This window comes from Chenopodium album, chromosome 13, assembly GCF_948465745.1.
Source record: "Chenopodium album chromosome 13, dcCheAlbu1.1, whole genome shotgun sequence".
Lineage (NCBI taxonomy): Eukaryota > Viridiplantae > Streptophyta > Magnoliopsida > Caryophyllales > Amaranthaceae > Chenopodium > Chenopodium album.
Genome location: NC_137846.1, coordinates 26,865,380 through 26,919,777, shown reverse-complemented (window position 1 = coordinate 26,919,777; position 54,398 = coordinate 26,865,380). Strand labels below are relative to the sequence as shown.

The window sequence follows — 54,398 nt, the reverse complement described above, 5'->3', positions numbered from 1 at the left end:
GAATTTAGAGCATTGTCAATAAATGATGCTTCGGATTTCTATGTTTGGTTTGCTAGAGATGTCTATAATAGGGATAATCATGATTCTAATGTTAATGTGCAATGTGTTGATTCTTCTAATATTAGCATGAATTCCCATGATTTGTCACATGATCCCATTAGCGAACCTAGAACAAATGATTTCAACTCTATTCCCTCTTTTGCTCATGATGATGAGGTACATACTCAAGTTGATGCTAATGGTGTGTTTCAATATTCTTCATTATTTACCATCCCTTCTTGTGATTTCCTTTGTTCCCCTGATAATGAATCTCATATGCTTGGTTGTGCCCCCACTCCCCAATGTGATGTATATGCTCATGATTTTCTTGTTGATTCTTCCAATCATAGTTGTACATCTTCTTCTCTTATTGAACCTCAACCTTCTACACCTTTTGAATCTCTTGTTGATATATTTGAGTCTCAAGTTAGTCTCTCAACCTTCCACACCATGGGAGCTCCTTTGCTTCAATAGCATACAAGAAATCATCAAGCATCCTATCCTCAATTGGAGAACCATCATCATGAGTTTGAGAATCTTCTAAACGAGAAAGATGATCCTCCACAACATTTTCCGCTCCTCTTTTATCCCTAATCTCAATGTCAAAGGTTAGGAGCTCAAGAACCCACCGGATCAACCTTGGCTTGGACTCTTTCTTGGAAAAAAGATACTTGAGAGCCGCATGATCCGTGAAGACAATAGTTTTGGAACCCATTAGATAACAACGGAACTTCTCAAAAGCATGAAATATAGCCAAGAATTCCTTCTTCGTTGTAGTGTAATTCCGTTGAGCTCCAATTAGAGTCCTAGACATATAATAGATCACATGAAGTTTCTTGTCCACTCTTTGACCCAAGACACCTCCTATTGCCGAATCACTTGCATCACACATCAACTCAAATGGTAAATCCCATCTTGGAGCTTGAACAATAGGATTAGAGATTAGAGCTTTCTTCAACTTATTGAATGCCTCCAAACACTTATCATCAAACACAAACTCGGCATATTTTTGAAGAAGATCATTGAGGGGCTTGGCATTGAGCAAGAAATCCTTGATGAATCTTCTATAAAACCCGACATGCCCTAAGAAAGATCTCACTCCCTTTACATTCACCGGAGGTGGAAGCTTTTCAATGACTTCAATTTTAGCTTTATCTACCTCTATCCCCTCGTGAGAGATCTTGTGGCCAAGGACTATGCTTTCCTCCACCATGAAGTGACATTTCTCCCAATTCAAGAACAAGTTCGCCTTCTCACACCTTGCAAGACATTTTTCAAGGCATGCCTCAAATGAAACACCACCTACGGAGAAGTCATCCATAAAAACCTCCATCTCCTCTTCCAACATATCTCCAAATATACTCATCATGCATCTTTGAAATGTTCTGGGAGCATTGCAAAGACCGAACGACATTCTCCTTTAAGAAAATGTACCATATGAACAAGTGAAGGTTGTTTTCTCTTGGTCATCCGGGTGGATAGGGATTTGGAAAAATCCCGAATAACCATCAAAAAAACAATAGAACTTGTGCTTTGTTAGTCTCTCAAGCATTTGATCAATAAAAGGAAGGGGGAAATGATCTTTCTTTGTAGATGTGTTTAGACGTCTATAGTCTATACACATCCTCCATCCCGTGACCGTCCTCATCGGAAAGAGCTCACCTTTCTCATTCTCAACGACGGTCATACCTCCCTTCTTTGGGACAACGTGAACGGGAGAGACCCACCTAGAACTAGAAATGGGGAATATGATTCCGGCATCCAAAAGTTTGGTGATCTCCTTCTTCACTACCTCTCAATAGAAGGTAAAGCACCCTCCTCAAAAGTTATGTGATGTGTACATAAAGCGAGGCTTATACCTTTGAGGTCATCAATGGTATAACCCAAAGCATTTCAGTGCTTTCTCAAAACACCAAACAACTTTTGAGCTTGATGCTCACTCAAAGAAGAGCTAACAATCACGGGAAAAGTGGAGTTGGGTCCCAAAAATTCATACCTAAGGTGTGATGGAAGAGGTTTGAGCTCAACCATTGGAACACCTTTACCTTCCTTCGATGTTGCCACTTGCAACGCTTCTTGGCTAGAAATGCTCAAACACATTTGCGCTTCAACATCCTCAAAGCTTCCATTGAGCACATCTTCATACAAAGTCATCTCCTTGCTAGGAGTACCTATCTTTTCCTTATTCAACAAAACATTCTCAAGAGCATCGTTAGAAGTGAGCAAATGCTCATGCATAGAAGACACAACATGATCGAGAGAATCAATCAACATGCAATTTCCTAAAGAAGAACTTGGATACTTCATGCTATCATTCAAGTCAAATTCTATCACCTCATCCCCTACTTTGAGTGAAATTTTTGCACTTTTCACATCTATCAAAGCACCCGAAGTTGCAAGAAATGGTCTCCCTAGAATGATAGGAATATTAGCATCTTCATCCATCTCAAGCACCACAAAATCTACTGGAATAACAAATTTCCCAACCCTCAAAGGAACATCCTCCTGCTGAAAGAATTCAAGGACATTTTTGCCTTTGAAGTGGAAGAGATGCCACGCATCAGCCCGGATCTTGTTGTCCACAAACTTGCCGTGGACCCAAAAAAGATGCCCAGCTAGCAAAATAAAAGAAATCACGACGAGGAAAGAAGTCAGGCGGCAGTTGCCAAGGTCAATGAGCTGTTAGACGTCGGGTTCATTTGGCCATGTCACTTCCCTGATTGGGTTGCGAATGTGGTGCTTGCAAAGAAGCCGAATGGTACTTGGCGCATGTGTGTAGATTACACTGCCTTGAACAAGGCATGTCCAAAGGACAGTTACCCGCTTCCAAAGATCGACAGTCTGGTCAACTCTGCAGCCGGGCATGCCTTGATGAGTTTATGGATGCCTACTCCGGCTTCCATCAGATACCTCTGTGGAAAAAAGATTAAGAGAAGACGACTTTCGTCACTGATCAGGGGTTATTCTGTTATACGGTGATGCCATTTGGCTTGAAGAATGCGCCGGCTACTTTTCAACGGATGATTAATACAGTCTTCATTAATCAGATTAGAAGGAATGTAGAGGTGTACATTGATGACATGATAGTCAAATCCAAGCTACATACGGATCACCTTGCTGATCTCCAAGAAACCTTCACCACACTCAGGCGGCATAAGGTCATGTTAAATCCCAAGAAGTGTGTTTTTGGTGTTGAGTCTGGGAAGTTTCTCTAATTCCTGATTGATCAAAGGGGGATAGAGGCTAACCCGGAAAAGATACAGGCGGTTATTGACATGAAGTCACCCCGCACTATCAAGGAAAATCAGAAGCTCACCGGTTGCCTAGCTGCGCTTCGGAGATTCCTCAGCCGTTTAGGTGACAAATGCCTTTACTTCTTCCAAGCAATCAGGAAGAAGATTAGATTTGAATGGGGAGATGATGATGAGGAGGCCTTTCAGAAATTTAAAGAACATTTACACTCCTTGCCAAGGCTTATTAGCCCTCTTCCAAAGGAGACGCTTTACATGTACTTAGCCATCTCAAATTCAGCTTCCGGTCTATTTCATTAGCCATGTTCTCAGAAATACTGAACTACAGTACCCCATGGTTGAAAAATTTTGCCTTGCTCTCTACATGGCTATTAAGAAGTTGAAACCCTACTTCTTGGAACATCTGGTTGTAATCTACATATATCAACCCCTCAAGCGGTCAATGACAACCTTGGATTCATCCGGCAGGATGCTCAAGTGGGCTATTGAAATGCAAAGTCTTGAAATCACCTCCGAACCAAAAAAGACAGTGAAGGGTCAAGCGTTTTCCGACTTCATTGTCGAAATGACAAGGCCCGTTGCTTCGGACAACCTTGATCAGGTTTGGAAAGTGTATGTAGACAGGAGCTCTAGTATGAACGGTTGTGGTGTAGGTATAATCTGTCTGTCTCCGGAAGGAGATAAATGTGAATATGCACTACGGTTTAAGTTCCAAGCTATGCTAGCCGCCATCCGCATGTGCAAGGCGGTAGGGGCAACAAAAATTGACGCTGATGTGTCATTTATGGCACTCTTAGGCTAGGTTTTCTTTATAGTTTTATTCTCATTTATAGTCCTTTTTACCGTGTTTTTACATAATAATGCATGCTTTGTGTGTTTGTGTGTATGTTTAGAGAAATGCATGGTTTTAATGGTTTTCTTGTCATTTTGTTCATTTCTCGACTATTTCTCTCGCTTTTTTCTTTCCTTGACTTGTTTTGTTGGTGTGTTGAGTATCCCGAGGTTTGATCAACAAGGAGGAAGCTCAAGCGCATTCAAGATTGTTGATGGAGCTAAGTTCGGGATTCCAAATACGCAATTCAAGCTAGCCCCACGAGCTCAAGGGCCTTGGAAGTAATGCTTTGGCTTGAGGCATTCAAATGCTTGGAAGATAAAGGAGCTGCCCTTCTCACAAGCATCACCTCGAGTGCACCAATGATAGGGATGCTCTGGAGCGCGGAGATTGATAGAGCAAGCGAAGGAGGCAAGACCACGAGCACCGAGTAGGGGTGCGCGCGCACAGCACAGGGGGTGCTTGCGCGCAGACCCACCTGTGCGCGCGCACCAGGCACCTAGAGCCAAACTTAATTTGTAAACACTCGACCAACCCTAATACAAGTATATGGAAAGTCAAGGGTCGAACCCAAAGGAATGAGTAGGAACGATGCTATAGCCTACGTCAAGCTAAATCAAAGGATATAAATGGTAGTGGTTGGTTACTAAAATGTCAAAAAGCTAACAAATCGAAGAATTCAATATGCTAAACACTAGGGATATAGGTTCCACATGCAAGCTCAATGATTATGCTAATTGAAGGATCACCCAATCAATTCAAACATTTCAAAGGACAAACAATAGTTGTAACCAAAGGAATTCAAGAGCTATCCCCTATGAGCCAAGCTAGGGTTCACTATTAATGGCTAACTAGGAAAATCACAATCAAATTCAATCAATTAAAGAAATTCTCAAATCAAGGGTTCATGTCATTGAAATTTGCAATGCAATCTAGATTAATCTTATAGGTTGATTACTCCTAGTCTAATTAATCATATGCACAACTATGTCAACAAATTTAATTTCAACATTCAAATCAATTTAGCATCATCAACTAGCAAAAATCATCAATCAAGCATGCTTCCCTTTCTCTCTAGTAACTAATCTACTCAGTAAACATGGTGAAATTAAGAAACAAAACAAATTCAATCAAATTCATATTCATTTAAAGCTTAATCAAAAGAAAATCAATCAATCAACAAATTCTACAGCAAGGAATGTAATCTCAATCAAAATCCAAGAAACTAGAAGGAATTGCATTAAAAGTAAATCAAAGGAAAGAAATCTTAAAAACATTCATTGAATTGAAGAAAGAATTTCAAGATCAAATTGAAATCTAAGATCAAATTCAAGTACAAACGAGTAAATCTTAAGCTTCTCTCTCTACTTTCTCTCTCTACTATTTTCGGAAAAATTCTCTCTCTAGTATAAAGTTAAGTCGTTCTAAAAAAGAAAGTCAAAAGCTATAAATAGGAAAATTGAGCAAAGGGGGCTGCACAGGCCGTACGCACGCACAGACCAGCCGCGCGCGCGCATTGCTGGGTCTGCGCGCACGCAACCCTATGCCACGCGCGCACCCCTGTGTTGTGCACGAGGCCTTGGCTCCTTCGCTTGCTTGATCAAAATCTGCGCTCCCGAGCATCCCCATCATCAGTGCACTCGAGATGATGCCCGCAAACAAGGCAGTCCCAAAATGAGCAAATTGACTTGATTATTCACCTACAAAACACAAATAAAACAAAGAGAGAAAGCATAACAAAGTAAAACTAAAACTATGAATTATCAACTAAAAATATGAAAAACTCGTAAAAACCAATCGAGAACCAAAGTGAATTATAAAAATGAAAAATCAAATAAAACTAAGAGAATTATATGAAAATGATGAAAGAAAATAAAGAAAATGAACCTAAATCTTATTCTTTTAGGCGCCATAAACGACGCTTATCAATTGGTAATTATTGATAATCGAAAACAGGGAAATTCTGCGTCCAAGCAGATTTACAATCAGATTTGATATATTTTATTCAAAATAAAACATCTTTTTTTAACAATATAATTATCAATCCTAATCTTATAAGAATTAAAGAGAACCTTCTAGATATTCCTAGAAGATCAAAATCAATCCTAATTACTTTAGGAATAATAATTAATAGGCCCTCCTCTAGATCATTAGGCCACATTTAAAATCATTGGGCCTAATTTAATTTAATCCATAACTTTCTCATAATTCATTGGAATTGGGCTTATAATATATCATTGGAAAGCTCTTTTCAAGCCCAATCCAACTACACTATTATTGGACCCTTATCATGGACCAAACCAAATTGGACTGGTTATTTTTATATAAATGGAGTAAGAAAAGAAATATTATTGAAAGCAGAAAGACAAATATTTTAATAAAAACATCCTCATCACTTGACTTTCCACACTTTCACTTCGTTCGATAATCAAATGACGTGAAAAATATTCATCACTTGGTTTGGTTTTGGGGAGACACATTTGGGTGTCTACAGAAGCCCCCACTTTGACTGAGTTTGGAGAAACGCAAGTTTCAAAAACAAAATTCAAAGTATCCATAGGGACGGAGAATGATTCAGAATGTTATGCGATCCTAAATCATTCTTGTAACGCCGATATCTGCGAACTAGAGTTAGTTAAAAGAAATAAAAGAGTTAAGAAATGCGTATCTTGCACCGTCGAGCACACGTCTCTGGAGTAACCGATTTTTGTTTGACGATCTTCCTCAAGCTAGGGGATATCGTCTGGAGACTACCACGCTTGTAGCTGCCTCCAATTTCCGTTGTTTTATGACCATCTTCCACATCCTATGGATTATGATCGAAGATAACTTCGCCTAAAATCACCTTCTATTTTTGACAACCTTCCACATCCTAGGGAACGCCGTCGAAGATAACTTCGCTAGATGTCATCCTCAGTTTTCTGACAACCTTCTACATCCTAGGGAACGCCGTCGAAGATAACTTCGCTTGAAGCCATCCTCAGTTATTGCGATAATATTTCGGAGAAAATTACCGAAGACCAACGCTTGTCGATCCCTAAAGCTCGCTTGAACTTTGCTGCTGTGATATTTGGTGAAATTACCACGGTGCCAGTATGTCGGCGCATTTTGCTGCTTTTAATGCCTTAACAATCCTTTCTTCTTCAGGAATTGTTGCCAACACAACTCTTGAATAATGTACGACAATCCAATTTAGGGAAAGTTGTCAATGCTATGTAACAATTTATTCTAGGAAATGTTGCCACGATGAAGCGAAAATCCGTATCTCGAAAATTTTTGCAAAATCCAAATTTGGGTAAAGTTGTCAATGCTTCGTAACAATCTATCATAAGAACCTTGCTACGATCGACAATCCACATCTTGGAACATAACTCTTGAAAGCAATCCACCTTGGAAATTTGCAAAAAAGAGTCGATCGACAATCCCTTCAGGAAAATTTGCCACGTACTGAAATGAATGACAATCCACGTTGGGGAACCTTTGCCGAAATGTTAAGATGAATAAAGACCTACGACAATCCTTTGGGAAATTTTGCCATAGGGAACTTGATGCATGACAATCAAATCTCGGAAATATTGCCAAGGATTTGATGTATGTATGACAATCCGAACTTGGAAAACTTGCCAAATAGAGAAAGAGTACGACAATCCATGCTTGGAAACATTGCCAATTTGAGATAACCATCCAATCTTGGAAAAATTGTCGAAGATTTGATGAATGTATGACAATCCGATCTTGGAGAAACTTGCCAAATAGAGAAGGAGCACGACAATCCACGCTTGGAAACATTGCCAAAGGGGACAATCCAATCTTAGAAAATTTGTCATTGAAGAATGATGCTCGACAATTCACTCTTGGAAATATTGTCGTTTTGGTAATGTGCTTCTTTGTGAACCATTATTTCAGTGCTTGCGACAAGCCAATACTTAGGCGCTTTAAGCTAAGTGAGATGATCGTCGTCAGGCCAACCACTGATTGCGATTGCAATCGAGCTGACTATTAATCATGTTAATTTGCTTATAGGGGCTAACTGGCGTACCAAGGAACCTAATCAATCAATATGACCATTTGGCTCTAGTTGATTTGCTAAGTTTTTTGCGTCCTTTTGCTTCAAAATTTTTGTAAAGATCACCTGTCCGTCTGGGACTTAGTGCACCTGCATTTATATTTAGGAATATAGGACTTTTCTCATGTTTTTAAGGTTGACTTGTGTGACTTAATGCTATTGCCTAACTCGACGAGTAACTTCATGTACTCAAATCGACTCGTGTGCGTAGACTTAACTCAATGTGATAACACGACATGACTCAATATGTACATGAATCCTGTGTGCATTGAGTTGTGATGTGTTTGACTCAAAATGCAGAAAAGTAAAAGTTTTCCGTCATTTTTGTGGAGGGTACCGACTTTCTCCCGAAAAAGAAAGACGCAAAAGGGAAGAAGTGAAGTATTTGATGGTGAATGTTGAATGAACTTAGTCAAATGCATGCGTCGACGTTGTATCTCATAGTGAAAGGATTATAAAGTCCTAGGCTATCTCAATTGTTGACTCGATTATGAAAGTATTTGGGTAACTTAGGCACGGAGGCTAAGCACTTCATAGTTCGTGATGCAATGATGACAAGGTATGCTTCCGCGTTATGTTAAGATTTCGTGACAAAAGGTTGCTAAGGGAAGTATCTTTTGGGCATGTGTCTGTGACGTGTGTGAAAGTGATACTAAAGTTTGGCTGCAAAGGTTAACGGTATGGACAAATATTATTTTGAGAAGAGTCAAATGATGGTGACTCTTAGGCTAAGTAAGCTCATGATGTAGGGATCAAGCCCCCAAGTCTAGCTCTAAATGGATAGGGATGCGCATTGGAGATCCCTTGATATGATCATGTATGAATGTAAATATGAATGCATTTTTATTACGGCCGCACCCTACTTTGAGGTTGCTTACGTATCCGTTAGGAATCAGGCCGAACGTAGCTCTAGCCCAACCTCGCACAAGTATGCGTATACCTCAAGAAAGTCTTTTAAGGGTTGTAACGTGGTTAGGCTAAAGGTGGAAGAAGAAAGGGATAAAGGCTCAAGACCCTAGATTAGCCCCCAAGGTTTGCAACCTCGCTTTTGAATCTTTGTATTTGTATGCTTGAGGTTTCCTCACTTTTGAACTCTTTTCTTTTATATTTTTGCTCTCTCTTTTTTTTTGCTTTATCATTTTTTATTTGGATAAGTGTGGGCAATCTCGAGCATGCGGTCTATCACTCACTTAGCGTTCATGTTTCTCATACACGGTACCTAGCACTCGATAAGAGACGCAATCTGAGACGTGTTCATATCAAAGATATATTCATATTAAAGACATTGGAACACTTGTCCTTTTGTACACTTTTATTATTTTTGCTTATTTTAATTTTTTGAAATTACACAAGCTTTTATTCTTTGAAAATTGCATAAATTGCACACCATCCCATCCCAAGGTTAGGTAGATGTGGGTCGAAGAAAGAAAGGTCTATCGTTAGACGAGGCTCAAAGTGGTTTATCTAGAAAGGATTATATATTTGAAGGGTGAAAGGTAATATGATATGGCTACAAGGGGTGCCTCCAATTATTAGTATACCTTGTGCTAAATTCGACATGGTATTTTTTTTTTTAATTTTTTATGAATGCAATGCAATGATCATATGCAAGGAAATAAATGCTCATTTTATTAAAAGGAAAAGAAAGATCCTACAAAATAAATCTAAGGGAAAATAAAAGGTGCCTATGCTAGACTTATTTCGGGAAAGGAGAAACAAAAATGATAGTAAAAAGGGAGGTCACGATATCTTGTCGTTGAAGCTCGCCGTGTGTCTTTTGCTTGATTGTCACCCGGTCTTCTTACTAGCTAGAGGCAATGGGATCTTATTTGCTTTTATGAGGTGTTGAATGAGATTTTGAAATCTGTAATATTCATCTATGGTATGACCATTTCCTTGATGGTACTTGCAATAAGAGTCGGGATTCCATCTCGAAGATCACTTTTCTGGTGTTGGATCTTCAGTAGGGCCAATAGGTTTGATTAATCCTCGATCATGGAGACAATCGAAAGCAGCATCATAAGTCATTCCAATGGGCGTGAACTCTCTTTTTGGTTTCTTTTTAGATCCTTGATTATCCCTAGCTAAGAAATCATTTAGGTCAAAGGTACTAACATTGTGACTAGAGTGGGTGTTTTTGGAAGAAGATGGATTGTCGTTTTTCTTTCCTTTCCAGCCACTGTTGTTACTACTGTTAGTAGCTTTCTGTTTCGCAAGGTCATCTTCGATTTCAATACCTATGTCGTAGACGACCTTGAAAGTATTCAAGTTGTGTTGATATTTAAAATGCTTCGAATACTCCTCCTGAAGGTTCTTGATGAACATCCTTACAGACTCCTTTTCATTAGGAACTTCAATCATATTAGCGGAAGTTTCCCTCCACCTGTTGAAGAAAGAAGTGAACCCTTCGTTTTCTTTTTGCTTTTGCATCTCGAGCTGTCTATGGTTAGTTTCAACTTTAATATTGCACTTGTACCTATCAATAAAAGCATTTACAATGGTATCCCAAGTAGAGGTTTTCTCCTTGTCAAGGGAAAAGAACCATTGTTGACAAACAATTTCGAGTGATAAAGAAAACAGTGTATGAAAAATTTTCTTATTTATCCCTTTAACGTTCATTATTGTCTCGAACGCTCTTAAGTGAAAGTAAGGATTATCTGTTGCCTTAAATTTAGGGATGTCACTGGCATTGAACTTTTGCGGAAGAAGTTCCTTGTCCACTGAGACCCCTTGTGAACTAATGCCCTAGAATCTATAGTCATTGGATATTTTGCTCAAGCTTTCTTGCATGAGCTTTATTTATTGTTGCCTCAAAAGGTCATTGACTTGAAGAGCTATACACTTCATCAATTCAGTTAGGTTGGCTACATCCTTTTTGAGTACATTAACTTCTTCTTGAGACGTCATTGTCTTCTTGGATTTTCTTTTCCAACTAACAGGTTTGTCAAAAAGTAGTATTTAAACAAAGGTGTTGTCCTTGATTAATCTCCCTTCTCTCCTTGACCAAGTGCTGTGAAAAGGGAAGTTATCGATACTTTTTGTTAATTATTTGACTTGAACTCTATTCAACATGTAGTAGATGGAAGGAGGTAGGAAGAATGAAGGTTGTGATATGGAGAAAGCATGTGGAGAATGGAAAGATGATGTATATGGAAAGATATGAAAGAATTAGGAATAAAATATACCCCCAACTCAAATGACGGAAAAAACCGACTCATGCATGAACCTAAGACATGGTCATGGTGAAACCTTCTCAAAGTGTGTGCTAATATTAGTGAGTGTAGATGACATGTTTGACTCTTTTGTGAGACCATGAGACTATGTTCCTAGACTCAATTAAGGACAGAACATGATTACTTCCATTAATAAAACAATCAAACCGTTTTAGCAAATTGATTAATCAGACTCGTCGTGAAGACTCGATTACAAATACAAGTTGTCGTTAGACGACTGAACTATCGCCAGACGCTAAGGGTCAGCGCCAGACGACAGGATAGTCACTTGGCGCTAATCTCCAGCGCGTGGCGCCAAAGTCCAAATCTCTGCGCCATTCTGGAACATCGATTTGGGAATGTTTCGGGTATTTCGCTCTAAAGGGATAAGCCTAAAAGTCGTACTTAGTCAAGTCTGATCAATTTATTAGACTTTAATCATTTATAATTAATTAATTAAATTAGCAAAGTCCTTTAGTCATTAATTAATTTATTTAACTCATTCACAAGTCAAACAAACGGTTAGGGGAAAACACATATAATATATGCACAACAAATAATGCACAAGTAGTCATATAATCACGATATGATACAATGAGCTTGCAACCTAACCATGGCTCTAGTTCTCTAAAGTTAAGGATATGGGTTGGTCAAAGAGGGTCCATGGTTATGAGTCCAGATGCACCGCGCGAAAGCCTTACCTTTGGAAGGGTTGGCGCGTGTGGATGGGACCCCGCGAGTTAAACTCGCTTCCATGGTTTGGTGAATTCAACAAACTCAGATGTACCCTTGGTTGCCAGGAGCGTTCGATTGGGTAGATGGAGTGTGAATCCCCAGAGAGTTATGGCCATATGTAGAACACATATGGGTTTCAGAAAAAAGGGAAAAACTCAATAAGGAAGTAAAATTGAGCAAACAGTACTAGAAACTAGTCGAAACTAGAAGGTAAATTTCTGGCTCGGTATTGGAAGAATTCAGCACGAGAAAATAGCGTCTGTCGCTAGATGCTGGCACTGTCGCTAGACGCTAGCACTGTCGGCAGACGAAAAGACTGTCGCCAGGCGACGGCGCCATCGTTTGGCACTGACGTTGTTTTCTCAATGCTAATTCCTACATGCCTCGGCAGCTTTCTGTTCTTGAATTTTCTAGTTTTTTTCGCAACATTATTTCTACTTTAGTTGTGAAAGATATTTCCCTAGATTCCTACGTGTAAAAATCCTATTTTTTTAACGCATTTCGAATGGTCTTTCCAATGCGAACCTTTTTATGCTTATGCCAATAATGTAAATCAAAATTATACACATGAAATACTTAGAACTTTTTGAGTTTCATCCACTCATTCTAAATTATTGCCAAAATAAATTTTAGGAATTAAAATAGAAATCCTCCCCATGGGAGTGGCCAAAAAAATGTAGGGAATATTTCAAGCATCCTACACTTGAGCCCCACTGTGATCTAAGCATGGTGGTGTCCAAAGGGAAGGACGCTAGAATAAAAGAGTCGCGAACAAGTTTTAGGAACTTGTAAACAGTTCACAGGGTAAAGGATACACCCCTTAACGATCCAGGAGATTGTTAACTCCAATAGGTCTGGAACCATGACAGGAAGTTTGGGGATGAAGGTACAAATCCAACCTAAAAGAGATTAAAGCTGCCCTAAATAGGCCTCTACTTTATTCTTCTCGTATTCATGTGCGCTTCCTGACAAACATACAATCAATAGGTTAACCCTAAACCTGTTTATCTATGTTGGTTGAAATTAATGCACAAACAAAACTATTATTGGCGATCACTTGAATTATAATTATATTAGCCTAAACAAGATTATTAATTATCTTATTAAGCGTGATTACAAATACAAATTCCTTTTTAATCCTACAAGAGAGGGTGTGATCAAGCAATAACAATAGCAATATCAAGCAACATAATAAATTGAACACAATCATCATCGTCATATTAATAATAATAATAAATCTCAATAAAGCATAATAATAATAGCAAGATCCTAGGCATGATACTAACATGATTAATAACAAACCCTAGCATGTCACTAAATAATAAATATCAAAGCTTTATCCCTAACATGATACTAACATGATATAAGAAAAGAAATAGGAAGCATCATAAATATTCATAATATCAGAAATATTAGTTAACCTTAAACATGATACTAGGAAGCAATATAACATCCTAACATGATACTAGGAATTAACAAAATAATCTAAGCATGATTTCTATATAAAAAAGAATAACAAAGTAAATTACTTACTTTGATGCCTCGTACCTCTTTCTAATAACAAAATACACGCATTAGTAACTTCAAGGAAAATAATAAATCAAACAATTAAATTAAATAATTGAAATAGCGATTTGGGACCAAACCCTCAGAAATATTAAACCTTTCACGTCTAGGGCGAAGGCAACTTCGAACTTGGCTAGGTCTGTCTAAGAACTTGTGAACGCGATATGATGTATTTTGAAAAGGGCTAGGCTTAGAAAAAGAATAGAGAGAGAATAAGCTTTAGCTTAGAGAGAGAAGAGAGATGATTGGTGATTTTGATGATCGAAAACAGGGAAATTTGACCCCTATTAATAGGAAATATATCACGGGGTCAAAGAAAATCATATTCGAAATAAAATACCTCCTTTCGCTAGCTCGTTGCCAGGCGACGAAGGTCAGCGCCAGACGACGACTCTGTCGTCTTGCGCTGGTTCTAAAGTACAACGCGCTTTTACACGCAAAATCACTTTTTAAACCGGTTACAGGTAATTCTGCGTCCAAACAGATTTAAAATCAGATTTAATATATTTTATTCAAAATAAAACATCTTTTTTTAACAACATAATTATCAATCCTAATCTTATAAGAATTAAAAAGCACCTTCTAGATATTGCTAGAAGATCAAAATCAGTCCTAATTTCTTTAGGAATAATAATTAATAGGCCCACCTCCAGATCATTGGGCCACATTTAAAATCATTGGGCCTAATTTAATTTAATCCATAACTTCCTCATAATTCATCGGAATTGGGCTTACAATATATCATTGGAAAGCTCTTTTCAAACCCAATCCAACTACACTATTATTGGACCCTTATCATGGACCAAACCAGATTGGACTGGCTATTTTTATATAAATAGAGTAAGAAAAGAAATATTTTTGAAAGTAGAAAGAGAAATATTTTAATAAAAACATCCTCATCACTAGACTTTCCACACTTTCACTTCGTTCGATAATCAAATGACGTGAAAGGTATTCATCACTAGGTTTGGTTTTAGGGAGACATATTTGGGTGTCTACAGGTACTAATTGCCATATCCCTGGGTGGTACCCGTCAAGGATCTTTTCAATGGCCGGATCTAGTGGGAGCAGAAGGCCCGCCTGTATTATGGCCGCATAGCATCCAAAGCAAGAATCCCCATAGCTTTGGTCAAGCGGTCTGACGACAATGTTGTCAAGGGCTTGGACGTTTATTCTATAGCCGGCCCCCATCGCATAGGTGCCCCATGTTTCTTCTAAGTTTTTCCGCATGAGCCTTGGCGTGGCAGTGGATATGTGAGTGAAGTACGGGGTGTACTTCTCTTGAAGAGAAGATGAAGTCGCCTCCTGGCCTCCCTCAACAGAGGCGGCCTCCACTTCGGGTAACTCTTCAGCAGCCTAAGGCGGCTCTAAAAGCAAAGAGAGGCAGCCTGAGATAGCATCCAACTAAGACGAATCTTGTTCGGAACCGCATGACTCTTCGCTAGATTCATTTTCTGACTCATCCAAAATGGAGTCATCCGACGTAGTTGGGATGCCAGACGGATGATAGGAGATTTCATTCCTAGGCACCCTAATAGGACTCTCGTCCTCTTCATCACTTAACGCCTGAGCTATCCTCTTAATTTTGGCCATAGTGTCCTGCACAGACACAGACATGGTCAGATTCGGGGACGATTGCAGATTGGGGCAAGCGACACCCCTAGTCCTATATTCAACCGTCCCAAGTGACCGGCTGACATCTATCCTAGGTCGTGCCGTGTGTGTTTGTGATACCATTTATAGAAAAGGAAGAACAAACACAGACGGAAAAACAGAATATAAAGAGAAAGGAAAAAGCAGGCTGTTATCTCGTTAATGTACTGTTGAAAGTTGCTTGAACCGACTGTGTTAGACGGATGTAAGAAAGCAGCGGGCGGAAACGTCCTTTAAAGAAATGTCAAAAATTCTCTCTGGTGTTTTTCGTGAATATGCGAAAAATGAGGGGCAATGATAATATTTATAAAGGGTGAATCCAAGGGCAACCCTGTAAATTACCCAGATAGATGAACATTAAAACTAATCACCCAATACATGTGTGACAAATGTCACAGATGCCTCGTGGAAAGCCAGGTCACATCTGTGAGGGGGAAATGTTTTGGGTAAAATTACCCAAGACACGTGGCCCTATCATAAGCTAACACATGTCAACCCTTGGGAGGCCCAAATGGATCTTTCACCTAACGACACGTGCCACTCCAAACAAACGGGAGAAAAGGCTGCCTTCGTAGCCCAAACCCCAAGAAAGCCTATTACGGCACAGCCCACCAAATTAGGTCAGAATGACCTAATTCTAGGCACCTTTTCCAATGACCCTAATAATAGGGAGATTTCCCCCGTTTATAGGCCAGATACATTTATTACAACAACCTGAAATTCTCATACCTTAGAGAAAACACCTGATCTCAGAATCCGAGAAGATCTCACTCTACTTTTCCGCACCTTTTCGTATTCTCCATCACGTTCTAACTTGATCGTCGGAGGCGGAGCTCCAACCACCTGGAGTCTCTGTTATTTTGCAGGTACAGGCGTTACCAGACCAGTCTTCGAGCTGTAACTCTCCCGAGGGACAAAAACACCCAAAACACTAGGGATTAAGGTTCCATATGCAAGCTTAATGATCATGCCACGAGCTGAGACAGTGTAGATAGATCCGGATAAGGCAAAGACCACATTCCTACTGCTATAACTAAGGCTGGAAATTCCCTAAAAGAAAAACATACTTTTTGTTGCATCGATCGATTGGCTTAGAAGTTGGAACCTTCTTTTCTCAACTCAAATGCATTTAATGAATAACTCAATTGATTCAAACGTTGCAAAGGACAAACAATAGTTGCAATTAATAGAATTTAAGAGCTATCTCTTATAAGTCAAGCTAGGGTTCAATATGAATGAATAACAAGGAAAATCTCAATCAAATTCAACCAATTAAAGCAATTCTCAAATCAAGGGTTCATGTCATTGAAATTTGCTATGCAATCTAGATTAATCATCTTGGTTGATCACTCTTAATCAAATCAATCACATGCACAACTATGTCAACCAATTTAATTGCAACAATTCATTCAACTAAGAATCATCAACTAGCAAAAATCATCAATCAAGCATGCTTCCCCTTCTCGCTAGCTACTAATCTACTCACGAAACATAATGGAATTGTAAAACAAAGCAAATTGAATCACAACTATCATCATTTAAAGCTTAATAAAAATGAAAATCAAATTGCAACAAATTCTCAAACCAAAGATCAATGATTAAGTAAAACATTCAAGGATTAAAGGAAAGATCAAGCAAAAGTAAATTCAAAGCAAGAAATTCTCACTAATTTTCATTGATTAATGATGAAATCTAAGCTCAAAGAAGTAATTTGAAGTACAAAACGAGTAATCTAAAGTTTCTCTCCCTATTTTCTCTCTCTAATAAGTCTCCAGTACAAGTGAAAACGTTATCCCCCTAAAAAAAGGAAAAGTCAAGGGGTATATACAATAAAACGAGCGTAGGGGCTCGGAGGGTGGCCGTGCGCATGCACCACAGGCTCGTGCGCGCGCAAGCATGGGTCTGCGCTCACGCACAGGGGGGCCTGCACGCGCACACCCTTGCTGTGGTGTGGCGGCGTGCGCGGCTCCTCTTGCTTGCTCGTAGTCTTTTGCGTGAAGTCTTGCTCCTATCGCTCTCATGCATCCCTATCGGTGGTGCTCTCGTGATGATGCCCGCGAGGAGGGCAGCCCTTGATCTTCACATATTTGCGTGTTCATGATCAAGAATCCATGAGAGCGCAACCGTGAGAGCGCGACAAATAAAACTTTGAAACTTCACCTGCAAAAATTCAAGTAAAAATAAGGAAGAAAGCAAAATGAATTGAAACTAAACTAAAGTAACAAATTAAGAACTAAAATCATGAAAAACTCATAAAAGTAAACAAAAAACCAAAATGAGTTATAAAGACGGAAAATAAAAGAAAATTAGAAAAATTATATGAAAATATAGAAAAAGGAACTAAAAGTTACTCTATTGAGCGCCATAAATGAAGCTCATCAAATTCCCCCAAGCTAAACTTTTGCTCGTCCTCGAGCAAAACAAGATAAAACCCAAGGAAAGATGATGACATTATTCAAGCAAAGAAATGAACAAGAAAAGTAAAGAAGATGAGAATATACACTAACTCACTTTCGTGGGAATCACGGTCAATTTTAGCACCCAAAGACAAGCCATTTAAACCCCTAGATCGCTCTAGAAGACGAGTAATGCTCTCGTAAGGGTTTCCTAAGAGAATAACCCATAACTCTCAACTAAAATGAGGCAAAGCACAAAAAAGGAGAAAGGAGAAAGTTAATACCAAAAGGAAGTAAAATTGCTCTTATAATGGACTTTTGCAAATAGATAAAACACAAGTAGATACCAAGCTTTCTAAAACAAACAAGGGTAGGCACGTTCCGAGATATCTAAGGTTGATTGAAATATAGAACATGCTAAGCATAGAGAACTATCAAGACACAATTCACTTTCATCTTAAAACAATTTTTAGCACATTCTCCCAATTAACTTCAAATCTACCTTTAGTGAGCATCTCAATGGTTCCTCGAAGGAACCAGAAAAAGAAAAAGATTTGAGAGTACTCGATGTCTCGACCATTGCATACCGCTCTATAAGCTCGCCCTACATCTCCCTCCGCCAACTTGTGACTCAACCACAAAGGTCAAAAGGTCTTGGGAAGGGTTGTAATGTATGGGCTAAAAGGGTGAGGGTAGGATAAAATTTGAAATTTGGTGGTATACCTAAATTGTAAAGCAAAGATTAGCCAAATCTCAACACCAAAACCAAGTAATCACCAAACAAAAAAACCAACACCCTATGCTTATTCAAAGCCAAAATCACAAACATATACACAAAAAGCGTAAGAACGCTTCCCCCAAGCTTGAAGAAAGCATTGTCCTCAATGCTTAAATTAGGGAGAAAGACACTTACATCAAAATATTTTTCTGAATTTTGAATTTTGAATTTTCCACTTTTTTCAATTTTTTGCCAAAGCTATTGAATATGCTTTGCTTTTTCTTATTTTTTCACTTTATATCATTGCCTCGCCTCTTTTAACTATGGACGGCTTTTTCAACTTTACACTTGCTTTTTATTTATAAAATATGTACAACACAAACTTGCTTTCATTATAGGAACCAAACAATCCATTTCATACACAAAAACTTCAACAATAGATACCAAATGCTTCACAAAAACCAATGATGGGAACAAGAATGAAACAAAAGGCTCAAAATCTAAAGATATGGCTTGAAAGGAAGGGTTATGGCTCAAATGGTTAGCAAGAAAGCAAATGAAAGCCCAAAATAAAGAAAAAGAAAAAATATCCTAGAAAAGGAAAAAATTACCACCCCGAAAATATGCCTTTGTCCTTCCTAAATGGCTCGGTCGCGATCTCGGGAGATGAATGTCAAATTCTAGATAAAGCATACAATAGCCAAGGTTCCATGTTCCGCTCATTTAAAATATGTAGAAGGCTTGAAAAGAATGAAACCTCACATGGTTGTTGCAAAAACTCACTATTTGTTTCAAATTCACCAAACGGGAGAAATTACAAACTTTAAAAAACAAATAGAATCCGGCTTCTAGGTCCCAAAAGTTCTAAAGACACTACCTTAGCATACTCTATCCTAGATCAACCAAAGATACTCTCAAACCGTGCGAACCATTGCCCTTTAGGAAGGGTGATATCTAAAAATGCAAGTCTAAGTGGTACTAAGTCCAAAGCAAAAGCAAAAACAAGAAGAAATAAGAGCATTGCCTCAAAAAGAAATATTTTGTTTTTCTTGTTTTGTTTTGTTTTTTTTTTTTTTTGTGTTAATTCAAAAACAGTAAAATGCAAAAAGAAATATAAAAAAAAGAGAAGGAGATAACAAAAAGAATAAGCAAGACAAAAAGAAAATAGAAGAAAAGGAAATAGAAAAGAAGAAGAAAAGAAAGAAAAGAAAGAAGATGAAGAAGGAATAAAAAAAACACAAGGAAGCAAGCCAAACACATAATATCCCACTCGACAAACAAATGGTCATTCGGCTACAGCGCCAATGACCCTAAACACACTAAGGTGTTAAAAGCAAGCAACCTCGAACCATTCAACTCCTCCTAAACTAAACCTAAACTATGCATACAAAAGGGAAAGTAAAAGAGGGAAAATATAAATATTCTCACCCAATGATCGTGATAAGAAAGAACATGTATGACAACAAGAAATTCGCTACAAAATTCCAAGCGTCGAATGCTCTCATCGAGGACCTAAAAAGTGAGGGATAAAGAAAAAGAAAGAGAAATATCTACACAAAAGAATGTTAGTAACTTCATGAAGAAATAAACAAGAGAAATAAAAGAAAATGCAACTTGAAAATTGTGTAAAGTTCATGAAGCAAGGAAATTTGATGTTCAAAAGTTGAAGTAAAATCAAAAGAGAAAGAAAAGAATGAACAAAGGAGGAGAAATAGAGTGAGAAAATCGGGGAGTGAGAAAGAAAGAAAGTGAGGAGGATTGAGTGAGTGAGCTGTGTGAGAGAGCGACGCAAAAGGAGAGGGGGACTGCCCCTGCTGCGCGTGTGCGCAGACCGTTACGTGCGCGCGCACAACAGGGGTGGGGGTGTGTGCGGAGTGTAGGGTGGTGCTCTCATCAGCTCTCTCGAGCGTCAAGCTCGAGTGATTCCCACGAGGAGGACAGACCAAAAATCATAAAATTCATCAAAAAGCACTCGTTCATGATTAAAGTCCACGAAAGCGCAGCCATGAGAGCGCTCCTGTACATCAATCTCATCTTCACTTTAATTTAATTCCAACCTCTTGAAACCTTCAAATGACACCAAATTTGTCAGAAATCTAAATCTAATAAATCCCAAGGTACCTAAAATCGGGAAAAATAAGAAAGATTTCCAAAAATATAAATGAAATAAATAGAATGAAAGATTAAAAGTAAGGGTTAGAAAACCGGGTTATCTCCCGGGAAACGCTTGTTTAAGGTCCTTAGTTCGACCCTTCCTCCAAATCATGGAGGGTCAAAGAAAAGCACCGTATTCAAAGTGGTAAAGGGGATAAACTCTTCCTTAATTCTTAGCAACTTCACATCGCTGCTTGATGAACTCTCACTTGATGAAACTTCCGAAACAAGCTTATTTTTCTTCAACTTCATTTTTTTCTTTCTAAGAGATCTCTTTTTCTTCTTTGTCTTCTTACTCCTTCTAGTGGACGTCTTCTCACCATCAACACACTTGGAGTCAACCTCGTCTTCTTGAGGGTAGAGCTCAAACCATGGAGGAATATCAATCACCTCCTCATCCTTAAGCCTCAAAGGAACCTTGTTCTCTTCACTAACCTTCTTGCATTCAACACTCAAAGGCACATCATCAAAAACCTCATGAACTTTGTTAGTAGAAGAAACAAATATTCCATTCACAAGAGACAAATATTCATGCATCGGCTTAAGCTCAAAACTAGCCTTATTGTTACCAACTCTAAAAGTAATAAGACCTCCTTTCACATCTATCAAAGCTCCTGAAGTAGAAGGTCTCCCAATAATGATAGGTATGTTATCATCTTCCGCTATCTCTAGCACAATAAAATCAACCGGAATGGTGGACTCTCCTATCTTGAGGGGAACATCCTCAACTCTTCCCTTTGGAAACTTAATAGATCGATCGGCCAATTGCGAAGTCATATTGGTTGGAAGAACCTCACCTAGCTTAAGCTTCCGAAAGACCGAATAGGGCATGATACTCACAATAGCACCAAGATCACAAAGAGCATTTTAGAACAACTTTCCATTGATTTTACAAGGGATGGAGAAATTACCCGGATCTTTCATTTTCTTGGGTAAGTCATTATGAATCAAAGCACTACAACATTCCCCAACCTCTACCGAATCTATCTCATTGCACCCTTTCTTACCACTCAAGATTTCCTTAAGGAATTTAGAGTATCAAGGCATTTGGGTCATGGCTTCAGTAAGAGGGATTGAAAAGAACTTCCTTAAGCATATCAAGAAATCTCCCAAATTGTTCATCAATATTTTTTCTCAAAAACTTTTTGGGATATGGAAGTTTGGGCTTGATCACCTCCTCTAGCACTTTTTCATCACACTTCTTTTCCTCTTGGGTTTCCTTACTCAACTTCTTTGACACATTGCTCTCTTTTTCTTCACTTGAATCACTCATCTTCCTCACTCTTCCTAGAAACACTCTCTTCAAGCACTTTTCCACTCCTTGTGGTGATGGAATACAATGGTTTCTTAGGTTCAAGCCCTTGTGAGGGTAAAGAAGAAGGGCTAGAATTCACACTCTCTTTCAAGGTGTTAGCCAATTGAGCGATTTGAGTTTCAAGCATCTTATTATAGGTCATCATTTCATTAAATTTCTTATCACTCACCGCCATGTAAGTGTTCAAAAACATGGTTTGGTTTTCAATGATTTCCTCCAAGTTAGTCCTAGAAGAAGAAGAGGGTTGAACATAGGAATTATCACTTTGGGTCTTTGGAGCAAAACCGGGTGGGGGACCCCTTTGAGCAATGTTACCTCGGGAGTTTTGGTTTCCTTGGTTCCTATTACCACCACCTTGGTTATAGTTATCAAAATTTCCATGGTTGTTATAGTTCCTATTCCATTTACCCCTTTGATTCTCAAACCTTGAATCATTATTATTTGACACATAGTTCACATGCTCATTCACATTCCCATCTTGATCATCACAAACCTCCATACATGCATGAGGGCAATTAGAAGCATCATGATCATACGATCCACAAACATCACAAAAACAAGAAACCACTAGGCATGTTATTAGAAGAGGGAAATGGTTGAGAGTTAGAAGACATACCTCTCCCCTTAGATTGGGAGGGAAGACTCGAAACTTGGGAGGTAGCACTTTCTAACTTTGCCTTGATAGCGGACATTTCCTTCCCCAAGTTTGTCATTTGTGAAGACAAGTTGTTTATGGCATTAAGATGATCAACCGAGTACACCGAAGAACTACTCTTGCTAGTGGACTCCCTTTCACCATCTTGCCAATCCCTGTAGTACCCCACTATGTCTTCAATTATGGCTACCACTTCCTCCTCCGTTTTATTCATAATGGGACCTCCGGCTCCTCCATCAAGACACGACTTTCCTTGAGGACTTAGGCCACCATAGATGATTTGAATAATTTTGTAGGTAGGAATTCCGTGGTGAGGACACTCTCTCTGATACTGCTTATACCTCTCCCATGCTTCATAGAGGGTTTCATTAGACTATTGCTTGAATCCTTGAATCAAAGCTCTAGCCTCCGCCGTTTTCTTTTGTGGATAAAAACGGGATAGAAACTCTTTGGTCACTTTGTCCCATGTCCTTAGAGAATTGTGTTTGACCTCCGCATCTAACCATTCCAAGGCACGCCCTATGAGAGAAAAGAGAAAAAGCTTGAGGCGGATGAATTCTTGGGAAATTCCATTCACTTTGATAGTATTGCAATATTTTTCGAACTCCGTGAGATGGTTTAGCGGGCTTTCATGTTTAGCCCCACTAAATTGTCACCTCTCTATCAAAGTGATCATTGTCGGCCTTATTTCGAAGTCATTCATTGGTGTTATAGGTGGAGCAATCCCACTTTCAAACCTATATGCACCCGGAATTTGCAATTCCTTCAATGCCACTCTCGGATTTTCTCCCATGCTTGCTTGTTCTTTTTGTTGTGGTTCTTCTTCACTTGGAGGGCTAGAACTCAAAGAATGTCTAGCAACTCTTATCCTTGTAATTGACCTCTCAATTTCCAAATGAAGTGGTACTAGAGAACGACCACGTGCTCTACGCATACAATCTTAAAAGAAATAATCCGTAGCACGGCTACAAATATAGCCAAAAAGAGAAAAATCTTTGTGTATTTTTTCAATTAAAATGAAGTAGACTCAACAACTATAGAAAAGCACCAATGTCATTCCCTGGAAACGACGCCATTTTGATGTGTGGTAATTTGGGTTGTTGAAAAATAAAGCACCACTAATCAAACAATTAAGAAAGTCAAACTTATTCCTAGTATAGGATAATTCCGAGTCGAACCACGAGGAATGAGAGGGAGAATGTAATAGCCTATGGTCAAGCTACTTCGAAGAACGAGAGGTGAATCGAGCTGTAACTAACGTTTCAATCAACTAATCAAATCAAGAAAATCAATATGATAAACACTAGGGATTAAGGTTCCACATGAAAGCTCAATGATCATGCCATTCGATGAATAACTCAATTGATTCAAACGTTGCAAAGGACAAAAAATAGTTGTAATTAATAGAATTCAAGAGCTATCTCCTATAAGCCAAGCTAGGGTTCAATATGAATGACTAACAAGGAAAATCTCAATCAAATTCAACCAATTAAATCAATTCTCAAATCAAGGGTTCATGTCATTGAAATTTTCTATGCAATCTAGATTAATCATATAGGTTGATCACTCCTAATCAAATTAATCACATGCACAACTATGTCAACCAATTTAATTGCAACAATTCAATCAACCAAGAATCATCAACTAGCAAAAATCATCAATCAAGCATGCTTCCCCTTCTCCCTAGCTACTAATCTACTCACGAAACATAATGGAATTGTAAAACAAAGAAATTGAATCACAACTATCATCATTTCAAGCTTAATCAAAAAGAAAATCAAATTGCAATAAATTCTCAAACCAAAGATCAATAATTGAATCAAAAATTCAAGGATTAAAGGAAAGATCAAGCAAAAGTAAATTCAAAGAAAGAAATTCTCACTTATTTTCATTGATTGATGATGAAATCCAAGCTCAAAGATGTAATTTGAAGTACAAAACGAGTAATCTAAAGTTTCTCTCTCTACTTTCTCTCTCTACTAATTCTGGAAATAAGTCTCCAGTACAAGTGAAAACGTTATCCCCCTAAAAAAGGAAAAGTCAAGGGGTATAAATAGTAAAACAAGTGTAGGGGCTCGGAGGGTGGCCATGCGCATGCACCACAGGCCCGTGCGCACGCAAGCATGGGTCTGCGCGCACGCACATGGGGGCTAGCGCGTGCGCACCCCTAATGTGGTGTTGCGGCGTGCGCGGCTCCTCTTGCTTGCTCATAGTCCTTTGCGTGAAGTCTTGCTCCTAGCGCTCTCGTGCATCTCTATCGACGGTGCTCTCGTGATGATGCCTGCGATGAGGGCAGCCCTTGATCTTCACATATTTGCGTGTTCATGATCTAGAATTGATGAGAGCGCAACCGTGAGAACACGACAAATAAAACTTTGAAACTTCACTTACAAAACTTCAAGTAAAAATAAGGGAGAAAGCATAGAAAAAGGAACTAAAAGCTACTCTATGTAAATAAGAACAAAAAGTAAACGAAAAACCAAAATGAGTTATAATGACGGAAAAAAAAAGAAAACTAGAAAAATTATATGTAAATAAAGCAAGAAAATATAGAAAAAGGAACTAAAAGCTACTCTATTGAGAGCCATAAATGACGTTCATCAGTCAAACTTAAAGGTTGAACCATCCTTCAGACCCTTAAAAATTCTGTATAAGTTACCTCGTCAGACAGCCCTTGTATCAGGATTCTCGCTAGATTAAACCGCCAGACTTAGAAGCGGACTCCTTCTATCTCTCCCTATCGTATGGTGCTCAAGTCAAGACTTGTTTTCTTGGAAATGAGTTAACAGGAAGGCAAGCCTCATAATAAGATTAAATAAGTTTAATTAGGTCTATAAGTTCAATAAGGTCCAATAAGTTATGATAAGTGCAGGTCTAATAACGTGAAGAGATTACACCGTATATAAAGAGTGGAAAAGAATTTAAAGGTAACACTTAAAAAACAAGTGTAATAGTGTAGGGAATATTTCAAGCATCCCACACTTGAGCCCCACTGTGATCAAAGGGAAGGAAGCTAAAGCAAAAGAGTCGCTAACAAGTGTTAGGAACTTGTAAACCGTTCACAAGGTGAAGGTTACACCCATTCAAGATCCATGACTAGATATTCGGTGATGAAGGTACAAATCCAACCTAAAAGAGATTGAACCTGCCCTAAAAATAGGCCTCTACTTTATTCTTCTCATATTCATGTGCACTTTCTGACTAACATACAATCAATATATTAACCCTTAACCTGTTGAATCTATGTTGGTTGAATATTAAGGCACAAAAAAACATATTATTGGCGATCACTTGAGTTAAAATCACATTAGCCTAAATAAAATTATTAATTATCTTATTAAGCGTGATTTCAAGTACAAATTCCCTTTAAACCTGCAAGAGAGGGCATGATCAAGCAATAACAATAATATATCAAGCAACATATAAATCATCATCATCATAATAATATTCTCATCAAAGCATAATGATATTAGCAAGATCCTAGGCATAATACTAACATGATTAATAACAAATCCTAAAATGTGACTAAACAGTAAATATTAAAGCTTTAAACCTAACATGATACTAACATGATGATATAAGAAAATAAGAAGCAACCTAAACATGATACTAGGAACATACATGATATTAAAAATATTAGTTAATACCCTAACATGATACTAGGAATCATAAAGACATCCTAACATGATACTAGGAATTAAAATAATCTAAGCATAATTCCTAAAGAAATAAAGCAATAAAAACAACTTACCTTTTTGCCTCGTATCTCTTTCTATCAAAACAATACACTGCACACGTTAGTAACTTCAATGACAAAATTAAATCAAACGATTAAAATAATAATTGAAATAGGGATTTTGGACCAAACCCTCAAAAATTATAAACCTTTCACGTCAAGGGCGAAGGAAACATCCGAGCTTGGCTAGGTGTGTCCAAGTCTCGTGATGGACGAATTATGTTTTTGAAAAGGCAAGGCTTAGAAAGAGGAAGACAGAATAAGCTTCTAGCTCTTTAGAGATAGAGTAGAATCGAAAGATGATTGTTGGAAATTTGAAAACGGAGGAAATCGACCATATTTATAGAGAAAAACGATCGTAAACGATAGAAAAGATTTAGAATTCAAATCAGATTAAAATTCCTTTTGACGCGGAAAAAAAAGAAGTGTCGCGGCGCAATTGGATTATCGCGTCGCGATAAAAACAGTTTTTTGCACATTTTATTTTTATCATAACTTTTTATCTAGAAGCCCAAATAAGGTATATAATATGTAGTTAGAAAGATCTTGAATTTTACTTTCCAACCCAATAAGAATTAAATAAAAATATTTTGTAGAATAAAAGATATGGCCGAATAGTGGAAGGGTGTCAGTTTTAGATAGAGTTTCGTATTTCTTTCATATCTTTTCCGTTATAGCTCGGAATTAACATTATAATATATCATTGGAAATATAATTTTAATATCTATCCAACCATATAAGATTTAGGTAAAAATTATGAGGAACAAAAATAATATCTGAAGATATTTCATTTCGCATAGAACAAGGATTCTCAAAAAGTGGAGTTTTATTCAATTTCAAATTATTCTATCTTTATCTTTCAAAAAAGGATAACTAAGATCTTTTAGAAACTTTTAGAAGCTTCAAATTAATCCTAATTAGTTTAGGAATGGGATTAATTCCTTTGAACCCTCCACATGATCATTGGCTCATAGTTAAATTCCGGTTTGGGATCAGTTTAGTATTTTGGCCATATTCCTCACTATTCATCGGAATTGGGCTTAAAATATGTCGTTGGAAAGTTCTTTTCAAGACCCATCCAACTACACCATTATTGGACTCTGATTATGGACTATACTATACAAGATTGGACGTTTTTCATAAATAGGATACGAAATGAATGGTTTTGGGGTGACACAATTTGGTGTCTACAAAACCCCCCACTTTGACTAGGGAACGCCATCGTTGGATGTGTATGTTTGTGGCCATCTTCAATTTTTGTTGTGACAATCTTCCTCAAGCTAGGGAACACCATCAAAGGTGACTGCTTGATATTTTGGTCGTGCTTCGCTGCTGTTGAAGCTCACTCGCCTCTGAACAACGGAGCTTTTTTGAGGAATGTTCACTCGTCTCTGAACAAAATAACCTTTTTTTAAGAAATGTTCACTCGTCTATGAACAAAGAGCTTTTAATGATATGTCCACGCATCTCTGCACAAAGAGCTTTTGATGATATGTCCACGCGTCTCTGAACAAAGAGCTTTTGATGAGGGATCACTACTAAAATTCGGTTAAATTGTGACCGTTTTTCTACGAGTGTCTTAAAAACGGTCGCAAAATATGAAAATTGCGATTGTTTATTTTTGCGGTCGCAATATTATGACTTTTTTGATAACGGTCGCAAATTTGCGACCGTTTTTCGCTAGGATGTTTGAACAATTAAAAATAATGCTGAATTAAAATAAGTCGTTTGCGACCGTAAAAAACGGTCATAAATGTCGTACTTTGCGACCGCTTGTGACGGTCGCAAAAGGGATTTTTTTTTAGTATTAAAAAATAATACGGTATTTATAACAGAAACCCATTCTCCTAACCCTAAACTTCTCCTCACACACGTTGCTCTCCTCCTCTTTCTTTTCTCTCTCCTCCTAATCTTTCTTCGTTTTTCTTTCTCACGCTCCTCCATCTCCTTCTCTTCCTGCTTCTCTTTCCTCTCTCCTTCTTCTCCATTTTCGTTCTTCATTTTTATATCTTTTATTTAGTTCCAATTTTCGCATCTCACTCCCCTCCATTTTCTTCTCTTTTTCTTCTTCATTTCCATCTTCCATTCGCATTTCGTAACGAGTCCAGTTGTTGTCCTCTTCTCCGGTAGCGTAGCTAGTGTTGTTGAGTTCGGAAACTTCACCCTCACGATCCACATTTGTGTTGGTTCGATGCTTAGCTAATGGTGTTAACTATTTTATGGTTTTTAAGGTCAAATTCGACCATGAAAACTCTAGATCTAGACTTTTCATGGTCGAATTTGGCCTTATTTAACCAAATTCAAGGTGAAATTCAAAGTTAATTCAGGGTTTGAGGTATGTTTTCGTGTTTTTGGTTGATATTTGGTTTCGTTTTTGGTTTATTATCGCTTATTTTGGTTAATTTTTGTGGTTTGTTATTGGTTTTTTTTTTGTTTGATTGGATCTGTTTTTGGGTTTATTTTATTTGATTTTCGCTGGTTTGATTTTGGTTGTTTTTTATTTGATTTTTGTGGTTTGTTGAATTTCAGTGTTGAATTTCATTTTTGTTTAAATTTTTCTTTGTTTTTGAACGAATTTTGTTCGAATATTTGTCAATCTTTTTTCCGAATTTTGTTCGATTTGTGTTTAAACAATGTTTTTTGAACTTTTGGTCGTATGTTAAATTACATGGTTTGTTTTGTTGGGTACTTTTATGAATTTTTGGTAATTTTGTGGATTATTTTTTGGGGTTTAATTTTATTGATAGATTAATGTTTTTTTTGGGTTATGGGTAGTTTAGGGTCGGCAGTGGTGGTGGGTAGAGTTGTTTCCTTGTGGGCGGTGGTGGTAGGCTGAATTGGTTTCTAGTGGGATGTGGCGTTGGGCTGTATAGGCTAGTCTCAGTTTTTTTATTTTTGTTTTAAATTTTAGAGACCGCTAAAAACCGTCGCTAAACTTAATATTGCGATCCGTTATTTTTCAGTCGCAATTATTACAAATTGCGACCGTTTTTTTGCTGGTCGTTGAAAATCAGGGAAACGGTCGTAAAAAAATTGCGACCGGCAAACGGTCGTAATTTTGTTTTTTTACTACCATGCAAATATTTTCAGCGACCGTTTTCCTACTTTCAGTGACCGTTTGTGAGAATGTTCACTCTTCTCTGAATAAAAGAGCTTGAAAGGAATGTCCACGCGTCTCTGAAAAAAAGAGCTTTGATAGGATGCCCAGGCATCTCTGAGCAAAAGAGCTTGAAAGTAATGTCCACGCATCTCTGAACAAAATATCTTTGTTAGGATGCCTACGCGTCTTGAGAAAAAGAGCTTGAAGGGAATGTCCACGCGTCTCTGAAAAATAGAGCTTTGAATGTTTGTTGAGATCGTTCGGTGGGCTACGAACAGGAGCTTCAATGAACAGGAGTTCAAATATTGCCAAAAGACTTTGCTGGTGTTTTTCTTAGGATTGACCTAAGGTTTGTTGTGCTTGAATTATTGTGATTGCTTTGACTTGATGTTGACTCAAGGTTTACTATGTTTGACTCTTGTGTGACTTTATGTGTTATGACACGACATGACTCAATGTGCATGACTCGTGTGTGCATGTGATTGTGCTCCTACGACTCGAAAATGCAGAAAAAGCAAAAATTTCCCGTCATTTTTGGGGAGGGTATCGACTTTCTCCCGAAAAGAAAAGTCGCGAAAAGGAAGAAGTGAAGTGTTTGAGAGTGCATGTTAAATGAGTTTAGTCAAATATATGTGCTGATGTTATATCTCATGGTGCAAGGATTGTAACATCCTAGATTATCCTAGTTGATGACTCAATGATGAAAGTATTTGGGTAACTTAGGCGCGGAGGCTATGTAATTCATACTTTGTGATGCAATGATGATTGCAAGTGATGAGTGATTTTGATATGACAAGGCAAGCTTCAACGTTATGTTAGATTTCATGACAAAGGGTTCCTAAAGGAAGGATTATTTAGTCATGTATCCGTGATGTGTGTGAAAGTGACACTAAAGTTAGGCTGCAAAGGATAAGTGTGGAAAAGTATTTTGAAAAGAGTCAAATAGTGGTGACTCTTAGGCTAGGTAAGCTAATGATGTAGGGATCAAGCCCCCAAGTCTAGCTCTAAATGGATAGGGATGAGCATTGCAGATCCCTTGATATGATTATGCGTGAATATGTATGTGAATGAATAAATGCATGATTATTATAGTCGCACCCCATTGTGAGGTTGCCTACATATCCGTTAGGAATCAGGCCTAATCTAGCTCTAGTCGAACCTCGCACAAGTGTGTGTATACCTCAAAGAGGTCTTTGAAGGGTTATAACGTGGTTAGACTAAAGGTTAGAGACGAATGGGATAAAGGCTCAAGACCCTACATAAGCCCCCAAGGTGTGCAACCTTGCTTTTTGCATTTTTTTTTTTGATAAGTGTGGGTGTAGACACCTGATTGTGTCTCCCAAAAAACCAAACCCAGTGATGAATATTTTTCACGTCATTGATTATCGAACGAGGTGAAATGTGACAGAGTCTCGTGATGCACTTGTTTTTAATAAAAATACTTCTTTCTGTTTTTGAAAATATCGGTCCATTTTAGTTTGATCCATGATATGGGTCCAATAATTGTGTAGTTTAATGGGGCTTGAAAAGATCTTTCCAACGATATATTATAAGCCCAATTCCGATGAACAATGAGGAAGTTATGGCCAAAATACTAAATTGGGCCCAAAATGATTTTATATATGGCCCAATGATCAAGTGAAGGGCCCATTAATTTCTATTCCTAAAATTATTAGGATTTACTTTAATCTTCTAGAATGATCTAGAAGGTTATTTTAAGTTCTAATGAAATTAGGATTAATAATTATAATTTTATTTTATTAGAAAAGATAAAGAATTTAATTTGGAATAAAACAAATATTTTAATGATAAACTAATTAGAGAAAGGACTCCGTACAGCTCTCGTAGACGCGCCATTGCGCTGCGAGGAGTCTATCACGGCACGATAAGCATATCGCAACACGACAGGGGCTGTTTTACTTTGAGTCAAATTGTGACTCTTTTCTAAACGTTCCGGATGTTTTTCTCTATAAATAGGGTCGTATTTCCTCGTTTTCAATCACCAACAATCATCAACAATCATCTAATTCTATTCTCTCTCTCAAAGCTAGAAGCTTGGTCTTTCTCCCTTTTTCCAAGCCTTCCGTTTTTCAAAAACACAATACCGCATTCACGAGTCTTAGACGCACCTAACCAAGCTCGAAGTTGTCTACGCCCTAGACGTGAAAGGTTGCTAATTTCTGAGGGTTTTGTCCCAAATCCCTATTTCAATTATTTAATTGTTTGATTTAATATTTTCATTTAAGTTACTAACGTGTATATTGTTTTGATACAAAGAGATACGAGGCAACAAAGTAAATTATTTCATTGATATATATGTAGAAAGCATGTTGATACTATTTTAATTCCTAGTATCATGTTAAGATGTTATTTGTTGCTTTCTAGTATCATGCTTAGGTTGCTTCCTATTTCTTCTATCATGTTAGTATCATGTTAGGATTAAAGCTTTGATTTTTAATATTTAGTGACATGCTAGGATTTGTTATTAATCATGTTAGTATCATGCTTAGGATCTTACTAATATTATTATTCTTTCATGAGATTGAGATTATGATGATGATTGTTGTTAATAGTTCGCTATTATGTTGCTTTATATCATTGTTATTGCTTTATCACGCCCTCTCTTGCAAGATTAAAGAGAATTTGTACTTGAAATCACGCTTAATAAGATATTTAATAATTTTATTTTGGCTAATATGATTTTAATTCGAGTGATCGCCTTTGTTTGTGCATTAATATTCAACCAACAAAGATTAAACAGGTTTAGGGTTAATATATTGATTGTATGTTAGTTAGAAAGCGCACATAAATATGAGAAAAATAAAGTAGAGGCCTATTTATAGCAGGTTCAATCTCTTTTAGGTTGGATTCGTACCTTCATCCCCGAATATCAAGTCATGGTTCAGGACCACTATGGAGTTAGCAATCTCATGGATCGTGAAGGGGTGTAACCTTCAACCTGTGAATGGTTTACAAGTTCCTAAAACTTGTTGGCTACTCTTTTGCTCTAGCTTCCATCCCTTTGAATGCCACCATACTTAAGTATATGATCACAGTGGGGATCAATTGTGGGATGCTTGAAATATTCCTTACAGTTTTTAGCGACTCCAATGGGGAGGATTTCTATTTTAATTCCTAAATTTTATTTTGGCAATAATTGAGAATGAGTCGATGAGACTCGAAAAGTTCTTAGTATTTATGTGTATAATTTTGATTGACATTATTGGCATAAGCATAAAAAGGTCCGCATTGGATAGACCATCCGCAATGCGTAAAAAACATTGGATTTCTACACATAGGAAATTTGGGAAATATCTTTCACAACTAGAATCGAAAAAACGCTGCGAAAACTGGAAAATTCTAAGAAAAAAGAGAGCTGCGGAGGCATGTAGGAACTGGCGCTGAGAAAACAGTGTCCATCGTAGTGCGATGGCTCTTTCGCGATGCGATAGCAATATCGTGGCGCGAAAGGGCTATCGTCTCGCGATAGTCCCTGTTGTCTCACGCCAAGTTCTTCCAATACTGAGTCAAAACTCTACTTTCTTGCTTTGACCGGTTCTAGTACTGTTTGCTCGATTTTACTTTCCGATTGAGTTTTTCCCTCTTTTCTGAACCCATATATGTTCTACATATGGCCATAACCCTCTAGGAATTCACGCTCCATCTACCCAATCAAACACTTATTGCAACGAAGGGTACATCTGAGTTTGTAAATTCACCAAACCATGGAGATAAGTTTAACTTGTGGGGTCCCATCCATACGCACCAACCCTTCCAAAGGTAAGGCTTCCTTGCGATGCATCTGAACTCATAACCATGGACCCTCTTTGACTAACCCTTATCCTTGAACTTTAGAGAACTAGAGCCATGGTTGCAAACTCATACATCATATTGTGCTTACTTGACTATTTGTGCATTCTTGCTTGTACATAATCTATATGTGTTTACACTAACCATTTGTTTGCCCTGTGTATAAGTCTAAATAAACTAATAATGACTATATAGGACTTCGCTTAATTAATTAATTAATATGGTTAATTAAAGCCTAATAAATTGACTAAACTTGACTTAGTACGACTATAGGCTTGTCCTTTTTAAGGTAGAACACTGGAAATAGGCCAAGACTGACATTTCATTAATGACACGAAGGTTTGACCTATGGCGCGACACGAAAGTGTCCATCGCGACAGTTTTGTTGCTTCAGCGATGGTTCAGCTCTCCGCTCGAGTCCTCATGCTGAGTCTAATTAATCAGTTTGTTAAGAACTAAAGTTTTATTTAACCCTTAATATGTCTTGGCACATAGTTCCATGGTCTTACACAAGTGTAAAGGCATGTCACTTTCACTCACTTTTTTAAGCACACACCTTGTATTTGTGTTTTACCACGACCATGTCTAGAGAGTCTTGAGTGCGCATGTTTTCCGTCATTTTTTTTATGGGGGTAAGTCAGATATTAATCCTACAAACATAACCATGTTGTTTGAACCCATACATAATTCTCAAAAATATGCACCCTATTGTTGGTTTTGCTTTTAAACCCAATAATGTCAAAGTCAATTTGAGTCAAGTCATTAAGTCAAAATGGTTTAATATTTACAGCGCTTGGTCAAGAAAGGAAGGGCGACTAATCAAAGACAACACTTTCGTCCAAGTCTTACTTTTTGATAAACCGTTTCGACAAAAGAGAAAGGCCAAGAAGAAAATGGCAACCCAGGAAGAAGTTAATGAACTAAGGCAGAACATGGCTAGCTTGACCGAGATGCTCAAAAATCTTGCTCTTTAAGTCAATGACCCTGGAAGACAACAACAGTTGAGCGAATGGAAGAAAGCTTGAGCAAAATTTCCAATGATTACAAGTTTCAAGGGACTAGCTCACAAGGGGTCTCTGTGGACAAGAAACTTCTTCCGCAGAAGTTCAATGCCAACGACATCCTGATAGATGTCATAAATGGCAACCATTTGTTGAGTATTTAGGTTGTTTTCACGTCCTTTTCATAGCTTTCCTTCTTAATAAATGCTTGTTTTATGCTTTTTCTCTTTGTTTTAACTTTTCTCTCTTATTTTGTTGTTTTGTGCAATTCTATAGTTTTTCTAGTCTTTTCTCCTTTATTTGCTCTCTTTTCGTGGTTGTAGGTATTATATGAGGTTTGGGTCTTGATATAGACGGATTACTAAGGTGGAAGATGCTTTTGGAGTAAGCTCATGGCAATAGGAAAGCTCAAGATGCAAGGAAATGGATTCTCCAAGTTCTACCTCTTCCGTTCTCGAGCTGCGCTCACATGAAGGAGTGGTGTTGAACCCACCGTAAAGCTCCTTTGGATCTGCCATCCTTGTGTCCATCATCATCATTCTGTGCGCTCATTTAAAGCCATTAGCGAACGCACGAAGCCTCGAGAACAACCGAAGAAACCTAGAGGAGCGCGGGCGCGCAGACCTGCTGCTCGGGCGCGCCTCCCCGGGTCCCTACTTTGCTCGGGTTCGTTTCGCGCCTCCTATAAATATCTACTTGTAACCCGATTTTTGTAAGAAGAATTAGAATTGGATTTCATATTCTTAGCTTAGTTGAGAGCTTCTCTCTCTAGTTTTAAGGTTACTTTAGGAGTAGATTTAGAGAGAGAAAGTGAGGAATTTCAATGGTGATTGAGAGATTGAAGAATCAATGGTGACAATTGTGTTGAAGATCTTCTCTATTATTAATGAGCATTTCTAACTCTATCTCATTTATTGCTTTGTTTAATATTCAAGTTTGTTTGGATTGATTTTGATGTTTGATGCTTGGTTAGTGTAGTTGTTCTTCATATATTGTTGATTCTTGATTTCCTTAGCTGTTAGTTGATTAGATGATGATGTAAGAGTAGTTGTTTGGCTAAGGATTAGGTAACTTGTATGATTGATTGATTGTGCTTCATTTGGGAATTGTGTTGATTAATTGTTGAGATTAAAGTGATTGATGGAAATTGTGCATGTGTGTAATTCGATTAGGCCTTGAGAATTATGCTAGATTGCATTGTGAGTCTACATTGATACAGACCATTGATTTGTAGCTCACAATTGTCGATTGAGTTCGGTTAGTGACGTTCCTAGTTTGAGTCTCTCCTAGTTGGCGCTAGTTAGACCTCTAGGAGATAGCTTGTTGAGCTCTTTTGATTGCTCTTACCATTAGTCTTCGCAACCTTTGATTTGCATGTTGTTCCCGAGTTGCTACAATTGTCATGATTACTTGTTGATCCCCATTCCCTAGTGTTTTATCTTTTTGGTTGTTTGTTTGTTAGTTGTTAGTATTCTCTCTTATCTTTGGCTTTGACCTAGCTTAGGCGCATAATTGAGACCGCTTGAACATTACCGTTCCTTTGGGTTCGACCCTTGACTTGTCTCTATACTCATATTTAGGTTTGTTAAGTGGTTAAATTTCTTTGGCTCTAGGGAAGATTAGATAACGACCTACATTTTCCCTACCTCAAAATGGCGCCATTACCGGGGAACGGTGTCTATGTTTGAGTGTTTTTGATTTCTTGAGTCTAGGTCTTTGTATATACTTTTCTTTTATTTGATTTTTGCTTGTTTTGAAAGAAAAAAAAAATACAAAGTACCTTGTTTTCTCAATTTCATTAGTTACCATGGTTATGATCTTTGGTAGGCTTGCGAGATTTTTTATCATGATTTGAATGAGAAAACTAGAGACATTATTGAAAGCATGTTTAATGGTAGATATTGAGCATTGTCAATCGATGATGCTTGGGACTTTTATGTATGGTTTGCTAGAGATACTTATGATTGTGGGCATGGTTATTCAAATGTTTCCATTGATAATTGTTATAGTCCATGTTCCATGAATGATGAATCTTGCATGCCTATTTGTTCCCCCATTCCCCATTTTGATGATGCTACTCATGTCTCTAATGTTGATCCCCGCATGCTTGCTCATGATTCCTTTCCCTATGATGCTCCTCAATGCTCTTCATCTTTCCAATCTTTAGAGTCTAGCTTTGAGTCTTCTTATAATCAAATTGGTGGTTCTTGGAGTGAATTGGAGATAAATTCTAATTTGGAACCAAATGAGATGAGATATTTGGAGATTATGAGAACCCAAATGGAAATGTTGAAAAAGTTTGAAGAGATTAATGAGGGCGTTCTTAGGAAGAATGAGGGGATGAAGAGTCAATTTTCATCAATGTTGAATGTAAATGACGTTTCTACCACATTGGTAGATATGGAAGATGATGATGATGATTGTTTTGAAAGCTCCAAAGTGTGTGAGGAGGATGTTAGAGAGTCTTTGAGAGAGGAAAAAAGTGTAGAGATGGATGTTCCTAAAGAAAGTTTACATTTTGAAACTCCTTCCCAATTTGAATTCGTTCCACTGAGCCTTTAGATGGAGTTGAAGAGAAACTAAAATTTTTGGCTTCTCTTAATGTTGAGGAAATGGTAATTAAAGTTATGAAGGATGGGACATTGCAATTTTTGAAGCGTGGAGATGTTGTGAGGAAAGAGAGAGATGATGAGGAGGATGAAGTAGTTTCCATGGGATATTGGATGTTTGAGGGTGATGAGGACCAAGAGGTTTTGAGTGTTGAAAAGCCAATTGGAGAGTCAATTCCCCCACCCACCTCCCTTGATGGTGATTTCATTCCCCTATTCTTTTATTTTGAAAACCAATCTTCTTCCATCCCATCTCCTTTGCATGATAACCATGGTTGCTTTGAGGGTAAGGCCTTGAGCTTAAATGATTTTGATGTAGAAGAGGATCAATATGAGAGGATTGAGGAGGTAGAGGTTACTTTCGATGATTATGAAGATGAGAGTGAAGTGTTTAGTGAGGTTGAGTCCCCAACTCCTATCTCAAATTTTCAACCATTGCCTTCCTCTTTCACCTTTGATGATCCTTTCTCTTCTACATTTTCCACCATTGAGACGGATGAGGCCTTTTTTGAGGGAGATTGTACTTCTTATGTTTATGTTGAGCGACCTCCCAAGTTCGACCCTCAACCCTTTAATGAGCTTTCTTTGAACCTTGATGATGATTTGAAACTTTTGAGAGCTCATTTAGGGTGTGAAGTTTATGAGGAGAATGTGATTGAGAATGAGCTTAATTTGAATGATGATGAGTTGGAGGAGAATCCTTTGGATGTGAGTTCATTGAATGAGAGAGCTTGTGTTTCTATGGTTAGTGGTGTAAGTGAGCAACCAATTCCTTTTCCTTCACCTTACACCTCATTCTCAAGAAAGCTTGATCTTGTTCCCTCCTATCCCATGTCATTACCTTCTTTTCTCAAATCCCCTACTCTTGAAGAGCCTTTAGTCCCCCAAGTGCCTCATTTGATGACCTTTGAGGATAATGGTGGGATTTCCAACCAAAAATATTTTGTTGAGAAGAGTATGACTTCTTGTTTTTCTTTTATTTCTCTTCCTTTTTATTACATTCTTGTTTTTCCCTTCTCTTCTTCCCCTTCTTGGCATACCTCTTCTCAATACAATAGGTGTGCATTGTGCTTGTTGCATGCCTTCTTTTTTTCATGTGCACACTTACTTTCATATGAAATATGTAGTAGTGCATTTGACAAGCTATTGCGTTCGTTGCAATCTTATTTTACTAGAGCGGTCAAGCTTGGACCTTTAGCAAGCCTTTCTCAGGAAGTAACCCGTGTTTCATTGCTTTCATTTTCTTTTCTTTTTAGAATAGATTTTCTCTCATGGAAATGTTTGTGTGCCTTTTCCTAGGTACGTGACTTGATATACTTTGGTGCATTGGTTTGGATCAAGATTCAAGGAAGATTAGCACTACAATTGCTAGTATATGGAAGGCAAGATTAAATTCTTGAGGAAAGTAGCTTTGAAAGGTTAAATTGGGTCATTTACGGGTATTTACATCCACATAACATCCGGTAATATCTTTCCTTGCTCTCTCTCTAATGGTTGATGCCTTGTTAGACATGTGTTGGTATTGTTGGATTGGTCTATTTGTTTTCCCCTCCCATGTTATCTATGATTTATGTTTGAAAATGTTGTCTCATTCAAGCTTGGGAGAGGGTATTCTATCATGTTTGGTGGGATTTTTATTCATATGTGCCATGAACATTTGTATATGCATTTCCATGTTCTTTATTTTGAAAAACTCCAAAAAAAAATTTGTTTCTATCAAGGCAAATTTGCATTGTGTTTTGTTTTGTTCTTGCTTTGAACATAATACTTTTGAACTTGTATAGTTGAATGCTTTTCCTCTTAAATGGTTACAGTGTGCACAATTTGAGAGTATCTTTGGTTGATTCTAGGATAGAGTATGCTAAGGTAGTCGTTTAAAACTTTTGGGACCTTGAAGCCGGATTCTATTGTTTTTGAAAGTTTGCAATTGCTCCCCTTTGGTGAATTTGAAACTAATAGTGAGTTTTTGCTACAACCATGTGAGGTTTTATTTCTTCTTGCTTTCAACATTTCTTGATTGAGTGGCGCATGGATCCTTGACTATTATATGCTTTATCTAGAATTTGACTTTCATCTCCCGAGATCGCGACCTAGCCATTTAGGAAGGACAAAGGCATCGTTTTAGGGTGGTAATTTTTCCCTTTCTAGGATAGTTTTCTTTTCCATGTTTTGAGTTTTCATTTGCCTACTTGCTAACCATTTGAGTCATAAACCTTCTTTTCAAGCCACATCTTTAGATTTTGAGCCTTTTGTTTCATTCTTGTTTCCATCATTGGTTTTTGTTTTTCTATCGGAGTTTTGGTGTATGAAATAGATTATTTGGTTCTTATAATGAAATCAAGTTTGTGCTGTAAATATTTTGTGAATAAAAAGCAAATACAAAGTTAAAAAAGCCGTCCATAGTTAAAAGAGGCGAGGACAATGAATAAAATGAAAAAATTAAAAAATGAAAAAATGAGAAAACGCAACGCACATCCAAAAGCTTTGGCAAAAAAAAAATTGAAAAAAAAGAGAGAAAGTGAAAAATGAAAAAGTTCAAAAAAAATTGATGTGAATGTTTCTCCCTATTTTAAGCATTAAGGACAATGCTTTGTTCAAGCTTGGGGGGAAGCGTTCTTACGCTTTTTGTATATATGTTTGTGATTCTTGGCTTTGAACAAGCTTGGGGGTGTTGTGTTTTTGTTTGGTGATTACTTGGTTTTGGTGTTAAGATTTGGCCAATCTTTGCTTCATGATTTAGGTATTCCACCAAATTTCAAATTTTAGCCTACTCTCACCCTTCTTGCCCTTACATTACAACCCTTTCCAAGACCTTTTGACCTTTGTGGTTGAGTCACAAGTAGGTGGAGGGAGATGTAGGTCAAGCTTATAGAGCGGGATACAATAGTTGAGACGTCGAGAAACCTCAATTCTATTTCTTTTTCCGGTCCCTTCGTGGAACCATTGAGATGCTTGCTAAAAGTAGATTTGAAGCTAATTGGGAGAATGTGCTAAAAAAATGTTTTGAGATGAAAGTGACTTGTGTCTTGATAATTTCTTTCTGCTTAGCATGTCCTATGTTTCAATCAACCATAGATATCTTGAAACGTGCACTCCCTTACTTGTTTAGAAAGATTTGCATTCATTTATGCTTGAACATTTGCAAAAAGTCCACTCATGAACATTTTTTTTCTTTCCTTTTCTTTTTGCTTCTTTTTCATGCTTTGCCTTGTTTGTTTTGTTTGTGAGAGTTACGGGTCAATCTCTTATGAAACCCTTACGAGAGCATTACTCGTCCTCTAGGGCGATCTAGGGGTTTAAATGGCTTGTCTTTAGTTGCTAAAATTGACCGTGATTCCTACGAAAGTGAGTTAGTGTATATTTTTGTCTCCTCTATTCTTTTTGTTTGTTTGAATAAGCTCATCATTTTGCATCCCTTGGTTTTGTTTCGCTCGAGGCCGAGCAAAAGATAAGCTTGGGGGTATTTAATGGGTGTCATAAATGGCACCCATTTGATGAGTATTTAGGTTGTTTTCACCTTCTTTTCAAAGCTTTCCTTCTTAATAAATGCTTAGTTTTATGTTTTTCCTCTTTGTTTTAACTTTTCTCTCTTACTTTGTGGTTTTGTGCATTTCTATAGTTTTTCTAGTCTTTTCTCCTTTATTTGCTCTCCTTTCGTGGTTATAGGTATTATACGAGGTTCGGGTCTTGATATAGACAGATTACTAAGGTGGAAGATGCTTTCGGAGTAAGCTCATGGCAATAGGAAAGCTCAAGATGCAAGGAAATGGATTCTTCAAGTTCTAGCTTTTGCGTTCTCGAGCCGCGCTCTCATGAAGGAGTGGTCTTAATGAGAACTGTACGTTGGAATTTGAAAGAAGCTATTCAAGATCTAATTGATAGCAATAAACTCCCATTAGCTCCTGCAAGTAAGAAGCCAAGTATCAATAGTGCTCCACTTTTAGACTCCTTGGCAATTTCTGATAAGGAAAGCCACATTGACCCATCACTCCTCATTAAACTAATCGAAGAAACTCATGCTATCGAAGAAGATGAGGAAACAGTTTTTGATGCTATGAGCGATTTCCTCGCAGGAGAACAACCTGCCACTAAAGAGGAGGTATGGCTTCTCATAAACACAATCAAAGAAGCAATAGCCCTATATCGCGAGGCCCTCGACCATGAAAAATTGGTACAAAGCAAGCGTTCCACTTAAAAAATGATGTCGCAAAGACTATTGAAAGAAAACCCTTTTCTCCCAAATTAGTTGAAACACCCAAAAGAAGTAACAGGGTATACACACCTATTGGGACTTCTTATGCGAATATGTTCAAAATGCTCTCCAAGAGTGGGAAGATCAAACCTCTCGAGCCAAGATCATTTGAATCTTTGAAAAGGACAGATAGGCTCTACTGTCCATACCATCAATCAGGAGGACATACCATAGAGCACTATTTTAAATTCAAGGAATTAGTCCAAGGATTGATTGAAAATAAAAAGTTGGTTCAAATTCGACCAGAAAAAGAGATATTTTCAGAATTGGTCAATGGAGTGTGGGACAGTGATGATGAGGACGTTTACTTCAAAGATGTGGAAGAAACTCCACTCTCCTCAATTTATCTAGTCGATGATATTTGGGATGAAGAAGATTCCTCTATCGATGTCCTCACAAGATCAGGGAGAATGCAACCTCCCATCACAACGCAACCTATTCCTACCACTCAACAAGTTCCCATACCAATCATAGAAGACAACAATGTTGTCAAACAATTAAAAAAGACTAAGGTTGAGATGAATTCATGGAAACTCTTAGCTACATCCCACGAGCATAGGCTCGCAGTAATGGATGCTTTGGCTAAGGTAGGAATAGACTCAGAAACCACTCCTGAAGGGTTGGCTAAATTCCTCACGAGTGATCTTCCGAGCCCTATCAATCTAATCACCTTTTCTGACAAAGACTTACCTCTAGAGGGTGATAAACATAACAAGGCCTTAAACCTCAAAGTAATCTGCAAAAGGATGAATGTCCCAATGACTCTTGTAGATAATGGATCGGCAATTAATGTTTGTCCACTTAGAACTGCGAGGATGCTAGGAATAAGGGATGATGACTTGTCCCCATCAACACAAGGCATAAGAGCTTATGACAACACTCACGTGCACGCTCAGCTATGTCTGCGCGCACGCACCACTATGCCGCGCGCGCTCCCCTGCTTGGTGCTCGTGGCCTTTCTTCCTTTGCTTGCTCGATCAATCTCCGCACTCTCGAGCATCCCTATCATTGGTGCACTTGAGGCGATGCTCGTGAGAAGGGCAGCTCCTTCATCTTCCAAGCGCTTGAACATTCCAAGCCAAAGCATTGCTTCCAAGGTCCTTGTGCTTGCAGAGCTAGCTTTAATTGCATGTTTGGATTCCCGAACTTAGCTCCATCAACCTCCTTGAATGCGCTCGAGCTTCCTCCTTGATAATTAAATCCCAGGAAACTCGACACAACTACAAAACAAGTCAAAGAAACAGAGAAGCGAGAGAAATAGCCGAGAAATGAATAAAATAATAAGAAAACCATTAAAAGCACGCATTTCTATAAACAAACACACAAACACGTAAATCAAGCATTATTCCCTAAAAACATGACATAAGAGACTAAAAACGAGTATAAAAATAAGAAGAAAACCTAGCCTAAGAGTGCCATAAATGGCACGCATCAGCGGTCTTGGAATTTTGAGGCTCATACTTTCCTTCCTCCGAGATACTTCTCCACCAACATTTCTCATTATATCCATGGTCATTTGCCATTCTACTATACGCCGGATAAATACAATGATCCACGTCCTCGGCCCATGGAAACTTAAAGTATGAACATAGTCGAGAATCCGTTAATGAGTGATCATGATTAAAAAGTTGGAAAGTCAAAATCCTTGAGGAATCGTCACCCGGTTCTCGGACTACTTCAAGAGAAGAAAGAAATTCATAGGTCACCCTAGCATAAGTAGGGGCGCTCAAATCCAAGAACTCTAAAAGATCAAATCCCTTTGCAAGAAGCCGAACGTCCTCATCTATGCCGAGAAACTTGGTTGTTGCTTGATCGTAGAATCTTGTTAGTCATAGCTTCCGCTTGGGTAGACACTTGAAACGATCCTAATGTGATTCTTTAGAAAATTCAATGCCATATGTCTCTTCTACCTCGGGTGGAGGTGGAACAACATGCCTAAGTTTGCTTGAACTAGATCTTGTCCGCTTCTTGTGACGGATTGGAGCCATCTACAAGAAGCAAAACAACTCATGAGCAAATCTTACATTTGTCATATTTCAATAATAAGCATAAGTAATTGCTCAAGAATCGAGCACAAATGCAATTATCTCAAAATAGAAACAAGAGATGGCTACATATGAACAATGCCATTAATATAGAATCATGAGTTTCAAGCAAGTAGGCATGGATTAAAGGCAAAATTGAGCATAAGAGACCAAATCATGAATCAAATTGAGCAAAATAATCTCAAACATTGAATTATCAAAGCAATAAAACTATCATAAAGAATACCCATGAGAGAGAAAATGACCAACAATGGTGAGTCAAGGAATCAGGCAAGGTATACAAATTCATCATGAAAAAGCTTCAATTTATCATCCAATAACATCATTCACCACAAATTACAAGACAAAAGAACCAACAATGGAGTTCTACCATGAAAGCAAAAACAAGGGTTTCAAGCTTGAACAATGAGGAAGAAGATGACTAGAAAATAAGAAATTATACCTCAATGAAGCCTTGAATTACTTGTAAATTTCCCAAAATGAAGATTTAAGAACAAATAGAACACCCAAAGACAAGTTCCAAACCTCAACGCATTAAAATTCGTAAAATAACCCAAAAATTTCGAAATTGGGTTCGAAAATCTGGAAATTTTGTGGTTTAAATTCGAAAATGTGAAGTGGTTAATGTAATTGGTGATGAATTGTAATGAAAAAGGATTAAGTTTCTTGATTTTCAAAGATATTGAAGGGTTTGAAAGGAGAAAAAGGGGTACAGGAATGAAGGAGTAGTCGGGGAGAGAATAGAGAAATAAGGGGGGTGCGTTTTGGGGTTAAAGGGGGGAGCTGAATTCACCTGGCGGCTGGCGATGGTGTGTGCGCGCAGGCGACAACAGGGGGGGTTTGGCCCGAGGCTTGGGTTGCAAAATTGGCCAAAAAAAACGCTGCCTACCTGGTGCGCACGGGGCTAGGGAGGCTGGTTCTCGCTTGAGACGCACCAAAAGCAGGCGAGAACCAGCCTCTCTACTATTTCTGGAAAATTCTCTCTCTAGTACAAAAGTTAAATCATCATAAAAAAGAAAGTCAAAAGTTATAAATAGGAAAATCGAGCGAAGGGGGCTGCACAGGGCTATGCGCAGGCACAGACCAGCCGCGCGCGCGCACAGCTGGGTCTACGCGCACGCACCACTGTGTCGCGCGCGCGCACCCCTGCGTGGTGCACGAGGCCTTGGCTCCTTTGCTTGCTTGATCAAACTCCGCGCTCCCGGGCATCCGCATCATCAGTGCACTCGAGATGATGCCCGCGAACAAGGCAGTCCCAAAATTAGCAAATTGACTTGACCTACAAAACACAAATAAAACAAAGAGAGAAAGGATAACAAAATAAAACTAAAACTAAAACTATGAATTATCAACTACAAATATGAAAAATTCGTAAAAACTAATCGAGAACCAAAGTGAATTATAAAAATGGAAAATCAAATAAACCTTAGAGAATTATATGAAAATGATGAAAGAAAAAAAAGAAAATGAACCTAAATCTTATTCTTTTGACCGCCATAAACGACGCTCATCAAATACCACTAATTCTAGGAATGAAACCTGTAAAACCGAAGTTGCGTCGAATTAAACCCGACGTAGCTCTTAAAATAAAAGAAGAAGTTCAAAAACAAATAACTGCAGGTTTTATCAGAGTATCCGAATACCCCGAAGGGGCGCAAATGTGGTATCAGTTCCTAAGAAAGATGGAAGAGAAAGAATGTGTGTCGACTAAAGAGATCTAAATAAGGTAAGTCCAAAGGACGACTTCCCTTTACCACACATCGACATTTTAGTAAATAACACAGCAATCACGCACTCCTCTTGTTTATGGATGAGTACGCAGGGTACAACCAGATTCTCATGGATGAAGAAGATATTAAAAAGACTACATTCATAACACCTTGGGACACTTACTGTTACGCGGTGATGCCATTCGGGTTGAAAAATGCGGGTGCCACTTACCAAAGCTTTAATCCACGACATGATGCATAAAGAGGTTGAAGTGTATGTGGACGATATGATTGTAAAATCAAAGGACCGTCAAGAACATCAAATAGCCTTAAGAAAATTCTTCGAAAGGCTAAGGAAATAGAACATGAGGTTAAATCCAGCTAAGTGTGCTTTTGGATTCACTCGGGAAAACTCTTAAGCTACGTCATTAGCTCTAGAGAAATAGAGATGGATCCAACCAAGATCAAAGAAATCATGTCAATGCCACCGCCCAAAACTAAGAAACAGATTCGAGGATTTATTGGCCAGTTGCAATACATAAGTAGGTTCATATCTAAGGTAACTACAATATGTGAACCAATATTTAAGAAGCTCAAAAAGAATGTGCCAGTAATATGGGACAATGAGTGTCAAAAATCCTTTGATAAGATCAAATCCTATCTCGCTAATCCTCCTGTATTAGCACCAGCGCTTCTAGGAATCCCTCTTCAATTGTACTTAACATTCACTAAAGAAACAATAGGAGCTATGCTTGCACAAGAATTATAAGGTAAAGAAAACGCCATCTACTACTTAAGTAAGAAGATGCTCAAGTATGAAGTACGCTACACACCGCTTGAGAAATTGTGGCTCGCATTAGTGTGGGCCATAACCAATCTAAGACACTACAAGATTGTCCATACGGTCTACATAGTATCTCGAATGGACCACTTAAGTATCTATTCAAGAAATCTACACTCAACGGGCGAATATCTACATGGATAGTCAACTTAGCCCAATTTGATGTAAGGTTTATGCCTCAAAAGGCCATTAATAGGTCAGTGGTCTTAGACTTCTTAGCAGATTTTCTAATAGAAGAATCGACACCAATACATGAGAACGAGTTTCCATACGAAGATTTGATGGTTACAAAAGATGATACTTGGACATTATACTTCGACAGAGCCTCCAACCAAAAAGGTTGTGGTGTAGGAGTATTATTAGTATCACCTAAAGAAGAACACGTCCCAATCTCAATAAAGTTAGATTTCGACGTTACCAACAACACTTCTTATGAAGCATGCGTGGTAGGCCTCGAAACAGCTTTGGCATTGGGAGTAAAGAAACTTCGAATAATTTCGGGGATTCTTCCTTAATCATCAACCAGATTTCCAAAAGATGGAAAGTAAGAAGTGAAAGCTTAGCTCCTTATCAAACATATCTGGAAACTCTTATCGATCAACTCGAAAAGGTAGAATACACATATCTACCAAGAGAAGAAAATCAATCTGCTGATGCCTTGGCAAGACTAGCCTCGATGGTTAGAATTCCTAAGGAAATTGAGCAAATGCCTCTAACAGTAGAAAAAAGGCATAAACTGGCTTACATCCAAGCTATAGAAGATGATGAAGTAATTTAAGAAGAAGAAAAGCAGGAAGAGCCTTGGTACACCGACATCCTCAACTATGTCACCAAAAGAGAATATCCACTTCACGTCGACAAAAGAGCAAAACGAGCTCTAAGACTTTTGGCTTCACAATATGTGCTAATAAGTGATGAGCTACATAAAAGGGTATCTAAAGGTAGGGCTCTCTTATGCGTAGGCAAAAAGGAAGCTCAAAGGGCAATGAGAATAACCCACGAAGGAGCATGTGGAACTCACATGAATGGCAAAATTCTAGTCCAAAAGACAATGCGCTAAGGATATTATTGGACTACCATGAATAAGGATTGCCATCAATATGTAAAAAGATGCCTTAAATGTCAAATATACGCCAATTTGCAACATGTTCCTCCTTCTCTCCTCTATACTTATACATCACCATGGCCTTTCTCAACGTGGGGAATAGACATTATTGGAAAAATCAGCCCTCGTGGAACAGGAGGCCATGAATACATTCTTGTAGCAATTGATTATTTCACGAAATGGATTAAAGCAGCAACATATGAAAAACTCACCACAAATCATGTAGCACTCTTTATCAAAAGAAACATTATATGTCGATATAGAGTCCCACATGAAATGATAAGTGACAATGGAACCCCCTTTTAAGCGGAATGTGAAGAATTACTTAAAAAATATGGCATTCAACATCATCACTCTTCCCCATATAGACCTCAAGCAAATGGCGCAGTAGAAGCAGCCAATAAAAATTTGAAAACTATCATAAAAAAAAGACAGCAAACTACAAGGGTTGGCCTGACAAACTCCATTTCGCTTTTTAGGGTTATCGCACGTCAATTCTTTCATCCACGGGAAATACGCCATTTTCCTTAGTCTACGGAATGGATGTCGTACAACCTGTAGAACTGGAAATACCTTCCTTACGCATCGCTTTGGAAAGTAAACTCGATAAAGTTGAATGGACTAGAGTGAGGTATGAAGAGGTAATTCTACTTGATGAAAAACAACTAGAAGCTCTACATCATACTTAATGCTATCAAACTCGCATGGCTAGACACTTTAATAAGAAGATCAAGACAAGAAATATCAAAGTAGGAGACTTGGTGTTAAAAGCATTAAGGAAAAAGGTTCTAGACCCAAGAGGCAAATTTAGGCCTAATTGGTCTGGACCATACATTGTCAAAACTATCCTATCAGGAGGTGCCTTAAAACTAACTGATATGGATGGCAATGAGTTCTCAAACATGACGAATCTTAACCAACTTAAAAAGCTCTACCCATGAAAACTTAAGTAGTATACTCAAAAGAGCTACGTTTGGCCTGATTCCTAAGGAAAGGATACGTAGGCAACCCTTTACAGGGTGCGGCCACTTTAATTTTTACACATCTCGCATTCCTTCATCAGCACGCTAAAGCAGAAAGAGCATCGCACAAAAATCAAGACTAGCGCGCCACGACAAGGCCTGTCGCGCCGCAACAAAATCATTGCACCACGATAGGTTCAGAATTCCAGCACCAATATGTTTTCGTCGATCCGTGCAAATTTTGGTGTATTTCGAGAATTTTCTACTTCCATACCCATTGCTTTAATTTTCGAAATTTATTCAAGTCGTTTTCATTGCTTTGATAAAATAAAATTTTATTTTCAATATAAAAAGTTAATTTAATTTAAAAAGCTGAAAAATTGCATTAATAATTAATAAAATAAAATTACATTATTGATGGAGTTAAAAGAAAATCTTAAAAATAAAATTGACATGAAAATTAAATAAATATGTCTAATAAATTGGAAGTAAAGCAATCCTCTAATCAGTCTTCTCTTTTCTAGCCCTCTTCCAATTTTTGTCCGCTTCCTCTTCATCATCCATCTCTTTCACCAATAGGGATCCCTTAGATGATCTGAATACAATTTTTTTGGAGATAGTTTCTCCTTTAGCCATTACACCAATCTTATTTTCAACCCATGCTTTCTTTTCTGTAGAGTCAGCTTTCCTTTTCTCTTTGCCTTTTGCAACACTCTTTTTCTTAGGCATAATAGGAGTCTTGAATTCAAGTTTTGCACTTAGGCGATCTTTAGGAGGAATTTTCTTATCTCCTAGGCGATCTTTAACACTAGTTTTGTACATGTTTCAGACTTTGTTCTTGTCCTTTAAAGATATACCAAGTAGCCACTGCTTCACATCTCTAGACAAAGGAGAAGGAACTTTACAGGTAACAACTTCCCACAAAGGCCTAGCACACCAATAGTTGTCAAATCTCTCTACATCTTGTGAAACAAGAAATTCATAAGGATGACGAAGATCCCTGGAAGGAATGATTTAAGCAAGGCCATAATGTCTTCTTATTCTAAAAGGATAATAAAAAGTTAACTTGGACAAGCTTGGAAGACGGCAAAAGGGTTGAGTATTGAAACCAATCATCTTCTCAATTTTCCACCAAGGAACAACCCATTTAATGGAGAAGTCACGAGTTTCAAAGATTCTTCTCCACTCTCGACGGCCCATCTTTATGGAAAAACGCTTCTTCCTTCTTACAAGACAATTTGGTGTGTACTTTTCAATGTTATCAGGAAGGCTAATTAATTCAAGCCTTTCCAGTAGCCAAATCTGCAAAAAATTCAATGCAAATAATTAGTATTACTATACAAAATCAAATATCTTTTGATTTTTGTAATTAAAAGTATTGATTTTCTATTTGTAATAAAATTGGAGAACCTCAAAGAAGTGTTTTTCGGTCCTTCTTTAATTCATCTAAACTAAGCATAATTTCTCCAACGATTAATGGCGTTGGATTTCTCCCTGAATCAACTTGCTCCATGACAGATACCAAAATTGCTTGACCCTCATGAATATTTCCACTAGTGAGGAGATATTGGCTAAACATGCAAAAGTGGAAAGCCCTCCTCTTATAAAAATGAAAAGACTCAGATCGTGGTCTATCAAAATAAAAACATGCAAGTTCTTTCAAATTGATCACATTCCCATGCACTATATCCTTTAAGTACTTAAGGTTAAGGAAACGCTCAAAATCTTTATAATAATATTTGCTTACCTTAGGAATTACCGCAAGATTTAAAGAAGGAAAGCCAAGAATGGCACCAAATTCTTCCGGTAAAGGGGAAAGTTCATCATAACCTAATGTAAAGCAATGGGTATCTAAATCCCAATATTCTAAGGCGGTATGAATAAAGTCTATATCAACATCTACCCCCTTAATACCATATAAACCCCCAAGTGAAAAAAGTCAAGCTCTTTCCTCTCCTTAGCAGTCAAAGACCAGCACCACTCATGAGTAAAATCACTAAAAGTCTTAGCCATGACTACTTGAATGAAAATTAAAACCTAAGTATTTTAATTTGCTCGAATTATGCTGAAATCGACAGATTTAGGGGCTATTAATAAATAGGGATTGACGCAAACCAAATCCTGAATGGATTCGGGAAATTAAAATTATAGCGCTGCGATAAGGCTATTGCGACGCGATAGGCAGATCGCGCCGCGATAGCCTGCTCTTGCCTACGACAGTGTCACGCGTTATGTTGATCGCGTTTTCCAACTTTGACTCTGATTTGTACTTCGACTTTACGGTTTTGATCCTTTCAAAGCCTTATTCAAATTCTATTTTTGGCAACTTTCCTTCAAACACTTATCCCATATTGATTAAGCTTATTTTTAATCAATTTTCAATTTATTTTTTTCATTTTTTCTTTTGGGGGAGAAAGCCGGATACCCTCCATTAGTAATAAAAATGACGGAAATTTTTGCGTAAAAATTTGTCACAATTTTTTCCCACACTCATATGCACATAAAATAAAAAATAAAATGCAAGAAATAGAATAGATATAACAAAAGTATGAATATACAACATAAGTGTCAATAATACAAATAGTAAAGTCCTATATAGTCAAAAAATGAATAAACGTATCTATGATCCCGGAGGACAAATCCCGAAAGTTTCGTAAAATCGCAAAGTATGGGGAGGCACATCCTGCCCAACATCAGTCTCTCCAGTAGGAGAAAAAGAAAGAGTAGGTCCAGTCCATCCAGGCTCACCCTATTGAGGCTCTTGCCGCTGTGGCTGCCGCGACGACGAGCTAACCTCGTACATCCCGCCAGCCGTGAAAGGAATCGGCACCGAAGTATCCTGACCAAGGGGGTGCCTCACCTCATCCTCAGTCGAGGAACCAGAGCCCTCTATAACAACAGTGTGATCCGACCCCTCCCGTCGGCCTTGAGTCTCAATCGAGGTGCGGCGACGTCTCGATCCAGATCTAGACCTCTCCCTCCTACCCTCAGGTCTAGTGTGAGTACGGGTCGGAGGGACAGGCTGAAACAGAAAGTAATCCAAGTCAAATACAGAGAAAAGACTAAAGTAATCAAATGTAAGAAAAGAGACATACCTCCTGATCACCTCGCGACACCCGGTGGCTCAACATCACGAGCTGGTAACGGGAGGCGTCCATAGCTCTCGCCATCCTCGTCATCACCTCGCGAGAAAACTACAAAAAGTAAAAGAGGTTAAAAATAGTCGAAAAATGCATATAGAAAAGAATCAGAGGTAGCTTACCGAAGTCTGACGGTGGGGAATCGATCTCTCCACCAGACGCCACTCCTCGAGGGCTAGAGGTATCATCTCTTCTATGGGCCCAAAGGACCCCTGGTAGGTGGGGGCCATAGGCGGAGGTACAAACTTCGTAGTAGCCGCCTCCTGCGAAAATAAACTCTAATAGTTAAGGTCGTGAACTTTTACCAAAAGATAAACAAACCACAGAGATGAAGCACACCTCCTCCTCCTCCAATATACAAGGCAGTGGAGCCAATCGCAGCAAGAGTTTCCTAGCATAGTACTGGATCGGATAACTATGCCTAGGCCAACCCTCGCCAGTCGCTGTCCTTTCCATATGGGCCCTAAGAGCCTCCTCGCGGAACCACAAAAAACTCCGTACAGTGCTGAATCGCGACTCTCTCGCCCAAATACACCACGACATCGTACGTCCCTTGAAAGTAACGACGTTGAGATGTATACGCGACGGCTCGCGCAGGAACGTCCTACTCAGCCCATGAACGGAAAAGAGGCTTAGGCTCCTGTGAAAGAGATATCCATGAGTCAGAATCCTATTGAACAACACAAATGGAAATGACAAATAACAATGTGTACCGAGAAAAGCGCCTCTTGAACAAGTGCGGTAGTGTTCAAACCGGGATAACAGCCTCCCCAACTAACAGCTACGGGGACCCCTCGTGGCGAAGCCCTGGCTGGCTCCAAAGATGGAAGATACTCGTAGAACCACACTTGTAACAACGAGGAAAGGTCAGCAAAAGCTAACGCGCATCAAAAGAAAGCTTTTGAAAGTAGAATATACCTCTACGATCCTCCAGAAGCTAGAAAGTGTGACCTCTTCCTTGTAGTTGCAATGGCGACAGGCGAGTCGCAATCCAAGCAGGAAGTCAGCATAGGCCAAGCTGGCCCAGTCAAAAGTCCCGACCTCTCGTAGGTCGCGAAGAGCAAGCAAATAGTAAAGTAGCGCTCGGCTACCCTTGTAAGGAGAAAAGGTCCCTCACAGCATAATCAGAACAAAAATGCGCACCCGCTTCTCAGGGGTGGTCACATCATCTCGAAAGGCCTCTGCAAGAAAGGCCCGGAAAATGAACCGGCCGCTCATATGCAATGATCTCGACTAAACACGGGCCCGAACGACAATAGGACCAAGCAGCTCCTCCACCTCTCGTGACATAAGGGTAATATCCCTACCATAGGGAACCACGGTCTCTGGAACTCCAGTCCAGTGATGACAGGGAAGTCATCTTACCCCATGGAAAATGGAACGTGTTGGTGGTGTCCCAAAAGAACTCCACCAAACCTCGTATGATGAAATGGCTTCACCGTAAAGAATAGAGAGCCTAGGTGGCCTGCAGCAAAGGAGTTAAGCCGCATGACTCCCACAACACACGCAGCTCCGTGTTGTTGATGAAATAGGTATCGTACAAATGACCAATGGTATTGATGCCCGAACCGTGGCAACGAACCCGCTCGCCGGTCATACCACGCCAAACGCGCTCTGAAATATGGAACCTGGGCGTAAAGTACAAAGTCTGCCCATCCCACTCAGGGAACTCCCCAAGCAAGAGGAAGTACCCTCATCTACGTCGACAGGCTCGTCCTCCCGGTGAGCCCCGCGAGATCGAGAGCCAGAACCTCGACGACGAGTCATACTAATCATGTTCAAGAACATAAAAAACAGTAAATAAATGGTTCTATAGTGTCTAAAGTTTGCCTAGCCACATGATAATATGTTCATAAAAAACCAGAGTACGTAATACTAAAACAGAGCATGTTTTTTTTCGACAATAACAAGCATTTTTGAGCAATCAAACAATTTCTTGTAATATTATGACAAATATTGTGACAAATTAAGCATGGAAAGAAAGCAAAAACATGAAGAACAAGCCACATTATGTTCACGAACTCAAGGTGTTTAACAATGGCAATTTGCTGGTTTATTCACCAAATTAAGCCAAACAAGTTCAAAATACTCCCAAGGCAATATATAAACATAAACAAGTGGTTTCATGGCAAGAAATTCAACAAACAAAGCAAAACAAGCAAAATTGATTTCGAAGTTTTCTAAAATCAGCGAGCAAAAACACACAAAATTCACCAAAAATAGAGTGAGTTTGAGGAAAACTTACATAGATAGGCAAACTAGAGATAACAAGCTTCGATTTGCAAAAAACTTGAGCGAATTTTGTTGAGAAACGAAGGAGAACGAAAAAAATGAAGCAACATCGGAGAAATGAGGAAGAAGGGGTTTAAATCAAGAAAATCGGACTCCATCGCGACGTGAAAGCGTTATCGTGCTGCGATAAGGCTATCATGACACGATAAGCCTGGCGCGTCGCGATGACACGTAGCAGTAAGCAATAGCTCCCTTTCCATGGTGATGCAATTCCTTAGGCCCCATATTGGTTTATGTGGACCTTATTCAGAAAAATTGGGTTCCTTGGTACTCTAGTTGGCCCTATAAGCAAATTGACATGATTAGCAGTCAACTCGATTACAATCGCGGTAAGTGATCAACCTGATGATGTTCATCTCACTTAGCTTAAGCGCCTAACATTGGCTTATCGCAAGCACCAAAGATATTGGTTCGTAGCAAAATCACGGAAAATCACAGCAAAGCAACAGCAAAACAGTTATTCAAGCAAAGCATAGGCAAACTGAGGATCGTTACAAGCAGAATGATCTTCGACGACGTTCCCTAAATGTGGAGGGTTGTCACAAACAATTGAAGATGACTACAAGCATAGTCACCTTCGAGAATGTTCTCTAGCTTGTGGAGATTTGTCACGAAAACGGGAGATAACTACAAGCAGAGTTATCTCTGACTATGTTCCCTTGCTTGCAGAAGATGGTCGCAAAATAGCAGAAGATCGCTACAAGCGAAGCAATCTTCAATGGTGTTCCCAAGCTTCCGGAGGACTGTCACAAAAAAAATAAAAAAAATAAAAAAAAATAAAAAATTGAAGACAACTACAAGCGGAGCGGTCTTCGGTGATATTCCCCTGGCTTGAGGAAGGTCATCACAATGCAGAAAAATCGGTTACTCTAGAGACGTGTACTTGACGGTGTAAGATACGTGTTTCTTAACTCTTTTATCTGTTTAACTAACGCTAGTTTGCAGGTATTGGCGTTACAAGAATGATTTAGGATCGCAAAATGTTCTGAATCATTCTCCGTCCTTATTACTACTTTGACTTTTGTTTTTGAAACTTACGTTTCTCCAAACTCAGTCAAAGTGGGGCTTCTGTAGACACCTGATTATGTCTCCCCAAAAATAACGTAGGGAAAATGTAGGTTGTTATCTAATCTTCCCTAAAGCCAAACAAATTTATAAACACTTAATAAACCTAAATACAAGTATAGAGACAAGTCAAGGGTCA

At 38.4% G+C, this 54,398-nt stretch overlaps 1 non-coding gene across 1 annotated transcript; it reads left to right on the top strand.

Moving 5' to 3' along the window:
• Positions 1-22,894: 22,894 nt before the first annotated feature.
• Positions 22,895-23,000, top strand: LOC145577245 (small nucleolar RNA R71). The gene has a single exon (XR_014098707.1). It is a non-coding gene; the product is annotated as a small nucleolar RNA R71 (small nucleolar RNA).
• Positions 23,001-54,398: the final 31,398 nt, after the last annotated feature.